Genomic DNA, 72089 nt, shown 5'->3' with positions numbered 1-72089 from the left:
TTTTAAATTCCTTTGATCTTTATCCAGAATCACCTGTTCAGCTACAATAATATCCTTTGGATAAAGATTTATACCTTTGTTTACACATTTATTTACTCACTGTTGCTTTACTTTTCCTGAAATCCAATATACAAGTACTGTACTTTTAAAGTAATATTTGCTGGCAATCACAAAAGCTAGATGATAATAAAGTGGAATTTCTACTAGGCTCTTCAAACCTATAGTATTTATTTGGATTAAGAAAAATAGATAATATTTACTTATTAGGTGTTATGTATCAAGGGCTATAATTTATTCTAAATCTAACTGATGTGTCCTTAGTCACTTCTCTATATTGCATGCTGTAATTGATATAAACATTATTTACTATTCCTCTTATGTTCATGTTTTCATGTCTGTTCCATAATGAGTCCTTGAAAAATGTGTAATGACAAATCATATTATTCCTATTAATTATCATCTATTAGGAACAAACTCATTAGTGTGGAAATACAACTTCTGTCTCCAAAGGATAAAATAAATGACTCATATCAAGATCTATCTTGAGAACAGTTCATCCCACCCAGTTCAATAATAGGTGTCTAATATTTCAAGATTGGAATAGGAGGGTTGAATTGTTCTATGTGGGAGAATAGGGCTAATGTTTTATTAAGAAATTATTAATGTGATACTTTAAAATTGCAAAGTAGATTTGATATAAATAGAAGATTTAATCCATCCAAGAGAAGACAAGGAGAAAGTAATTGAACTCAAATAATAAGTGTCATGATTGGCATCTCTCTTGCCCTTCAGCTCCAAAGGAGTTAGGAAAGATAAAGACGCTAGACATCCAAGAGATCTAGGAAGAATGGATTCAGGTGGTGGCCTGGCTCTCACAACTATCAGCCCTAGGATTGAGGTAGAAGCTCCCCCTATGATTATAGAATAGTAATGTGGTATATCATTAATAATTTCAAGTTGGAAATTATTGAGATTTTAATTATGCAGCTGCTTTTTATAGGTTTTCTAGAAGAAACAAAAGACAGGATGCAGAAGTTGCATGCATTCTAAACAGCAGAGATAGAACGAAAGCATGCAAGCACTACCCTTAGTCTTTCAATTTACCACTGATTTTTTTGTCTTAGATTCCTCCATGAAACTACTCAGTTAAGTATGTTATGGAATCTAAATTTTTCTCATTGATTTATTTCAAGTCATTTTATAATCAAAGTCATATCACACTTACTCACCTTTATTTTATATTTTTAAAAGTTATATTCTATAGTTAATCTTCTTATACTATCATCTACTTTCTTTGAAAGTATATTCATCAACCTAAAATATCCTTTTTTGTATTTATAATCTAAGCCATTTTTGCCATCTATTATATAGATATTCTGTCATGTTCATTGGTAATTTCACACATACTTGTGCTTTGTTTTTGAGTATATTTAAAAGACCTGAAAATAATATATACATCTTATTCTTGTTCCATGTCTCTTCTAGTCATTGTGGTATTTTAGCAAAGCTGAAGATTAATCATTTTAAGTTGATTGACATTTTCCCCAAATGTCATCAGTCTGTTTCTGCATACAAAAGGAAGACTCAGAATACCCATTTTGTTACTATTTGACTTAGGTGCACAATTAATGTGTATTCTAAGATATGACATTATTTTGCATACATCTTTTTCCAAAATAGAGTGATAGAATTAAAGTTTTAATATTCTTTTAAATAAAGTGTTAGAATTTAGTAACTCCTATTTTTTAGTTAAATGCCACTTAAAGCATAGTACCCAAAGCAGAGTATATTGGATGATAACTAAAACAAATAGCATTATGATCTGAAGAGAAATAGAAACTAAGCTGTTTTTATACTCTATAGTGACCAATCATCTATAAATCAAATAAATTATATCTGGGAAAGTGCCACTTTTTCCAGATTAACATCCTGGGTATTTTATAGGCAAAATAAAAACTAACAAATTGTGTATAAACATAACTATCTCATTAGAAGCTTAATGTGATTTAATAGTTAAATTGGTGCATAAGATTATATGGATTGTCCACTTCCATAAATCAATGTTTGTTAACTATAACAGGTACCTTTTATATACTATTAGTTGAAAGGATTATAAAATTTACAGCAGTAAATTGTCTAGCTATGTGCTTCACATTTGAAGATATGACTATTATCTACTTGACCTGCATATAGATTTCTCAGGAGGCAGGTCAGGTGGTCCGGTATTCCAACAAATGTCCAAAGCTATGGTTTTCCAGTAGTAATGTATGGATGTGAGAGTTGGACTAAAGAAAGCTGAGTGCGGAAGAATTGATGCTTTTGAACTGTGGTGTTAGAGAAGACTCTTGAGAGTCTCTTGGACTGCAAGGACATCCAACCAGTCCATCCTAAAGGAAATCAGTCCTGAATATTCATTGGAAGGATTGATGCTGAAGCTGAAACTCCAATACTTTGGCCACCTGATGTGAAGAACCAACTCATTGGAAAAGACCCTGATGCTGGGAAAGATTGAAGGCAGGAGGAGAAGGGGACGACAGAAGATGAGATGGCTGGATGGCATAACCGACGTGATAGACGTGGGTTTGAGTAGGCTCCAGGACTTGGTGATGGACAGGGAGGCGTGGTGTGCTGCAGTCCATGGGGTCGCAAAGTATCGGACATGACTGTGTGACTGCACTGAACTGAACTGATTATCTACTTACATGAAGAAAGGTGTACTTTTATATTAATGTTAACTTATTTAATTTTACAATAGCAAATATGGCAGTAAAGGTCAAACACTGTGGAAGCAGGTTCTATTAATTTTATTTTCGATTATTAAAATAAAATTAGAAAGAAAAGAAACTTTGATATACAGAGTCATAGGCAGGGAAACCAAGAACTCCATGATTAAAATGATTGGTGCAGCCTGCATTTTCTTGACTTAAATAAACTACAGTTATGGACTTAAATTTTTTAAGTTCAATGTGGACACTAAAAATGAGTTTCTGTAAAACTATTCTGAAGCTGTCAACTCTATATATCAAATTTTACTCAACTATTAAATTCTGACTATATTGAGGCAGCAGTCACAATTTGGAGGAGATTTGAGGAGAATTCAACACTGCAACAATTTTAGGTTTCATGTTGCAGCATATTTCAAATCAAATCAAATGTTTATGAAGTGGAACTCATGATTTTGATCTAGTTCTCCCCCCCTTCCCCTTTGGTAACCATAAATTTATTTTCTGTGCCTATGAGTCTGTTTCTGTTTCATAAATTTATTTGTGTCATAGCTTAGATTCCACATACAAGTGATATCACATGGTATTTGTCTTTCTCTTTCTGACTTACTTCACTTAGTATGATCATCTCTAGGTCCATCTATGTTGTTTCAAATTTTTCATTATTTGAAAAATAATTTATTTATTTCATTATTTCAAATTTGTTTCATTATTTTCTTAACAATGATATTCCATTGTGTGTGTGTGTGTGTGTGTGTGTGTGTGTGTGTATGAATGAATGTGAACATGTTAGCCACTCAGTCATGTCTGACTCTTTGCAAGTCCATGGACTTTAGTCCTCCAAGCCCTTCTGTCCATGGAACTCTCCAGGCAAGAATACCGGAGTGGGTTTCATTTCCTTCTCCAGGGGATCTTCTCAACCCAGGGATTGAACCTGGGTCTCCCACATTGCAGGCAGATTCTTTACTGTCTGAGCCACCAGAGAAGATATATAGATATATATATATATATATATATATATATATATATATACATGCCACATCTTCTTTATCCATACATGTGTTGATGGACTTTTAGGTTGCTTCCCTGTTTTGGCTATTGCAAACCCTACTACTTTGAACATTGGAAAGCTGTATCTTTTCAAATTAGAGGTTTCTCTGGATGCATGCCCAGGAGTAGAATTTTGGGACCATATGGCAACCCTATTTTTAGTTTTTTAAGGAATCTGCACACTGTTTTCCATAGTGGCTGCACCAATCTACATTCTCACCAACTATTAGGAGGGTTCTGTTTTCTTTGCATCTTCTTCAGCACTTGTTATTTGTAGACTTTTTAGTGATGGCCAATCTGACTAGTGTGGGGTGTCGTCTTATTGTAGCTTTTATTTGCATTTCTCTAATAATTAGTAATTTTGAGCATTCTTTTCATGTACCTATTAGCCATCTGTATGTCTTCTTTGAAGAAATGTCTATTTAGGTCTTCTGTCCATTTTTTGCTTGGGCTGTTTGGTTTTAATTTTTTTATTAGGTTGTATGAGCTATTTGTGTATTTTAAAAATTAAGCCCTTGTCAATTGCAGCACTTCAAATATTTTCTCCCAGTCCATAGGCTGTCTTTTTGTTTTATTCATGGTTCCCTTTGCTGTGCAAAAGCTTTTTTGATTAGGTCCTATTTGCTAATTTTTGCTTTTATATCTGTTGCCTTGGGAGACTGACCCAAGAAAAAACATCAGTACAATTTACATCAGAAAATGTTTTGCCTGTGTTCAGTTACAGGAGTTTTATGGTGTCATGTCTGATAAGTCTTTAATCCATTTTGAGTTCTCACTTCAATGACTTACATGTGGTATCCAACTTTCCCAGCACCAGTTGCTGAGGAGACTATCTTTCTTTTGTTATATAAGCATGCCTCCTTTGTTGAAGGTTAATTGACTGTAGGTATGTGGGTTTATTTCTGGGCTCTCTATTCTGTTCCATTGATCCATGTGTTTTTTGTGTGTGTGTGTGCCAATACCACACTGTTTTAATTACTGTAGCTTTGTTGTGTAGTCTGAAGTCTGGGAGGATTATACTTCCTGCTTTCTTCTTTTTCCTCAGCATTGTTTTGACAATTCTGGATCTTTTATGGTCCCATAGAAATTTTAGGATTATTTGTTGAAAATCTCTTGGGTAACTTGATAGGGTTCACATTAATCTGTAGATGCTGTGGATTTTATAGCCAATTAATGATATTAATTCTTCCAGTCCAAGAGCATGGGATAATTTTCCATTTCTTTGAATCATCTTTAGTTTCCTTCATCAATGTTTTAAAGTTTTCAGTATCTAAGTCTCTGTGGGAAGTAGCAAAATGAATGCATAATGTAATTTAAGTAGCATCAGTCATTGTTATTTGAATATATTACTGTATCTGTTATATATATCATTATAAAGGCATATCTGAATGTTCTCAATGTTGACTATTTATTGGAGGTTTAGATATGCTTTGAATGGTAAAAGAAGAGAGTCTGTAACTTATGGTCCTATAATTTTTTTTCACTGTATAACTAATTCAGATATTGAGATCAAATATATTTCAGTAGCCAGGCATTGAATATCAGTATAGATAGAATCTGTTCTTCTAATAGAGAATGCACTTCAATTAATACTAAATTTGACATTGTGTATACCTGAGAACCTTCAACAGCCAACTAATTTAGAAAGATGATTTACTGAAGACAAATGAGACTGAGTTATGAAAGCAATTATCTATAAATGAAAAATGAGAAATCTTAAATCTCCTTTATTTCAATCTCAAGTGGTTAATACATGACTCTGCATGAATCATAAAAAACATTCTTTGAACTTCCAAGCTGACCTCATCTGGAAAGCTGAATCTGTCATTTAAATATCCCGTCTTCCTGAATATGAAGAAAAACAACCAAAAAACACCTCACAATGTCTAACATCCCTTTTACATTCATTCAAAATTTTTACATTAATATATAAAAGTACATGGAAAAATCACAGTTTGAAAACAATGCAAAGTGAATTAGAATGTGAAGATATTATAAATTTTGCTCTTGTTCTGACTTGTTCTATAGCATACTGGTAAATTTTAATGTACTCACTCTCTGATTTTTTAATATCTAGGGTCAAGGTTTGATTTTAAAGCTTTAATGAAAACTGATAAATTTCCATTTTTATGTTTCAGATTACCCAGTTAGTTTATGCCATTTCTAAATCTAATTATTTCATGAAGTCTGAAGGAAATTGCATTATTTCCCCTAAAATGTAACTTCTTGACACCAGTGCTTGTACTTTTCAATGTGTATTATTGTAAATATTCCAAAGAGAGAAGAGACTATCCCTGTGAATTTTCATGCCACATGTAGGTGAAATGGAGGAAGGTGAGAGGAGGGGTAGAATATGGGAGAGAAAGGATGGTAAGGATTTGGGAGGGACTTCATCTCTCAATACATACAAGATTCTCTGTATTTTCAATTTATTAGATGTTTTCTGTCTAAAAAAAGTGAAATTCAAATTTCAATGGGTTCCCATTAAATAGCATTTTATCAAAATCTTATCTTAGGGAAACTTGGTTAAGAAAATATAAATGATGAAAACAATTTTTCCATTTACCCATTGTCCATAAATTATTGGCCATCTTCCTAGGCAACAATTTATTACCAATTTAGCAGGAATTTCTTTCACTGTATTCTTACTTGCTAAGATGCTAATAATCTAAATATTATATGTTTATACATGGAAACATATAATACTAAAACTACTTTGGACTTAATGCTACTGCCATATACACATAAAGAAGTGCATCAACTGTACATGTACATCTTATTAAATTAAAGTGAACAGACTCACTGTATAAGACATTACTATCAAACTAGAAACCTTCTCACTCCCATCCCCATTCATCACTTCAGTCCTCCTCCTGAGAAATAAGCTCAATTCTGACATGTAAAATTATAGATTAGTTTAGCTGACTTTGGAAATGTATGCAATGGGAACCATGAAAATATATGATTTTGTAAGTGGCTTAACATTCTCAATGTAATTTGTCGTATATTTTGAATATTGTCCATTACTCTTTCTTCAACTAATGCTCTTGGCTCATGTCTCTTTCTTTCCCGTTGAGACCTCAATATCATTTATGTTACACTCATTACAGCCCATATATTCATATCACGTGTGCTCTTTTTTAACCTTATAACTGTCTCTCTGATCTTCAGACTGTGCATTTTCTTCTGATATATCTACAAGTCAACTAATTCATTTTTCAGCTTTTTAAAATGTGTTGTAAAACCTACTCATTGAATTTTGAGTTTTAATTATTTTATCTCTAGTTCTGGAATTTCTGCTTAACTAGTGTTTTATAATTCCTTACTCTTCTGAAAAATTTTACTTTGCCACTTACCATCTGAATTATACTAATAAAAATTATTTTAAAGTGTATATCTGGTAAACAGATATTTGATGGTGATTGCAGCCATGAAATTAAAAGACATTTGCTCCTTGGAAAGAAAGTTATGACTATCCTAGACAGCATATTAAAAAGCAGAGACATTACTTTGTCAACGAATGTTCGTCTAGTCAAGGCTATGGTTTCTACAGTAGTCATGTATGGATGTGAGAGTTGGACTATAAAGAAACCTGGGCACCAAAGAAGTGAAACTTTTGAATTGTGGTGATGGAGAAGACTCTTGAGAGTCCTTTGGACTGCAAGGACATCCAACCAGTCCATCCTAAGGGAAATCTGTCCTGGGTGTTCATTGGAAGGATTGATGCTGAAGCTGAAACTCCAATTCTTTGGCCACCTGATGTGAAGGGCTGACTTTTGAAAAGACCCTGATGCTGGGAAAGATTGAGGGCAGGAGGAGAAGAGGACAACAGAGGATGAGATGGTTGGATGGCATCACCTACTCAATGGACGTGAGTTTGGGTAAACTCCGGGAGTTGGTGATGGACAGGGAGGCCTGGTGTGCTGCGGTTCATGGAGTTGCCAAGAGTTGGACACGACTGAGCGACTGAACTGAACTGAACCTTTGGGTTGATTTAACTTTTTCGCTTGGCTTAGTGTCAGTTCATATATACAAAACTTATTATTTGGATTATCAGAGTTTTGCATGAAAATGAAGTTATAATTTGAGGTTTAGGATGCTATTTTACATGGAGATAGTTAGGGTAAATTAATCTTAGATTGTATAGTAGGGGCATACCACCTGGATCTATTTAGACACTGAACTTGTTTTAAATCTTTAATTTAGAGTTTGTGAAGTGGCTTAATGGTAAAGAATCTGCCTGCCCATACAGGAGACAAGGGTTCAATCCCTGGTCTGGGAAGATCCTACTTTCCATGAAGCAACTAAGCCCCTGAGCCATAACTATTGAGCCTGTGCTCTAGAGCCCAGGAGCTACTGAGCCCACACATGCTAGAGCCTGTGCTTAGCAGAAGAGAAGCCTGAGCACCGCAACTAGAGAGTAGCCCCCACTCACTGCAACTAGAGAAAAGCACATAAAGCAGAAAGACCCAACATACCCAAGAGATAAAAATTAAAATAAAGTTTTTGGTTTTTTTTTTTTTAAGTTTGTGAAGTATTGTCTCAGTCTTGTGTACCTTTATCCCAGAGTGACTTTCTCCATATTTCCCATTCTAAAGCTTCCTTGCAATAGTCTCTTCTCTTTGAAAGACACTACTTTTCAACTTTTCCTCTACTTAGTGAGGCCCCTGAAAACCCTGAATAGCTTGTAGCATCTTAACAGATTTGGGCTCTGTTTATCAGACTTTCAGCTACTCTTTTTAATCAAATAATGTCTTAAGGATCTAGCAATGCCAAATAATTGGCCTGACACTTCTTGGCTTCCCCTATTTCTTTCATTTGGACCCTACAAGTCTGCATTGATTGACAGCTTTCTAGAGCATATTTTTAACACTCTTGAGATTTCAGAGTTTTGGTTTTTTCACTAGCATTCGTAGTTTAAAATAACTTATGCCAGAAACAGAGCTAATGCACTGTAATATTTATTGCCTTAAAGAATGTGAGATAAGCAATTTACATGTTTTACTACAAATAAATCTTGTAAGAACCTTGTAAATTGTATAATGTCCACTGTTCTAGGTATTCACATTTATATTATCCAAAAGTGTTTAAATTAGAGGAAAACATATTCTTGAATAATTTTAGTAGAAGCATAACAATGTGACTATATATGAACACATGGCTTCACAGTGGGTTTCAATAGAATGTAATTTGATATGTGTTTACCATCAAAATAGACTTTCAAAAACTTATTTAATGGTTGAGTGACTTGGTTTTATGAAACTGTCTGTGATATGTAAAAAATACATTTTTGGTCAGGTATTTACAATGTTTAGATTCATATTTCAAAGAGTGTTTGATTTGATATATGTCTGATTGGGGTAGAAAAGCAACTAAAAGATGACCAATTTTCTCATTTCTGATTTTTTATAGGTAGATGAAAAATTATAGACATAAAGAGGTAGGAATAGCAAACAAATATAAAAAGTAGGTTACTAAAATTTGAGTTTCTCATTTTATAAATTATAGTGGTTGCCAAATAACACTCTTTAAGCAGTAGTAATATAGATAAGGAGGTGATACTTGAAATTTCTGATTAAGGATGATATATATAGGAATTCTCCTTTTTTTTTCAACCCAGAGTGATTAGGTATGTGAATGTATATGTGCGCCTCTGAACATGTATTTTCCAAGCCTATATACACATTACAGATGCTCACATAATCCCATTTGCACAAACTTGTTTTTATGTCTGTACCATGTAAGAATTTACAATATTGGTAATAGTTCTCCAGAGAAAAATAAGCAATAGGATACGTGTTATTTAGTGGCTAAGTCATGTGTGACTCTTTTGGGACCTCATGGATCATAGCCTGCCAGGCTCCTCTGTTCATGGGATTTCCCACCCAAGAATACTGGAGTGAGTTGTCATTTCCTTCTCTAGGGGATCTTCTCAACCCAGGGATCAAACTTGTGTCTCCTGCATTGGCAGACACTCTTTACCAGTGAATCACCTGGGAAACCCTAGGATATGTGGGTATATAGAAAAAAATTATTTTAAGGAATTTGGTCACATGATCATAGGGGTTGCCATGTCTGAAATCTTCAAGGCAGGCTGGCAGGCTGGAGACCCAGGGGAGAACTGATATTGTAGCTCAAAACAAAAGGCAATCTATAGGCAAAATTCTCAGTTTTTCTCTGTTTTGGTCTTCAAGTGATTGGATGAGGCTCATCTACATTATGAAGAGTAATATGGTTTACTCAAAATCTATTGATATGAACATTAATCTCCTTTAAAATATTCCTTCATAGCAACATCTGAACTGGTGTTTGAACAGACATCTTTGTACCATGGCATGTCATATTGATGCATAAAATTAACCAACAGTTCTTAAATCATGACCTTATACATCAGAATATTGAACTTCATTTTTTTCTTTAATTAAGTAATGGAAGTCAAACAGCAAGTTCAGACTGTTCAATGAATTATGAAGACTAGTGTTTAGAGTAGTCCAAGAGCTTTATGTAAGGAGAGATAAAAAATGTTTGATTCCATGATATTCCCAGATCTCGGCTGAGCAGAAAGAATAGAAGGGAATGATAGGTCTCCTGAACCTTACTAAACATAAAATAGAAACCATTCAAGATGTATATTCTTCTATTAAACCCTGAAGGGGAGATGGCAAGCAGCTTCTCAGGAAGAGATAAAGGGCTTATCAGTAAGGGATCTTCAGAATGCAAGGTATTTGTTCCCATAAAGAGAAGTTGATGAAGAAACTGCAATTATTCAGTAGAAAAGCACACACTGATGCATGTAAATATACAAAGTCAGTCATCATTATTCATGAATTCCATATTTGCAAATTTTCCTACTCACTAAAACTTATATGTAATCCTCCAATAAATGTCCCTTGGCCCTTTTGTGGTCATTTGCAGACAGGCACAGAGAGATAGAAAATTTGAATCACCTTCACATTTCAATCTAAGGCCAAAAAAGGTGGCTCTAATTTATTGTTTCAGCTCTTATACTATAAATGTATCCTTTCCATGATATGTTTAATATCATACTTTTTGCATTGTTGTGCCTTTTGCAGATGATTTCACTGTTTAAAATGTCCCAAAAGTATAGTGCTAAATTTCTGTTCAGAGTTGCTAAGCACAAGGTTGTGGTATGTCAAAAAAAAAAAAAAAATACAAGTGTTAGATAAACTTTATTCAGGTATGAGTTGTACTGCTATTGGATAATATATATAAAATAATGTGTCTAAAATGCACATAAAAGAAGATTATGTGTTAATCAGCTGATGAAAATATTGAGACTGGAATCTTACAAGGACCTAATTCTATATTTCACTTAGTAGTAAGGTATCAGTCTTTGCTAATTGAGAGTTCCTGGTTCAGTTAAGTTCAATCGTTCAGTTGTGTCTGACTCTCTGTGACCCCATGGACTGTAGCACACCAGGCCTCCCTGTTCATCACCAACTCCCAGAATTTACTCAGACTCATGTTCATTGAGTCGGTGAGGCCATCCAACCATCTCATCCTCTGTCATCTCCTTTTCTCACCTTCAAACTTTCCCAGCATCAGGGTCTTCTCAAATGAGTCAGTTCTTCACATCAGGTGGCCAAAGTATTGGAGTTTCATCTTCAGCATCAATCCTTCCAATGAATATTCAGGACTGATTTCCGTTAGGATGGACTGGTGGATCTCTTTGCTGTCCAAGGGACTCTCGACAGTCTTCCCCAACACCACAGTTCAAAAGCATCGATTCTTTGGTGCTCAGCTTTCTTTATAGTCCAACTCTCACATCCATACATGACTACTGGAAAAACCATAGCTTTGACTTGATGGATCTTTGTGGGCAAAGTAATGTCTCTGCTTTTCAATATGCTGTCTAGGTTGGTCATAACTTTCCTTCCAAGCAGTAAGTGTCTTTTAATTTCATGGCTGCAGTCACCATTTGCAGTGATTTTGGAGCCCCCCAAAATAAACTCTGTCACTGTTTCCACTGTATCCCAATCTATTTGCCATGATCTTAGTTTTCTGAATGTTGAGTTTTAAGCCAACTTTTTCACTCTTCTTTTTCACTTTCAACAAGAGGCTCTTTAGTTCTTCTTTGCTTTAAGCCATAAGGATGGTGTCATCTTCTTATCTAAGCTTATTGACATTTCTCCCAGCAATATTGATTCCAGCTTGTGCTTCATCCAGTCCAGCATTTCTCATGATGTACTCTGCATATAAATTAAATAAGCAAAGTGACAATATACAGCCTTGATGTTCTCCTTTCCAGATTTGGAACCAGTCTGTTGTTCCATGTACCATGTCATAGCTCTAGCTAAAGTAAAAGAAGTGCAAGAAGCTAAAGTAGATATAGTTCCCCAAACATGATCTTTTAATCTTTTCTCTAACTGTTCTAACTGTTGCATTTTGACCTGCATACAGATTTCTCAGGAGGCAGGTAAGGTGGTCTGGTGTTCCTATCTCTAAGAATTTTCCACAGATTGTTTATATCCACACAATCAAAGGCTTGGCATAGTCAATACAGCATATGTAGATTTTTTTTGGAACTCTATTGCTTTTTCAAAGATCCACCTGATGTTGGCAATTTGATTTATGGTTCCTCTGTCTTTTCTAAATCTTGCTTGAATGTCTGGAAGTTCATGGTTCATGTACTGTTGAAGCTTGGCTTGGAAAATTTTGAGCATTACTTTGCTAACATGTGAGAGGAGTACAATTGTGTGGTAGTTTGAGCATTCTATGGCATTCCCTTTCTTTGGGGTTAGAATGAAAACTGACCTTTTCCAGTCCTGTGGCCACTGCTGAGTTTTCCAAATTTGCTGGCATATTGAGTGTAGCATTTTACCAGCATCATCTTTTAGGTTTTGAAATAGCTCAACTGGAATTCCATAACCTCCACTAGCTTTGTTCATAGTGATGCTTCCTAAAGCCCACTTGACTTTACATACCAGGATATCTGGCTCCAAGTCAGTGGTAACACCATTGTGATTATCTGGGTCATGAAGGTCTTTTTATATGGTTCTTTTGTGCAATCTTGCCACCACTTCTTAATATCTTTTGCTTCTTTTATGTCCATACCATTTCTCTCCTTTATTGTGCCCATCTTTGCATTAAAATTCCCTTGGTATCTTTAATTTTCCTGAAGATATCTCTAGTCTTTCCCATTCTATTGTTTTCCTCTATTGCTTTGCATTGAACACTGAAGAAGGCTTTCTCATCTCTCCTTGCTCTTCTTTGGAACTCGACATTCAAATGGGTATATCTTTACTTTGTTTCTTTGCCTTTCACTTCTCTTCTTTTCTCAGCTATTTGTTAGGCCTCCTCAGACAACCTTTTTGCATTTCTTTTTCTTGGGATGGGCTTGATCCCTGTCTCTTGTACAATGCCACAAACCTCTGTCCATAGTTCTTCAGGAACTCTGTCAATCAGATCTCATCCCTTTAATCTACTTGTAACTTTCACTGTATAGTCATAAGGGGTTTGATTTAGGTATAGCTGAGTGGTTTAGTGGTTTTCTGTACTTTCATCAATGTAAGTCTGAATTTGGCAATAAGGAGTTCATGATCTGAGCCACAGTCAGCTCCTCATCTTGTTTTGCTGACTTGTTTTGCTTCTCCATCTTTGGCTGCAAATAATATAATCAATCTGATTTTGGTATTGACCATCTGGTGACATTCATGTGTAGTCTTCTCTTGTGTTGTTGGAAGAGGGTGTTTGCTGTTACCAGTGTGTTCTCTTGGCAAAACTCTATTAGCTTTTGCCCAGCTCACTCTATACTCCAAGGCCAAATTTGCCCATTACTCCAGGTATTTCTTGACTTCCAACTGTTGCATTCCAGTCCTCTATAATGAAAAGGACATCTTTTTAGGGTATTAGTTCTAATACCCTGATAGAACTGATCAACTTCAGCTTCTTCAGCATTGTTGGTCGGGGAAAAGACTTGGATTACTGTGATATTGAATGGTTTGCCTTGGAAGTGAACAGAGATCATTCTGTTATTTTTAAGATTGCATCCAAGTACTGCATTTCAGATTCTTTTGTTGACTATGATGGCTACTCCATTTCTTCTAAAAGATTCTTGCCCACAGTAGTAAATGTAATGTTCATCTGAGTTAAATTCACCCATTCCAGTCCATTTTAGTTCGCTGATTCCTAAAAGGTCATTGTTCACTCTTGCCATCACCTGTTTGACCACTTTCAATTTGCCTTGATTCATGGACCTAACATTCCAGGTTCCTATGCAATATTGCTCTTTACAGGATCAGACCTTGCTTCCATCACCAGTCACATCTACAACTGGGTGTTGCTTTTGCTTTGGCTCCATCTCTTCTTTCTTTCTGGAGTTATTTCCCTACTGATCACTAGCATGTTGGGCACCTACCGACCTGGGGAGTTCCTCTTTCAGTGTCCTATCTTTTTGCCTTTTCATACTGTTCACGGGGCTCTCAAGGCAAGAATACCAAAGTGGTTTGCCATCCCCTTCGCCAGTAGACCACATTTTGTCAGAATTCTCCATCATGGCCTGGTGTTCCTTTTTACTTTACAGTATATGAGTACTATAGTTAATGAGAATCAACTGCATGTGTGACTTCAATTGTGTGTTTGTGTGTGTGTCTGTGTCTGTATGTGTTGAGATACCTATCAAGAAATATATATAAGATTATATAAGAACAGCATTCATCCGCTAAATGTGTTAGCACTTTGGCTGAAAATGGAGTTTCGTTTCAAACATAGTGTACTTAATTGCTGATGACTATTATTCTACATCTTCACCTTTGATACACAAGCCTGATATTTGTACAATAAATATTTCAGACTGCACATATAAAATTATGTTGATGTTTATTGACATTTTAGCCATCAGAGCTACTGAAAGACTAATAGTTATTGGGCTTTTAACCATTTTCTCTCTTTTATCTGATGAGTCACTTTTGTTATTTAAACTAAGATCTTCCTATGGTTGAGGTTTAATCACAGGAAGTAATCAGGACTCTAAACTCTCAGTGAGCTCACAGACAAAAATCCTTTCACATTGTTTCCCAAATGGATTATATAAACATTTTATACATAATAAGAATATATTAATATATATTAGTATTGTAATAATGCTATAGACAGATGGATATAGCAAGAGATTGCAGGAGAGATTTAAACTTTGGAGTAAGGATTGGTGAATTTAACTTTCAGTGAGTCATTCTCATTACATGATTTCAGGAAAAGCCACATAATTCCTTTAACCCTGCTGCTGCTACTGCTGCTAAGTCGCTTCAGTCCTGTCCGACTCTGTGTGACCCCATAGACGGCAGCCCACCAGGCTCCCCCGTCCCTGGGATTCTCCAGGCAAGAACGCTGAAGTGGGTTGCCATTTCCTTCTCCAATGTATGAAAGTGAGAAGTGAAACTGGAGTCACTCAGTCCTGTCTGACTCTTTGCGACCCCATGGACCGCAGCCCACCAGGCTCCTCTGTCCATGGGATTTTCCAGGCAAGAGTGCCAGAGTGGGGTGCCATTGCCTTCTCCGCCTCTAACCCTAGCATGTCTCAATTATAAATCAATAATAATGATGCAATATTTAATTAACTCAGTAAGGAATAATGTATACTCTTTAAAACTCTTAAGTGTACACATCCTTGACTTCTGACAAGTATATACACTTGTGTTCCACTCTCAGGTTTATAGTAGCTGCTACATGTGAAACATTTGGTGCTGTTCATCTGTGTATATAAACCCTAGCTCTCCCCAGGTGACTTTCAGGGGATCCCATTAACTCCCTGCATAACATTTCTAAGCAGTTTCCTACTTTGGTGTGCTCCCAAAGATGACAACCAGTCTGCTTCCCTAGACTCTGATCTCGCCTCTTCAGTTTACTGGGACCACTGTGTTGTATATGAAATTCTGTTCTCTGTGTGGCCATTGGGAAATTTTCCCCATGCATAGATCTGGCCTGATCATGGAGCTTGCCTTTTTATTTCTCTCCTCTCAGGGATTACAGTCTTTCATGGTCTTTCATCACTATCTTAAAATAGTTGCTTCAGATATTTCACCCAGTTTTATAGTTTATTGGGAGATAGGCATAATATATATTCTATCATTGATGGAAGCCAGCGTAGATTTTGCACCTGTATTGGAGAGGAGAAATCTGAAGAAGTTTATAAATTATTTATTCCTCTTTATTTATGTAAACATGCTCTATTTATTTTTAGCAACTTTGTTCCCTATCCCCTCTCCTTCTACAGATTTATGGTGTTTCAGAGGGATCTTACCGTGAAACTATTGCTATAACATATCATATCTATAAACAAATTTGCGAAATACTTAGAAATCAGAGAGGCATTCACTTTCTGCTGATTCTTGGCTTCCACAATAATATGTAATTTATTTACATTCCATGGAAACAGTGATAGGTCTACCCGCTCCCTTGTCATCATTTGGGCTCTCTGGAAAGGTGAGAGAGATATGGATTTTAGGCATGCAGAATAGTATTGGTAGTAACACCTGTGAAAAGAAAAGTGGACCAGGAGGACAAGACAGAGTTAACCACATGCCTGGAGTGCAAATATGATGGAGCCGAGTGGGGAGGTCTGAAGTATAAATTGCCCATTCATGGTGTGACAGTGTAGAAATCAGAAGGTCATAATACCTCTTTTCTACTTAGTCGTTGGCTGGGGCCATCCTGAGAAGAGAGTGTTCTCAATAACTACCATTATGCTTATTCACTGGCAGAGGGGCACCTTGAGAATAGCATGTCATTGGCTTGCCTGGGTCATGATTTTGGAAGTGTACTGGAATGGAGATTTTGAAGACTGGCCAGATCTGAACTTTCTGCTTATGTGGCAGAAGATTGAACAAATATAGGGGAAACTGAGCAAATAAGTAAATACTTATTGCTGATTGGAGCCAGATTTAACTTAAATAAAATATGTCATGGTATAAACGATAAAGCATGCTATGAGTAATATTACTTAATATATTTTCATTAGTACAAATTCCTGTCTTCCTGCCTTTTTATTCCTGGATTTATGTTCATATTACAGAATTTGGTCTTTGGTATTTCCAAATCAATTTAGTTCTAAATTTAATTTTCACTATACTTGTTTTTGTATTTCTGTTTTTTGAGTTTCTATAATGATTTCGATACAGTAGCTTAGTTGAAGTTTACTTGGTGGCTGGGAAAAGTTAATTCAGTTTCTATAAAGTATTTCATTTCCTATCAGTAGCTCTTTTAGGCCCTGGGAGAATCTGCCTTATCTCTATTATTTTCACTCTCTTCAAAGTAAACAGAGGCAGGTATTGTTATCACATCTTGGGAACAGGAAAATTGAGCCCTGGAAATTTAATGGCTTGCCAAGGTCATTTTCACTTGAAAACACAGCTGAATCCATATTTCATGTATAGAATAAAGATTTCTTTAAAATAATTCAATATAATTATATATTTGGGTATTTGCAAAAGGTTATGATTTTTAAAATAAGCAGAAAAATAAGCTGTGTCTTGGCACCTAGGCAATCAATGCATTAACTATTATGTAGATTTAGTACAACAATGAGGTAGCTAGGCAAGGCTTTAAACATAAAAAATATACAGTAATTTATCATTTCCATTTGCGCCATGAACTCATTAGAAAAATGAAGACCTCTATTTTTACCATTCTCAATCCTACCCTAGTGACATCTATTTGATTGCTTATACAGGCTCTAATACAGGTAACTACTAACCATATTATTGACAACCAAGCTTCCATTAGCTGATTTCATGGAAGATTAATCTATTTGTATTTGCCAGGATAAAATTATTTCTGTATCTGTGAAAATTATACTATTTTGTAATTTATGTTACAACTTTTGACTGCCCTGTCAATGTAACTTGTAGTATTTATATTTTAAAGCTTAGATTTTATGTAGATATCTAGATTAGCTAAAATAATAACAAATATAGTATTTTTACAATATTAAAGATAAACTTTTGAAATGAAAATTTCCATTAAATATTTTCAAATATCCGTTATTATAACATATTTGAAGTTTGAAGGATATCCACATCATTTTTTATGCCTGCTAGAGAGATTAGGGGAGAAGGCAATGGCACCCCACTCCAGTACTCTTGCCTGGAAAATCCCATGGGCAGAGGAGCCTGGTAGGTTACAGTCCATGAGGTCGCTGAGTCGGACACAATTGAGCGACGTCACTTTCAGTTTTCACTTTCATGCATTGGAGAAGGAAATGGCAGCCCACTCCAGTGTTCTTGCCTGGAGAATCCCAGGGACCGGGGAGCCTGGTGGGCTGCCGTCTATGGGGTCGCACAGAGTCGGACACGACTGAAATGACTTAGCAGCATCAGCAGAGAGATTAGAAAAAATTTCTGATCTATTTTAAAAGATAGGTCTTTAGGTATACGGACTGTATGAAAAACTAAGAATTGAAGAGAATTATTGTTGTTTACTAATGTGTTTCTATGTAATGGCTATAAGATGTTTAAGAGGTTACTAAAAACCAGGTATCTCTTTCTATACCAGTTTTATTGACCTTGCAAATGTGATACATGATTGTTTACTGTTTTGGGCTGAAGCATTTTAAAGGGCATGCTGGGTCATTTTACAATACATTTTATTAAAATATATCATTTTAATGACCAGCAGTTATCCTCTGTTAATAGTATCCTTTTTCTTTTATGTCAAGATTCTTGGAAATTTCATGATCAGAATTAGAAGGAAGAAGCAATTTATTAGAAGCAAAAAATTAGGTATTTTCTCTTTCCAGAAACAAACAATAAGTTAAAAAGCTTTAAATATTGTAGTAAACAACCAAAGAAACAAAGCTTAAAGTTATAATGCAACTTTACATTTCTTTTCCCATAAAGTAGAATGTCTTTAATCCCTTTTTCATATGCCAATTAATTTCTTACTCTCTCACAAATAATAATGAGTTAATGAAGCCCAATGTAAAATATAATTCCCTAATTTTATCTTGGAGAGACAAGTAGCTTATTTTAGTTCCAACAATTCTATTGTGATCAAAACACGGAAATATTAACATGCCCCTTTTAAAGCTTCACTTGGTGAAAGCAAATACTTTCACCAAGTACTTGCACTGCTAAATGTTAGATTGTATTTTTAAACAAAATTAAAAGTGTGTTTAAGGCTCTCCAGAGAAACAACCAATATATGTAGATGATAGATAGATAGACTGAAATAGATAGATATTTTCATGAGATTATGAGGAATTGACTCACATGATTATGGAGGCTAAGAAGTTTCACAATATGCCATCTGCAGGCTGGAGACCCAAGAGGGCCCATGGTGTAGTTCCAGTCTGAGTCTGAGGGCCTGAGAACCAGTAGAACTGTTGGTATAACTCTTGTTCAAGGGCAGGAGAAGACTGATATCCCAGGGTGGCAGTCAGGCAGAGAGAGTGAATTCTCCTTTCTTCCACTTTTTTTTTTTTTTGTTTTATTCAGACCCTCAGTGGATTAGATGATGCTCACCCACCTTAAGGGACTTCTGCTTTACTCAGTCTGTATATTCAAATGCTAATCTCTTCCTGAAACATCCTCATAGATACACTCAGACATATATAAATATATATAGATATATATATATATATATATTTTTTTTTTTAACTAGGAATCCTAACATATGTGGGAATCATGTGGAAGCTAACACAAAATTAACTACACATTTTCTGTATTTCAAAACTTATGTAATTCAAATTGCAGCTCAGCATTCCTCAGCCAGTGCCTTCTGCACAGCATAAGTGCTGTCTACATGGTATACACAAAAATGTTTTTATATTTATCTTATAAAAGAAAAGTATTTTAGCAAGGTATCCAATCAAGAACTTTAATGTAAAATAATGTTTGACCTTGTAACTCAGGTAGTTTTAGTATTCTGTGTTTGCCCCAATTATGTGATTTATTAAGAAATATGGTTCATATAAATATGCCTTCTGTAGAACCAGCCGACAAAATCTAATCATGACTACATAGAGATACTAACGCTGTTGGCCCAAATTAACTGATCCTATGCTCTAGTGAGTGTCAGGCAATCAAGGGCTATTTTATTTTTGCATATTAGTGTAGTTGAGGGACATAAATTTGTCATTTTACATATTAAAGTTGTTTAACATATAATATTTTATATATAATAAGATCTAATATATAATAAAATCTATCTAATTTAAAAAAATAGCATTGCCATGAATATGTTGCAGGAAGGGGGGCACCTTCCAGGGCCCAAGAGTGAGCACTTGTTAGCACTTGGAGAAGAATATTCTGAGGAGACACACCAGCTGACAGAGCAAGAGTCTTGATTGGAAAGGGGCACTGTGGTGGGGAGCAGTAGGTTAAGGGAATCCAGGAGAACTGCTCTGCTATATGGCTTGCAGTCTTGGGTTTTATGGTGATGGGATTAGTTTCTGGGTTGTCTTTGGCCAATAATTCTGACTCACGGTCCTTCCTGGTGGCTTATACATCGCTCAGCCAAGATGGATGCCATTGAGAGGGATTCTGGGAGTTGGAAGGACATATGGTGTCTCCTTTTGACCATTTCCAAACTCTTTCATTTGGTGGTGGCTTGTTAGTTCTGTGATCTTTACCAGGACCTCCTGTCATAAAATAACTCACACAAATGGTTACTATTAGTCCTGGCCAGAGTGGGTGGTTTCAGTCAGTGTGCTTCCCCTAACAACTAGATATGTTTACTTAAGATGATAAATCAATTAATAGAAAACTTTGGACATATGCATTCTTCTCCTTGTTGCTAATACAGTATCTTTTTTCATTTGTTTACTTCTGTAATTCTTCTGACTTGAAATGTAATCTTCACTTGTTTTCCTTACTCCTAGTCCAAGAGCTTAAAATTCACATTCATTCTAAAGTACCACATCATACAACTCAGTTGGGGTGAATTTTGTACCTCGGGCTTGTTTTCCTGCTCCTCCTAAGAATTTAATTAGCTAACTAGCTTTCTCAGGTGTAAGCAACAGATGCCTTACATCTGTTCATAACATGTGACTAGCCAGGAGCACTTTCCCCCCCAAATTTGGACTGAAGAAATTCACTGTGTCTCTTTAGTTGGCTCTTTCTTGCACACATGATTCCAGCTAGTCCTGAAGCTAATATGTTGGTCCTTAATATTATTTCTCCCCAAGGAAACCAATCTAACATGGAATCTTCAGTTGTGCTAAATGATCAATTATTGTTTCTCTCTTTCTATCCCTACCTAGGTCCCTAACTTTTGCCTATGTCCCTAACTTCATGCTACTTGCATATAAAGAATGCATTTTTTTTTTTTTGGTTTTGATGTAGTTTAACTTTTACAGAACAGATACTTTCTCGCTATCTGTTGGCACATATGTGGACTTTTTCCCCCACCACAGAGAAATACATAATCTATTTATATGACCTGGTGTCCTTAAAAACAAGCAACAAAAATGACTGACTAATCTGAGTCAAAATTATTTTACAGACTTCATATTTTGCTTAGAGAATCATCCCGAAGAATCTAGGGATCTGTTGGGAAATAGAAAACAAAAGAAGCTGCAAATTCAGAACTAAGGCAAAATCATAGGACAGAACATTCTGAGTAAAAATCATCTTGATTGCCCACCAACATTGCCAGCACTTAAGTCCTGGTGGCTACCCTGCTATCTCTGCAAAATGGATGTTACTGCTTTTACTGTGGCTATTAACATGGAATCTTCACATTTTTGTTACTGTAGTTCCTGATTCAACTCTGGTACTGGAGCCATTTGGGCCTAGATCACAAATTCATATACACTGACTTTTAGCTTCTACAAAAGAAGTTTAAAATGAGTCTTTTACTGGAAATTAACAGTGGAAGACAATCCAAATATTAGCAAATAGTAAGGAACCACAGTAGCTATACAAATGCAGAAATCTACTACTTCAGTGCAGGAACATTTATATCCTGTAGAATCATAAATTCAAATACCTACAATCACACAGCGTACACCTGCAGTGTTTTTGTTAAAAGAACTTTATAGGGTGATGAAAAACTTGCATATTTTGTTGATAAATGGTAAAGTATTTGCCAAAATCCATCAAATATATGTATGAGCATGTACACACATGTTAGTAGTGAAAAATTACATTGTGTAAGAATTTCTATCTGTATAATCCACTTTGATATATACTACTAAGTATATCTGATATCACATTTCTAATATACACACTTAATATACAGATGATATAAGCATTATATATTATTATATATGTATTATATATTAGAAATTATATAAATATAATTCATATGTACATACACACACCCACATGCCCCAAGGTACAGATGTTCATGAGAATATGATCCAATAGAGAGCAAAATCAGAATTTGCAAATATCCTATTTAATGAGTGAAAATGTGTTATTTCTTACTATGATCCACATATATACTTCAAGTACAAATCTATGCTGTACTTAATTATTTTTCATTTCATGTTTCAGAGCCCACTAGATAGTTTTTGTCAATATTTTTGAGCCAAAATGTCTTTATTGTTTCTAAATTTTATTATTCTTTTTAAGTTAAAATCATAAAGGATTTATCAGCAATTTCCTAAGATAAAGCAGTGATAATTAGGCTATAATTCAAGTTTTGTCATATCACATTTGTACCACTATAATTAAGAGTCTTCAGGCTTTTCAACTACACATTTCTTATATATTTTGCTATTTATAATTATACTTTAAGAAAATCACTTCTCAATTTTTCAAAATTAAGGGGAAAATCAAACCTTATTTTGAGCTACAATATTCAATAAATTTTTCAAAGGAATAATTTCTTCTTCAAATACTACAGCTATTCCTCTTAATAATACTGCCTTAGCTAACAATTATTTTGTTTGACCGCCCTAGTGTTCAAAAACACAGTACAAAAATTACAACTAAATAACAATTTATGAGCATTTCCTACACATTGTAGATTAAATAGGCAAAAATATCTTTATGCAGATATGAAAATTAATGATTTAATAAAATAAAAATTATCTTAAAACAATGTTACATCACTGAATTGTATCACATATATAGTATATATATATATATATTCACTTATTTATAACTTTGAATTAAAATTCCATAGTAATTTCATAATATTTTTTAGAGTAAGTTAATACAAGAGAGCTGTGGAAGTTCAATATTAAAATGAATGGCAAAGAGGACTCAGGAATATATGAAACATTATGAATCTTTCTCAGATTGAGCCCCTACTCCATCCACAATTGTGTTATATTCCAGCCTGTGCTGAGATTCTTTTTCATCCTTTACCCAAACATTTTCTGCTTTTACACTTGGATCTGAGGCTACAAATTTTCTTTACCAATTCATTGTATGCTTTAGGTAATAAAATGTAGACTTCTCGCTACTTCTTAGAAACTTTAGCTCAGTTCAGTAGCTAAGTCGTGTCTGAAACTTTTGCGACCCCATGTACTGCAGCACGCCAGGGCTCCCTGTCCATCAACAACTCTCGGGGTTTACCCAAACTCATGTCCATTGAGTCAGTGATGCCATCCAACCATCTCATCCACTGCCATCCCCTTCTCCTCGTGCTTTCCATCTTTCCCAGCATCAGGGACTTTTCAAATGAGTCAGCTCTTCACATTAGGTGGTCAAAGTATTGGAGTGTCAGATTTAACATCAGTCCTTCCAAAGAACACTGAGGACTGATCTCTTTAGGATGGACTGTTTGGATCTCCTTGCAGTCCAAGGGACTCTCAAGAGTCTTCTCCAACATCAAAGTTCAAAACCTTCAATTCTGTGGTGCTCAGCTTTCCTTATAGTCCAACTCTCACATCCATACAAGACTACTGAAAAAACCATAGCCTTCACCAGACAGACATTTATAGGCAAAGTAGTGTCTCTGCTTTTTAATATGTTGTCTAGGTTGGTCATAACTTTCCTTCCAGAAGTAAGCATCTTTTAATTTCATGGCTGCAATCACCATCTGCAGTGATTTTGGAGTCCCCCAAAATAAAGTCTGCCACTGTTTCCACAGTTTCCCCATCTATTTGCCTTGAAGTGATGGGACAGATGCCATGATCTTAGTTTTCTGAATGTTGAATTATAAGCCAACTTTTTCACTCTCCTCTTTCACTTTCCTCAAGAAGCTCTTTAGTTCTTCTTCACTTTCTGCAATAAGGGTGGTGCCATCTGCATATCTTAGGTTATTGATATTTCTCCTAATAATCTTGGTTCCAGCTTGTGCTTCATCCAGCCCAGCGTTTCTCATGATGTACTCTGCATATAAGTTAAATAAACAGGGTGACAGTATACAGCCTTGATGTACTCCTTTTCCTATTTGGAATCAGTTTGTTGTTCCGTGTCCAGTTCTAACTGTTTCTTCCTGACCTGCACACAGATTTTTCAGGAGGCAGGTCAGGTGGTCTGGTATTGCCATCTCTTTCAGAATTTTCCACAGTTTATTGTGATCCACACAGTCAAAGGCTTTGGTGTAGTCAATAGAGCAGAAATAGATGTTTTTGTGGAACTCTCTTGCAGATGTCCAGCAGATGTTGGCAATTTGATCTCTGGTTCCTCTGCCTTTTCTAAAACCAGCTTTAACATCTGGAAGTTCACGGTTCATGTATTGCTAAAACCTGGCTTGGAGAATTTTGAGCATTATTTTACTAGCATGTGAGATGAGTGCAACTGTGAGGTAGTTTGAACATTCTTTGGCATTGACTTTCTTTGGGATTGGAATGAAAACTGACCTATTCCAGTCCTGTGGCCACTGCTGAGTTTTCCAAATTTGTTGGCATATTGAGTGTAGCACTTTCACAGCATCATCTTTTAGGATTTGAAATAGCTCAACTGGAATTCCATCACCTCCACTAGCTTTGTTCCTAGTGATGCTTTTTAAGGCCCACTTGATTTCATATTCCAGCATATCTGGCTCTAGTTGAGTGATCATACAACTTGGGTCATGAAGATTTTTTTTGTACAGTTCTTCTATACATTCTTGCCACCTCTTCTTAATATCTTTTGCTTCTGTTAGTGCCATACCATTTATGTCCTTTATTGAGTCCATCTTTGCATAACATGTTCCCTTGGTACCTCTAGTTTTCTTGAAGAGTCCTCTAGTCTTTCCCATTCTATTGTTTTCCTCTCTTTTTTGCATGGTTCACTGAGGAAGGCTTTCTTATCTCTCCTTGCTAGTCTTTGGAATTCTGTATTCAAAAGGGTATATCTTTCCTATTCTACTTTGCTTTTCGATTCTCTTCTTTTCACAGCTATTGGTAAGGCCTCCTTAGACAGCCATATTGCTTTTTTGCATGTCTTTTCCTTGGGGAGGGTCTTTCTCCCTGTCTCCTGTACAATGTCCTGAACCTCTGGCCATAATTCATCAGGCACTCTATCAGATTTAGTCCCTTAAATCTATTTCTCACTTCCTCTGTATAATGGTAAGGGGTTAGATTTAGGTTGTACCTGAAGGGCCTAGTGGTTTTCCCTACTTTCTTCAATATAAGTCTGAATTTGGCAATAAGGAGTTCATGATCTGAGCCACAGTCAGTCCCCAGTCTTGCTTATGTTGACTGTATAGAGCTTCTCCATCTTTGGCTGCAAAGAATATAATCAGTCTAATTTTGGTATTGACCAACTGGTTGTTGGTCAAGTCTTGTGTTGTTGGAAGAGGGTGTTTGCTGTGACCAATGTGTTTTCTTGGCAAAAGTCTACTAGCCTTTGCCCTGCCTCATTCTGTACTCCAAGGCCAAATTGGACTGTTAGTCCAGGTGTTTCTTGACTTTCTACTTTTGCATTCCAGTCCCCTATCATGAAAAGGACATCTTTTTTGGGTGTTAGTTCTAAAAGGTCTTGTAGGTCTTCATATGACCATTCAAATTCAGCTTCTTCAGCATTACTAGTTGGGGCGTAGACTTGGATTACCATGATATTGAATGGTTTGCCTTGGAAACAAACAGAGATCATTCTGTCATTTTTGAGATTCCATCCAAGTACTCCATTTTGGACTCTTGTTGACTATGATGGCTACTTCACTTCTTCTAAGGGATTCCTGCCCACAGTAGTATATATAATGGTCATCTGAGTTAAATTCACCCATTCCAGTCCATTTTAGTTAGCTGATTCTGAAAATGTTGTTGTTCACTCTTGCCATCTCCTGTTTGACCACTTTCAATTTGCCTTGATTTGTGGACCTAACATTCCAGGTTCCTATGCAATATTGCTCTTTACAGCATCAGACCTTGCTTCCATCACCAGTCACATCCACAACTGGGTGTTGTTTTTGCTTTGGCTGTGTCTCTTCATTCTTTCTGGAGTTATTTCTCCACTGATCTCCAGTAGCATTTTGGGCACCTACTGACCTGGGGAGTTCATCTTTCAGTGTTCTATCTTTTTGCCTTTTCATACTGTTCATGGGGTTCTCAAGGCAAGAATGCTGAAGTGGTTTGCCATCCCCTTCTCTAGTGGACCACATTTTGTCAGAACTCTCCCCCATGATCCATCCATCTTGGGTGACCCTACAGAGCATGGCTTAGTTTCCTAGAGTTAGTCAAGGCTGTGGTACATGTGATTGGATTGATTAGCTTTCTGTGGTTGTGGTTTCTGTTTGTCTAGCCTCTGATGCCCTCTTTCCTTGACTACCATCTTACTGGGGTTTCTCTTAGAAACTTAAGTGAGTGAAGTCACTCAGTCGTGTCTGACTCTTTCTGACCCCATGGACTGTAGCGTACCAGGCTCCTTAGTCCATGGAATTTTCCAGGCAGGATTACTGGAGTGGGTTGCCATTTCCTTCTCCAGGGGATCCTCCCAACCCAGGGATTGAACCCGGGTCTCCCACACTGCAGGCAGATGCTTTACTCTCTGAGCCACCAGGGAAGCCTCTTAGAAACTAAATGAACCTATAAACCTGAATGGGGAATAAAATTAAAGATTTATCATCTTAGTAGTGGAAACAGGTTTGAGATGTGACTTGCATGTTTATCTTTTTGTGTAAGAAAATATGTACTGGGAGGTAGGGATACTGATGAAAATCTTCACTGACAAGTTGCTTGTAAGCTGAGCATTATTATAATAGCAACATTCCAAAGCAGTTATCAAATATGCTTGTTTTCCTGAAATTTAGATCTTCAAAGAAGTTTTTAGAAAGTCCCTGAAAGTCTTACATTGAGATAACATGTTTAAAATGCTTATTTTTTAAGAAAACATTTTTGTATGACTTTTAATGTATGAAATATTTCAAGTTTGGTTTCTGGTTTATTAATTTATTAGTAGTCTTATGAAGGACAGTATACGGTCAGATTATTTTTCTTAATTGAAAATTGTACACAGCAATAATTCAAATACATACCAATAAATACCTAATTACTTAGAATTTAAGTTTTTTCCAAATGCAACTAAAGTAAATTTTAAAAGTTAATACAAACTTATTTAATGTATGACCAACTGATGAAATTTTACATTTCTAAAACTTGAATATTTGTAGTTATACATCAAACTATCATAAAATCTTGTTTTCATGATATTGAGTCATTTCTAGGGAGTAAAAAAAAAAATGTAGCTAATATATATGAAACAAAAATTACTGTTTTTTCCACTGATAACTCTTTTGAAGTTATTTCATGTTTAATTTATAAACTATAACAACATAAATATTTAGTAAATTATATTAAATAATTTAATTTAAAAATAAATCATTAAAACCCTAGGGGAGGAGCCAAGATGGCGGAGGATAGAACGGGAGACCACTTTCTCCCCTACAAATTCATCGAAAGAACAACTGAACGCTGAGCAAATTTCACAGAACAACTTCTGATCGCTAGCAGAGGACATCAGGCGCCCAGAAAAGCAACCCATTGTCTTCGAAGGGAGGTAGGACAAAATATAAAAGTTAAAAAGGGAGACAAAAGAGCTAGGGACGGAGACCCATCCCGGGAAGGGAGTCTTAATACAGGAAGTTTCCAATCACCAGGAAACACTCGCACTGGTGGGTCTGAGGGAAGTTTTCAAATCTCGGAGGGCAACCTAACTGGGAGGAAAAATTAAATAAGGCCCACAGATTACGTGCCTAAAAGCAACTCCTAGCAGAAAAGTACCCCAGATGCCCGCACCCGCCACCAACAAGTAGCGGCGGAACAGAGAGGAGCGGGCAGCATTGCTTAGGGTAAGGACAGGCCCGAAGACCCTGAGAACAATCGGAGGGAGCTCTTTTAAACTGTGGGATAGCAAAGGAGAAAATTAACTGGCCCGAACACACTGCCGGCGGTTCGCAAAGCAAAGGGACTGAGACACTCCAGAGAAGAGCCGGCTCATCCCCGCTGGAGGTAGGAGGCAGGGGGGAGGGGAAAGAGGCAAACAAAGCCCCAGAGAAGCCACCCCCTCCCACACTGCAAACTGGCCCCTGGTTTCTATCTAAAGAATTCCTGAGATTCTGGATGGTCGACATCCGCTGCCGGGAGGGTCGCGGCTAGAGGCCAGCTCCTGTGAACAAACGCAAGCCGCAGGCACCCTACCTGCAGCGCGCTGGGGCCGCAGAGGGAAAAGGCGCGCCGCACCTGGGGAGAGTGCGCCCAAGCCTCTGGCTGCCTGAACCGCTCAGGCCGGGGAAGGCACAAAACGCAGGCGCAACCGAATCCGCGCTTTTGTGGAGTACCCGAAAACAGGAACTGCACTCAACGCAGGGCCCGCTCCATATAGAGCAGCCGGGAGCCTGAGCAGTGTAGACGGCGAAAGCACTGACACCCGTGAGTGGGGTAAACCCAGTGTGACCGGAACACGGTGAGTGCTATCCACACAGAGCAGTATCTGTCTGCAGCGCCCCGCCCTCCCCGTAGCAGGACTGAACTGAACTAGAGAACCTAAATAAGAGATCACCTCCGCCCGCCTGTGTCAGGGCGGAAATTAGACACTGAAGAGACGGCAAACAGAAGCCAAATAAACAAAGGGAACCGCTTCAGAAAGGACCGGTGCAACAGATTAAAATCCGTGAATGTAACACCAACTACACCGGAAGGGGCCTATAGATATCGAGAAGTATAAGCTGGAAAAAGGAGCTATCTGAAATTGAACTGAACCTACACTGACTGCAACAGCTCCAGAGAAATTCCTAGATACATATGTATATTTTTTGTTAAATTTAAAAAAAAATTTTTTTTCTTTCCTTTTTTAAATTTTTTCTCTTTTATTTTCTTTTAAAATTCCCTATTACTCCCCCATTACTCCTCAACTTTCATTTTCAAATATTCTTATGATTTTTTTTAATTAGGGAAAAAATTTTTTTTCTCTTTTTTTCTTCTTTTTTTTCTTTTTCTTGTTTTTCTCTCCTATTTCCTTTTAAAGTCCTCTAATACTCCTCTATTACTCCTTAATTTTCATTTTCATTTCAGTATAACCTTGCAAAAAAAAAAAGAAAGAGAAGCCCTATTTTTAAACTGAACTTCATATACATTTCTAAATTTTGTATTTTTGTTTTTGTTTTTAAATATTGTATTTCAAAGAGTCTAACCTCTAGGCTAGATTTTTAATCTTTGTTTTTCAGTATGTGCTATAAATTTTGGACATTTAAGAATCCAATATTCAGTTCCCATTTCTATTCAGGAGTGTGTTGATTACTCTATCCCACTTTTGACTCTCTGTTTTCTACCTCAGAACACCTCTATTTCCTCCTTTCCCCCTCTCTTCCCAATCCAATTCTGTGAATCTTTGTGGGTGTCTGGGCTACGGAGAACACTTTGGGAACAGATAGCTGTGTAGATCTGTCTCTCTCCGCTTGAGTCCCCCTTTCTCTCCTCCTGCTCACCTCTATCTCCTTCCTCCCTCTCCTATACTTCATGTAGCTCTGTGAACCTCTCTGGTTGTCTCTCACAGTGGAGAATCTTTTTGCCATTAACCTAGAAGTTTTATTATCAGTGCTGTATAGTTGGAGAAGTCTTGAGACTATTGGAAGAATAAAACTGAAATACAGAGGCAGGAGACTTAAGCCCAAAACCTGAGAAAATCAGAAAACTCCTGACTACACAGAACATTAAGGAATAAGAGACCATCCAAAAGCCTCCATACCTACACCAATACCAACCACCACCCAAGAGCCAATAAGCTCCAGAACAAGACATACCACGCAAATTCTCTAGCAACGGAGGAACATAGACCTGAGTGTCAACATACAGGCTGCCCAAAGTCACACCTAACACATAGACCCATCACAAAACTCATTACTGGGCACTCCATTGCACTCGAGAGAGAAGAAATCAATTTGCATGCACCAGAACACTGACACAAGCTTCCCTAACCAGGAAACCTTGACAAGCCAATCGTCCAACCCCACCCACTGGGTAAAATCTACACAATAAAAAGGAACCACACACCATCAGAATACAGAAAGCCCATTCGAGACACAGCAATTTAAACAAGATGAAAAGGCAGAGAAATACCCAACAAGTAAAGGAACATGAAAAATGCCCACCAAATCAAACAAAAGAGGAGGAAATAGGGAATCTACCTGAAAAAGAATTTAGAATAATGATAATAAAAATGATCCAAAATCTTGAAAACAAAATGGAGTTACAAATAAATAGCCTGGAGACAAACATTGAGAAGATGCAAGAGATCTTTAACAAGGACCTAGAAGAAATAAAAAAGAGTCAATTAAAAATGAATAATGCAATAAATGAGATCAAAAACACTCTGGAGGGAACCATGAGTAGAATAACGGAGACAGAAGATAGGATAAGTGAGGTAGAAGATAAAATGGTAGAAATAAATGAAGCAGAGAGGAAAAAAGAATCAAAAGAAATGAGGACAACCTCAGGGACCTCTGGGACAATGTGAAATGCCCCAACATTTGAATCATAGGAGTCCCAGAAGAAGAAGACAAAAAGAAAGGCCATGAGAAGTTACTCGAGGAGATAATAGCTGAAAACTTCCCTAAAATGAGGAAGGAAATAGCCACCCAAGTCCAAGAAACCCAGAGAGTCCCAAACAGGATAAACCCAAGGTGAAACACCCCAAGACACATATTAATCAAATTAACAAAGATCAAACACAAAGAACAAATATTAAAAGCAGCAAGGGAGAAACAACAAAGAACACACAAAGGGATTCCCATAAGGATAACAGCTGATTTATCAATAGAAACTCTTTAGGCCAGAAGGGAATGGCAGGACATACTTAGAGTAATGAAAGAGAATAACCTACAACCTAGATTACTGTACCCAGCAAGGATCTCATTCAGATATGAAGGAGAACTCAAAAGCTTTGCAGACAAGAAAAGCTGAGAGAATTCAGCACCACCAAACCAGCTCTTCAACAAATGCTAAAGGATCTTCTCTAGACAGGAAACACAGAAAGGTTTTATAAATGTGAACCTCAAACAACAAAGTAAATGGCAACAGGACCATACCTATCAATAATTACCTTAAATGTAAATGGGTTGAATGCCCCAACCAAAAGACAAACGTTGGCTGAATGGATATAAAAACAAGACCCCTATAGATGCTGTCTACAAGAGACCCACCTCAAAACAAGGGACACATACAGACTAAAAGTGAAGAGCTGGAAAAACATTCCACGCAAACGGAGACCAAAAGAAAGCAGGAGTCGCAATACTCATATCAGATAAAATAGACTTTCAAATAAAGGCTGTGAAAAGAGACAAAGAAGGACACTACATAATGATCAAAGGATCAATCCAAGAAGAAGATATAACAATTATAAATATATATGCACCCAACATAGGAGCACTGCAATATGTAAGGCAAATACTAGCGAGTATGAAAGAGGAAATTAATAGTAACACAATAATAGTGGGAGACTTTAATACCCCACTCACAACTATGGATAGATCAACTAAACAGAAAATTAACAAGGAAACACAAACTTTAAAGGACACAATGGACCAGCTAGACCTAATTGACATCTATAGGATGTTTCACCCCAAAACAATCAACTTCACCTTTTTCTCAAGTGCACATGGAACCTTCTCCAGAATAGATCACATCCTGGGCCATAAATCTACTCTTGGTAAATTCAAAAAAATTGAAATCATTCCAGTCATCTTTTCTGACGACAGGGCAGTAAGATTAGATCTCAATTACAGGAAAAAAATTATTAAAAATTTAAACATATGGAGGCTAAACAACACACTTATGAATAACCAACAAATCATAGAAGAAATCAAAAAAGAAATCAAAATATGCATAGAAATGAATGAAAATGAAAACACAACAACCCAAAACCTATGGGACACTGTAAAAGCAGTGCTAAGGGGAAGATTCATAGCATTACAGGCCTACCTCAAGAAACAAGAAAAAAGTCAAACAAATAACCTAACTCTACACCTAAAGCAACTAGAGAAGGAAGAAATGAAGAACCCCAGGGTTAGTAGAAGGAAAGAAATCTTAAAAATTAGGGCAGAAATAAATGCAAAAGAAACTAAAGAGACCATAGCAAAAATCAGCAAAGCTAAAAGCTGGTTTTTTGAAAAAATAAACAAAATTGACAAACCTTTGGCAAGACTCATTAAGAAACAAAGGGAGAAGAACCAAATTAACAAAATTAGAAACGAAAATGGAGATCACAACAGACAATACTGAAATACAAAGAATCATAAGAGACTACCACCAGCAGCTCTATGCCAATAAAATGGACAACTTGGAAGAAATGAACAAGTTCTTAGAGAAGTATAACTTTCCAAAACTGAACCAGGAAGAAATAGAAGATCTTAACAAACCCATCACAAGCAAGGAAATCAAAACTGTAATCAGAAATCTTCCAGCAAACAAAAGCCCAGGACCAGATGGTTTCACAGCTGAATTCTACCAAAAATTTAGAGAAGAGCTAACACCTATCTTACTCAAACTCTTCCAGAAAATTGCGGAAGAAGGTAACCTTCCAAACTCATTCTATGAGGCCACCATCACCTTAATTCCAAAACCAGACAAAGATGCCACAAAAACAGAAAACTACAGGCCAATATCACTGATGAACATAGATGCAAAAATCCTTACAAAATCCTAGCAAACAGAATCCAACAACATATTAAAAAAATCATACACCATGACCAAGGGGGATTTATCCCAGGAATGCAAGGATTCTTTAATATCTGCAAATCAATGTGATACACCACATTAACAAATTGAAAGATAAAAACCATATGATTATCTCAGTAGATGCAGAAAAATCCTTTGACAAAATTCAACATCCATTTATGATTAAAACTCTCCAGAAAGCAGATATAGAAGGAACATACCTCAACATAATAAAAGCTATATATGACAAACCGACAGCAAGCATTACCCCCAATGGGGAAAAACTGAAAGCATTTCCCCTAAAATCAGGAACAGGACAAGGGTGCCCACTATGACCACTCCTATTCAACATAGTTATGGAAGTGTTGGCCACAGCAATCAGGGCAGAAAAAGAAGTAAAAGAAATCCAGATAGGAAAAGAAGAATTGAAACTCTCGCTGTTTGCAGATGACATGATCCTCTACATAGAAAACCCTAAAGACCCTACCAGAAAATTACTAGAGCTAATCAACGAATACAGTAAAGTTGCAGGATATAAAATTAACACACAGAAATCTCTTGCATTCCTATACACTAACAATGAGAAAACAGAAAGAGAAATTAAGGAAACAATATCATTCACCATTGCATCAAAAAGAATAAAATACTTAGGAGCATATCTACCTAAAAAAACAAAAGACTTGTACATAGAAAGCTATAAATCACTGATGAAAGAAATCAAAAGGACACAAACAGATGGAGAAATATACTGTGTTCATGGATTGGAAGAATCAATATTGTCAAAATGGCTATACTACCCAAAGCAATCTATAGATTCAATGCAATCCCTATCAAGCTACCAATGGTATTTTTCACAGAAGTAGAACAAATAATTTCACAATTTGTATGGAAATACAAAAAACCTCGAATAGCCAAAGTAATCTTGAGAAAGAAGAATGGAACTGGAGGAATCAACCTGCCTGACTTCAGACTATACTACAAAGCCACAGTCATCAAGACAGTATGGTACTGGCACAAAGACAGAAATATAGATCAATGGAACAGAATAGAAAGCCCAGAGATAAATCCACGAACCTATGGACACCTTATCTTTGACAAAGGAGGCAAGGATATACAATGGAAAAAAGACAACCTCTTTAACAAGTGGTGCTGGGAAAACTGGTCAACCACTTGTAAAAGAATGAAACTAGAACACTTTCTAACACCATACACAAAAATAAACTCAAAATGGATTAAAGATCTAAATGTAAATCCAGAAACTATAAAACTCCTAGAGGAGAACATAGGCAAAACCCTCTCTGACATAAATCACAGCAGGATCCTCTATGACCCACATCCCAGAATTTTAGAAATAAAAGCAAAAATAAACAAATGGGACCTAATGAAACTTAAAAGTTTCTGCACAACAAAGAAAACTATAAGCAAGGTTAAAAGACAGCCCTCAGATTGGGAGAAAATAATAGCAAATGAAGCAACAGACAAAGGATTAATCTGAAAAATATACAAGCAACTCCTCCAGCTCAACTCCAGAAAAATAAATGACCCAATCAACAAATGGGCCAAAGAACTAAACAGACATTTCTCCAGGGAAGACATACAGATGGCATAAAACCACATGAAAAGATGCTCAACATCACTCATTATCAGAGAAATGCAAATCAAAACCATAATGAGGTACCATTACACGCCAGTCAGGATGGCTGCTATCCAAAAGTCTACAAGCAATAAATGCTGGAGAGGGTGTGGAGAAAAGGGAACCCTCTTACACTGTTGGTGGGAATGCAAACTAGTACTGCCGCTATGGAAAACAGTGTGGAGATTTCTTAAAAAACTGGAAATAGAACTGCCATATGACCCAGCAATCCCACTTCTGGGCATACACACCGAGGAAACCAGATCTGAAAGAGACACGTGTACCCCAATGTTCATCGCAACACTGTTTATAATATCTAGGACATGGAAGCAACCTAGATGCCCATCAGCAGACGAATGGATGAGGAAGCTGTGGTACATATTCACCATGGAATATTACTCAGCCATTAAAAAGAATTCATTTGAATCAGTTCTAATGAGATGGATGAAACTGGAGCCCATTATACAGAGTGAAGTAAACCAGAAAGATAAAGACCATTACAGTATACTAACACATATATATGGAATTTAGAAAGATGGTAGTGATAACCCTATATGCAAAACAGAAAAAGAGACACAGATGTATAGAACAGACTTTTGGACTCTGTGGGAGAAAGCGAGGGTGGGATGTTTCAAGAGAACAGCATCGAAACACGTATCTTGTCTAGGGTGAAACAGATCACCAGCCCAGGCTGGATGCATGAGACAAGTGCTTGGACCTGGTGCACTGGGAAGACCCAGAGGGATCGGGTGGAGAGAGAGCTGGGAGGGGGGATCGTGGTGGGGAATACATGTATATCCCTGGCTGATTCATGTCAATGTATGACAAGAACCACTACAATATTAAAAAAATAAATAAATAAATAAATCATTTTTCTCTTTAGTCTCTAAACATAGTCTTTTAAAATAAATAATTTATTATACATTAATGACTAATAATTTAAACTCATCGAAAACAATATGTGCTTTACTATTATATTTAATATGCATATCTTCAAAGCAGTAGTTTCTTATTATGCATTAAAATTGTAATTAAAATGTGACTGTTGCTATGTAATTTCATCATCATTTGACATACGCTATCAAAAGAAAGAGTTTCCCTGGTAGCTCAGCTGGTAAAATGTCTGTCTGCCATGCTGGAGACCTGAGTTCGATCCCTGGTTGGGAAGATTTCCTGGAGCAGGGAACAGCTACCCACTCCAGTATCCTGGCCTGGAGAATTCCATGGACTGAGAAGCCTGGCAGGATATAGTCCATGGGGTCACAGAGTCAGACACAACTGAGCGACTAAACACGCATCCACATAAAAAGAAAACAACTAAAACCTTGCAGTGATGCAAACACACACACACACACACACACACACACCCCATGAGCTAAAGTATGTGTACCTACTGTAGGTCTTTGTTTCCTGAGAAAACAGTAGTCTAATTGTTAAGTTTGAACACATATTTTAAAGAAGGTTTCAATATATATGAATTTTGGAAATTTCAGCTATCCAGTAACAAAAATGCAAACATATAAGCAAACAGTTTTTGGCATAAAGCATGGACATGCTAATTCTAAACTGTAAACCAGTAATAGAACAAAGAATGAAAATGTGAAATTACCTCTCTTTTGACACAGATGTATAGAGCAGACTTTTGGACTCTGCGGGAGAAGGCGAGGGTGGGATGTTTCAAGAGAACAGCATCGAAACATGTATATTATCTAGGGTGAAACAGATCACCAGCCCAGGTTGGATGCATGAGACAAGTGCTCGGACCTGGTGCACTGGGAAGAGCCAAAGGGATCGGGTCGAGAGGGAGGTGGGAGGGGGGATCGGGATGGGGAATACATGTAAATCCATGGCTAATTCATGTCAATGTATGACAAAAACCACTACAATATTGTAAAGTAATTAACCTCCAACTAATAAAAATAAATGAAAAAAAAAAAAGAAATTACCTCTCTCTTATTGTTCTTTGTGGTGATGAAGTTATTCAATTTCCATAAAGACAGTTGCTATCTTCAGGGAAGCTATGTAGAAATCAGAAAAGGAAATAAACATTTATACTATAATAAATACTGAAATTATCAGTAGATTTTCTGTTTCAAAGTAGTTTTCTCAATGTAAATGCACATGCAAATATATTTTCATGTCTTTAGTAATAGAAATAACACAATACCAAATATGTTCACTGATAAAAAAGTATTATGAGCTTCTCTACCAAAAGGCAATAGACTGACAGACTGTATCATGCATACTGTTTCTCTATTTTCTGAAGATTTTTCTTCTTTAGTTCATAAGCTTATCTCTGTAGAAAAGTAGAACTTTTTATTTACAGGCAAGACAGTTCAATGGTTGGATGATTAAATAATTATAGCTCTGTGACAATTTTGCTAAGTGAAATGATGAAGTAAAGATTAGAATACTGAAAAGTTTTTGATATCACAAGCTTGTGATTCATAGATTCAGTTTCCTTGCATTGGATAAATTCTCTCATTTTATGGAAAACTTAAAACTCCCTGTGCCAGAACCTTTTAGGAAGTCTCAAAATTGTTAGTAAAGCAATTTTATTGACTTTGCATTACCTATATATGACCCTAAGGATATTTTTAAGGTATTCTCTTTTCTCACTATCCAAGCAGGCATATTTATATTACAGATCACAAACACAAAATGTAAAGTAACATACTTCAATATTTTATTAAAAGTATTTGTTTTCCAATTGGCATCCAAGTTACTATAAGTCTTTTGTGGATAGATTATTCCCTTTGCTCATTTAAAGAGGAATACAAATAAAGCATTAAAAGCATTCCAATAGTAGAAGCTTAGAAGATTTGCTTTAGCAAATATTAAAACAGTAGCTATCAGACTAAGAGTTTCAGGGTGGGATAAATTCTTCTTGAGACTGAAAATATATATTACTTTATGATCTCATAAAATGATATATTGTGCAGCCAAGTGTGAAAAGAAAAAGAAAGAACTTCTCTTAATAGGAAGATTGGAAACCATTTCATAGAAAACATCCTATAGCATTGAATATTCACTGAATTTAACAATTTTTTCCTAAAATTTAGAGGAAGGAGACTATTAGATTGTTTGTTCATGGATCCAACACATTGATTGAATAATATTTATTGAGAGTATTTTAGGTACCAGAGGTGTAACAGATTAAAATCAGAAAATTTCCCTGCTTTCTGGAGAGTGCATCTATAGGAGAAAATATAACAGATGAATAAACAGACACACAAAACAGTATCAATTATAAGTTCTGTGAGGGAAAATAATGCATGCTGAGTGGACTGACTGCTGGTTTAAATTGAAGAGATGATATTTGACTGAATCAGAATCAGACAAAATCCAGCCATGCTGTGTACCTTAGGAAAGCACATCTCAGGAAGCTGGGGGGATGAATTGGGGGCATCCTAAGATTCTTGAACCTCATGCTTGTGTGGAGAGTGTGATGACCAAACTACTTGTGGCTAATGATGGAAAGTGGGGGATATAAGGTTAGAACTTTACAGCAGTTAAGTCTTGTTTCTAATTCCATTTCAAGTAAAGAATTCATCCAATATAGGAAAAGAATCTAAAAAAAGTGGATATATGTATGTATATGTACATATACTGATTCACTGTTCTACACCCAAAACTAAAACAACGATGTAAATCAACTATACTCAAAGTTTTTTTTTTTAATGAATTCATCATTTCATGCCAAGTGGAAGAAAAGACTTTTAAATATAAAAGTAGAGAAGTGACAAACTGTATTGTTTTTTAAATTTTCTCTTGGTTTATGGAAAATGAATTAGGAGATTCAATGGGAAATAAGTAAAATCAGAGGCAGGGAATCATAGTATTATGGTAGACTAAGTGCACAATCTTATTTTGTTGGTAATGATTTAAATTTATTTAGAATGAGGTCACATTTTCAGTATACATCTAAAATAATCTTTTAAATGATTGAAGATGAATTTAAAGACAGAAGATTAAAAGATGATGGTTGGGAAATTACATCTTCTTTAGCTTCATGTACTTCTATTTTAGCTAGAAGGACAAGGACATGGGACATGGAACAACAGACTGGTTCCAAATCGAGAAAGGAGCACATCAAGGCTGTATATTGTCACCTTGTTTATTTCACTTATATGCAGATGGCACCACCTTTATGGCAGAAAGTGAAGAAGAACTAAAGAGCCTCTTGATGAAAGTGAAACAAGAGAGTGAAAAAGTTGGCTTAAAGCTCAACATTCAGAAAATCAAGATCATGGTATCCAGTCCCATCACTTCATGGCAAATAGACGGGGTAACCATGGAAACAATGAAAGACTTTATTTTCTTGGGCTCCAAAATCACTGCAGATGGTGAATGCAGCCATGAAATTAAAAGACACTTGTTCCTTGGAAGAAAAGCTATGACCAATGTAGACAGCATATTAAAAACCAGAGGCATTAGTCCATGTAGTCCAAGCTATAGTTTTTCCAGTGGTCATGTATGGGTGTGAGAGTTGGATTATAAAGAAAGCTGAGAGCCAAAGAATTGATGCTTTTGAACTGTGGTGTTGGAGAAGACTCTTGAGAGTCCCTTGGATGGCAAAGAGATCCAACCAGTCCATCCTAAAGGAAATCAGTCCTGAATAATCATTGGAAGGACTGATACTGAAGCTGAGGCTCCAATACTTTGGCCACCTGATGCGAAGAACTGAGTCATTGGAAAAGGCCCTGATGTTGGGAAAGATTGAAGGTGGGAGGGGAAGGGGATGACAGAGGATAAGATGGTTGGATGGCATCACTGACTCCAGGGACATGAGTTTCAGTAATCTCCGGGGGTTGCTGATGAACAGGGAAGTCTGACATGCTGCAGTCCATGGGGTCACATAGAGTCAGAGATGACTGAGTGACTGAACTGAACTGAACTGAACTGACTCTAGCTTCTTGAAAATTGTCCTAAAATATCCTATAGATGGGCCTTCCCCAGTATGTCAGCAATAAAGAATCTACCTGCAATTAGGAGCCGCAGGAGACAAGGGTTTGATCCCTGGGTCAGGAAGATCCTCTGGAGAAGGGAATGACAACTCACTCCAATATTCTTGCTTGTAGAATCCCATGGACGGAGGAGCCTGGCAGCCTACAATCCATGGAGTCCCAAAGACTCAGACACGAATGAAGCGACTTAGCAAGCATGAAGGCATTGCTAAAGACAGTGATTCTCAGCATGTGTGTGGGATGGGAAAACAGAGTTTCCATGTCCTATGGATCATTTGAAGTTTGAGTTTGCGTTTTGTTGTCCTTATGAATTAAGGGGCCCAACTAATATTTATTCCTATGGACATTTATCTTTAATGTATTAGATGTTCTGGCTTTCAGCAGGTCCCACATAATGGTCCTGTGTCTTGAACAAATTATCAGAGCCTAAAGTAATTCTATTCACAGATCCAAACATATTTTAAATAGATTTAATATTCACTGATATTTCCAGAATTGTACCTAATATTCAAAACAAGAAAAATACTTACCAGAAATTCTATTTTGGAAAATTCATACCATCAATAATAATTCTACTTAGGAAAAATTTGAATCACGAGTACAATAAAGATGTATCAGTCTGCATTTGTATCTGTTGCATACTATTATGTACCAGAAAATTTTGAGGGTCCAATGATTCAAAACCAAAACATTATGACATTTGTAACTTAAAATGAAAGAATCTCTTTAGATTTTATCAAAAGAGGTTACATTCAAAATGAATTATATAGTTGTCATTTCATATTTACAGTTACAGTAGAGCAATGTTAAGAACGATGTTATAAAACTCTATATTGAAATTATTTACTTTTTTCTTGCACTGATAAATATTTACCTTGCCCAAAGCAGTGAAGACACTTTCTAATATCTTTCTCTGAAAGCTTTACCATTTTTTCTGATACATTAAGAGCAGTCCCTCTGAATTTGACTTATACCATCTCCCACATTATATTCCTTTCTTACATTTATATTCCTTTTTTGATCTTTCTTTCAATTTGGATTATTTTTTATTTATATATCTTTAATGTCAATAATTCCATTCTATCCCATAATCTTCTGCCTACCCTCTTTTTTGAATTTTGATTTTAAATGTGTATTTTTTAAATCTAGAATTTCCATTTATACTTTTAATGCATTCCTATACTCAATTTTCTCCATATTTTTAACTAGTTTTAAAACAGTGGCATGACCTCTGTTTTCTTTACTATATTAACTGTATTTTAAAATCTTGCATGTACATATTCATGTAATTATAGAGAGTATGACGTACAAAATGTGTCATATGACCCTGCTGCTACTGCTAAGTCGCTTCAGTCGTATCCAACTCTGTGCGACCCCATAGATGGCAGCCCACCAGGCTCCCCTGCCCCTGGAATTCTCCAGGCAAGAACACTGGAGTGGGTTGTCATTTCCTTCTCCAAGGCATGAAGGTGAAAAGTGAAAGCGAAGCCGCTTAGTCATGTCCAACTCGCAGCGACCCCAGTGACTGCAACCTACCAGGCTCCTCTGTCCATGGGATTTTCCAGGCAAGAGTACTGGAGTCGGTTGCCATTACCTTCTCCATTTGACCCTGCTAGCACTTTGAATAATTTTTTATTTTGTGTTAGTCCCTTTGGGTAAATCTTCTGGTCCTAGAGGAAGTGATCTTCCTCCAGAGGTGATTCTTTATTTCCTTTACTAAATAGAGAGATTTGGGAGCTCATTTCCTTAAGTTAATTAGTGACAAAAAATGAGCTACAGATAGGTAGATCTCAGAGTTCCAGCTGAGATCGCAGTGTATGCAGCTGGGTCATGCCCTTGGGGATGCTCAAACGTCTAGTCTTTGCCTTTTCAGGGCTGCAAGCCTGCCAAAGTTCCAGTCAGCTTAGATTTTAGACCTCTATGCTGCACAGAATTTAAAAATGTTTTGGAAAGAAAGCATTTTAACTGCAAGACTTCAAAAATGTCCTTTATTTTTCTCTGTCCCTGCAGCAGTAGTTCTCTGCTTCTACAAAGCGTAATCTCTTAGCCTCTTAGGACCACTTAGAATTGGAGAAGCCACCGGGGGACTCAGCGTACACATGAGTTAACCTTATCTTCCAGAATCATAGTCCGTTTCATCAATCTTGAGTCAGCCATCTCTGTCTGATACCTGTAAGCAATTTATTTTGGTGTTTTGCATTTTATCTGCTTTTTGTTTATTGGGGTTTTGTTTTTGATTTTTAACCTTTTCTATACCATAGGGAGGAATAAACATATGCTTAGGCATAATTCTCCAAATTACAACATAAATTGGCCACATTACAAGCATGTGTTTTATTAAGAGACACTCTCAAGAAAACTCATAAATATTACATTGTATTTCATGAAATATCTCTTCAATTTTAACATGAAAGTTTGTGTAAAATTAACATTGCAGAAAAATAAACTTCTTTGCCTTTTTATTTTGCCTACTTCCACTCATCAAACCATTGACTCTTAACTGGGATCTACATGTACCTGTTTGAGAAGCCAAAAACATGAACAGACTTGAACATATTTCAATATGTGTGAAAAATGGAGTAAACTTCTGTGTTTTAAATGTGCTAAAATGGTAAAATAATAAAGTTAAATCCTGAGTAGGGAATTTTAAGCAAGGATTTGAACTGTGATCAGAGTAGATTTTGCATGTTATTCCTGGAAATTGAAACTTTCTTCTCTTTTATGTTAGTTATCTTTGGTCAAAAATAATTGCTAGTTTAATTACATTTCACAATTTTTCCAATAAAAGGGAATATTAATAGATAATTTATACATATTAAACTATAAGAAAAATGAATACATCTCATTAGTTGTAGCATGATAAACATGTACTACGAAGTCCTGGGTTTAAGTTTAAGCCTTGCCATTTCAGTTTTTTGCCACAAACCCTTAGTGTCAACTATTATTTTTATAACAGTTTACAACCTTTATTGTGGATTACAAAGACATGTCTCACAATCTTTCAAAAACAAAAGGAAAACTCAAATTGAAATGATTTTTAAAAAGACATCTCTATTCATATGTAGGGATTATTACCAAAATCATGAAAACATTATATATGTACCTGTCATTTACCGCAATGGCTCCCCAAAGATATCTATATCCTAATTTCCAGAAACTGTGAATACATTAAAGTATATGGCAGAAGAAGAGTGTAAGTGCTCTTGTGTTTGTTGTTTGATCACTAACTTGTGTCCAACTCTTATGCAACCTCATGAACTGTAGCCGACCAGGCTCCTCTGTCCATGGGATTTCCCAAGCAAGAACACTGGAATGGTTTTCCATTTCCTCCTCCAGGGGGTCTTCTAGACCTAGGGATCAAACCCACATCTCCTGCAAGCCTCCTGCCTTGCAGGTGGGTTCTTTACACACTGAGCCACTGGGAAAGCCCCATAGTGATATAAAAGTAATAGCTTTACAGATATTTATTGTCATTCCTATGTCCCTACACTGTGTTATGTCACTATTGTTTAGTTTAACCCTCAAAAAAAAAAAAACTCTGAAATATTGTTCTGTATATCTCAGCATCATAAGTAATGAAGCAGAAAGTGAGGGAAGTTAATTTGCCCAAGTAATGGAAACCCCAATGTAAAACAATTGCCAAATAGCTAGGCTAATTTTAATAAATTTAAGAACTGTTGCCTTCCTGTGTATCCAGTCTTGTACTACTCTGAATGTTCTTTTCTCTGTACTGGAAGTGTCAGTCAGTTGTGGCCAGTTTAGTCAGAATTCAATTTGAAAGGTCATTCAGATGAAGAAAAATCAGAAACAAGACAAAAGAAGGGTATTTGTCAGTATTGTAGAAATACATCGTTTTTGACAGAATATTGAGTGTTGATGCCTCAATTCTTACCCCTCCTTTTACAAGGTTATATCATCTCAAATAGGCTGTCAGTTCAGCTCTAATTTCACAAAAACAAATTTTATTTTTCATGATTTTATTTCTCTTTTTCTGGTCATCTTGGTAGCTTCTTCAATGGCTTCCCTTACTCCCCAGATTCTCACTGACTATGCTTATAGATTAGTTATAGAAATGTTCTTAAAATATAAATTAAATAAAATAATGTACTTTAATTAAAACATCATGGCTTTCGTGTATAATATGAGTGCAACTATACCATATACTTTGTCTTTTCATACTGTTCTCAAGGCAACAGTATGAAAAGGCAAAAAGATAGGACACTGAAAGATGAGCTCCCCAGGTTGGTAGGTGCCCAATATGCTACTGGAGATCAGTGGAGGAGTAACTCTAGAAAGAAGGAAGAGATGCAGCCAAAGCAAAAACAACACCCAGTTGTGGATGTGACTGGTGGTGGAACTAATGTCCGACATTGTAAAGAGCAATATTGCATAGGAATCTGGAATGTTAGATTCATGAATCAAGGCAATTTGGAAGTGGTCAAACAGGAGACGGCATGAGTGAACATCAACATTTTTGGAATTAGTGAACTAAAATAGACTGGAATGGGTGAATTTAACTCAAATGACCATCATATCTACTACTGTGGGCAAGAAGCCCTTAGAAGAAATGGAGTAGCCATCATAGTCAACAGAACAGTCTGGAATGCAGTACCTGGATGCAATCTCAAAAACGACAGAATGATCTCTGTGTGTTTCCAAGCCAAGTCATTCAATATCACAGTAATCCAAGTCTATGCCCTGACCAACGATGCTGAAGAAGCTGAAGTTGCTCAGTCTATGAAAACCTACAAGACCTTCTAGAATTAATACCCCAAAAAGATGTCCTTTTCATTACAGAGGACTGGAATGCAAAAGTTGGAAGTCAAGAAATACCTGGAGTAACAGGCAAATTTGGCCTTGGGGTACAGAATGAACAGGCAAAGGCTAACAGAGTTTTGTCAAGAGAACACACTAGTACAGCAAACACCCTCTTCCAACAACACAAGAGAAGACTCTGCACATGGACATCACCAGATGGTCAACACTGAAATCAGATCGATTATATTCTTTGCAGCCAAAGATGGAGAAGCTCTATACAGTCAGCAAAAACAGGACCAGGAGCTGGCTGTGGCTCAAATCATGAACTCCTTATTGCCAAATTCAGACTTAAATTGAAGAAAGTAGGGAAAACCACTAGACCATTCAGGTATTACCTAAATCAAATCCCTTATGACTATACAGTGGAATTGACAAATAGATTCAAGGGATGAGATAGATGGAGTGCCTGAAGAACTATGGACAGAGGTTCATGACATTGTACAGGAGACAGTGATCAAGACCATCCCAAGAAAAAGAAATGCAAAATGGTAAAATGGTTGTCTGAGGAGGCCTTACAAATAGCTGAGAAAAGAAGAGAAGTGAAAGGCAAAGGAGAAAAGGAAAGATATTGCCATTTGAATGCAGAGTTCCAAAGAAAAGCAAGGAGAGATGAGAAAGACTTCCTCAGTGATCAATGCAAAGAAATAGAGGAAAACAATAGAATGGGAAAGATTAGAGATCTCAGGAAAATGAGAGATACCAAGAGAATATTTCATGCAAAGATGGGCACAATAAAGGAGAGAAGTAGTATTGACCTAAAAGAAGCAGAAGATTTTAAGAGGTGGCAACTATACATAAAAGAGCTATTCAAAAAATAACTTCATGACCCAGCTAATCATGATCTGGCCCACAGCCAAACATCCTGGAATGCGAAGTCAAGCATCACTATGAACAAAGCTATTAGAGGCGATGGAATTCCAGTTGAGCATTTAAAATCCTAAAAGATGATGCTGTGAAAGTGCTGCACTCAATATGCCAGCAAATTTGGAAAACTCAGCAGTGGCCACCAGACTGGAATAGGTCAATTTTCATTCCAATCTCAAAGAAAGGTAATCCCAAAGAATGCTCAAACTACCACACAGTTGCACTCATCTCACATTCTAGCAAAGTAATGCTCAAAATTCTCCAAGCTAGGTTTCAACAGTATGTGAACCATGATCTTCCAGATGTTCAAGCTGGATTTAGACAAGGCAGCTTAGATTTAACATATCTCTCTTAGATGTTTTATATAGCCCTTCAAAATTAAGCAATCTGAAATAAAAATATTATTGGAGATATTGGGTATTTAAATTTTTTAAAATCCAGTATTTTACAAAACTAACATATATATCCTTAATTCCTTTAGTAATTATTATAATACACATAAATATTAAAATAAAAATAAGGTTCATCAGGAAAATATGGGTGTACATATATAACATATTAATTTGAATTCACATTGAAAAATCTGAATTTCAGTGTCTCAGCATCAGTGTAGAACTATATTCAGTTCTCCAGTTTTATTGTAAAACCAGTATGAAATAATTCTAATTTAAAGGCCATGTGGCCTTAAAATCAAACCCTGCAATGAAATTGCTTCAATATTAAGATAAGCTCCAGGGATGGGTTTTAAATTCCAATCTTTAAAAAATTTTGTCTTTGATGAGCAAGTTCTTATGTTTATTCCAAGGGACAATAATATCAGTGTAATCAACAAGAATTTCAATTCCAAACATATCCCTAGAGATGACATCAATATAAAAGCAGTTTTATCTGGATAGGTTTTGAATTTTCATTTTTCCTAGGGAATTTGTGCTATTTCTTTATTGATGGTAAATAGCACAGCAATACTTATTTTGATCCTAAGGCAGATTAATGTATTATGCCACATCATATTAGTTTCATATGCCACTCTAGTGAAGAAAACATGATTTTTAAATCCTTCTTGTCTCTTCATTTATCAGTTTATCACTGTCTACATTTAATATCTGTTTCAACTGCTATTTTACTCTTTGTTACAAAATAGTTTATGACAGTTTTAATTTATTATGTGTCTATACTGTTCTGAAGACAATGCGTGTTCTCATTTAATTCTCCAAGTAACTCAATAAAGAATCAAGTCATGGAGAGAACATATAGGAACTCCTTCTAGATCAAAGAACAAGAAATGGTTAGGACAAAGATTTTAGGCTGACAGCCTGAATCTAGAATCTGTTCTTCTAATTATTAATGAACAAGCTCTAAACAAACAGTTCTTAGAAACTAATGTTGTGACTGTATATATGTGAGTTTGTATTTATACATAATATATGACATATTATAATTTTACCATTTAAAAATTTTAAAGACTGTTCTTCAATATTTAAGTATATATTTGGCATTTATTTTTTTTCTCCTGTGTCTATGAATACACTTACCTATGAGTATATTGTGTAAAATAGTGCAGAGAAACGTCAAGTTTATCTTTTTGCTTGAATAAGTGAATATTAATAGAAAAATCAAAGATATCTTTAAATATTCTTTTAAAAACTTAAAAATAATTCATTTTACTTTTTAATTTTCTATCTAGGCTTATTCTAGTTTCAAATAAGAATAACATTATATAAATCAGATAGATTGATATAGATGATAGATAAATGTGACAAGGGGTGGGGAAATTGTAGGACTTTCAAAAGAGAAAGGAGACACACAAAGGAGACCAAAACCCAGAAACAACATGTATTTAAAAAGCTAGCCAGTTTTGCTTAGTCAGAGCTGATGTTTGCAAAAGGTTCATGAGAAAACTTGATTATTAACAAGAATATAGTTATCTTTTTATGACTGGTTTAGTCATATTTGACTGCAATTCCACCAGAGAAAATAAGAAATTATATTAGAGTCACTTATTTCAGAAAAGTAATACCTAGAAAGAGAGAAGATATAAATGTAAATAAAAGAGATCAATAGTAGGAAATGGCATAAATGGTAACAAATGAGACCTTCAGCAACATTTCATCTCTCTGATGATTGCTTCTTTCTGACTACAGTCAAGAAAATATATGATATTTTAGAAATATATTTGACTGGGTTAAGCCTATCTAAAAAATTCAGGGTTAAATTTGCATCTCAAGGCCCTAAATTTAATCAACCTTGAAAAATTATTTTTGATATTGTGATATTTTTGGTTTATAAGAAATATGTAAATAATAATCTATATCATTGACCTTGTTTCCTGTTTCTGGCACAAAACTTCTAAAACTCTTGATTAAATTTCCTAAATGATAGGGTAGGGGAGGTATCTTTTGTTATGTAAACATAAGGTGACTTTTGGAAATTTCCTAGTAACATAAGCCCTTCCCTGGTAGTTCAGGTGGTAAAGAATCCTCCTGCAATACAGGAGACCTGAGTTCAATCTCTGGGTCAGGAAAATCCCTTGGAGAGGGGAATGGCAACCCACTCCAATATTCTTGCCTGGAAAATTCCATGGACAGAGGAGCCTGGCAGGCTACTGTCCATGGGGTCACTAAGAGTTGGACATTACTGAGCAACAACACACACACACACACACACACACAAAACCTAAGGATAGGGGCTGGCTGCCTGCCAAGGAAACCCCCCTTGTGATTAGAGGGTGAGAACTCAGTCCCACTTCTGGACCTCCAAGGAAGGGAGAGTAGATGGAGATGGAATTCACCTACCTCTGTATTATACCTGATTGAATTCAATCATACCTTTGTACTGCAGGCTCCAAAAAATTCCCAAAAGGCAAGTTTCTGAGAGCTCTGAGACGTAGCCCTATGCATTTCTCTGTCTAGCTGTTCCTGAGTTCTATCTTTTTATAATAAACTGATAGTCTAGTAAATAAAACTTCTCAGTTCTGTGAGCTGCTCTAGCAAATTAATTTTATCAAGGAGGGGTTTGTTGGAACATCTGTCCTACAGCCTACAAGTGAGAACAGGTATAACCACAATTTGATATTGGTATCTGAAGTAGAAGGGAGATCAGTCTGGTAAAACTGAACCCTAAACTTGTGGTATCATCTCCTATTAGACAATGTCAGATTTGAATCAAATTGTAGGATGCCCAGTTGGTTTCAGAGAATAGCTTGATTTCTAGGGAAAACTCACACATTGGAATTGCTGTTAGAATCATAGAAGTATCAGTCAGAATCATAGACAATATATATTGACAAGTTTTGACATTAGAATTGATATCTTAGGGGTCTAATATTCTGCCTACTTATGCTAACTGATGCTGAAGCTGAAGCTCCAATATTTGGCCCCTGATGCAAAGAGCTGACTTGTTGAAAAAGACCCTGATATTGGGAAAGACTGAGGGTAGAAAGAGAATGGGGATAGAGGAAGATCAGATACATGGCATTACTGACTCAATGGACATGAGTTTGAACAAACTCTGGGAGACATAGAAAGACAGGAAAGCCTGGTGTGCTATAGTCCATGGGGTGGCAAAGACTTGGACACAACTTCGTGACTGAACAGCAGCAACATTCTGCCTACCAAAAGAGTACCTACATTTTGGGAAATCATTGGCAAAAAGATTGCTTTATGATAAATGATTTTGTCTAAATCCTAAAGTGTAGACATTATTATTCCTTTTAAAGTGTTTGTGGCATGTATAGTCACACTGTCAAACAAATAAATAAATATTACATGAAAACCTATTGTGGGCAATATATTTAGCATTTATATAAGGATATAAGTAGCTTAGACAAAATAAAATATTTAAGCAGTTATTCTAGATAATTAATCCTTTAAGAAAATGCAACTTTATTCATACATAATTATTAATTTTGTTTAAAGACTATTCAAGCATATCATTTCCTATAGGAACAGGCAGGAAAAATGTATATAATTAGACTGTGATAGTATAGGAGAAGTTAAGGTAGAATTCAGAATGAGTCTTGAAGTTGAAATAAACAGTAGGGAGGAGGAAAAATAAACATTTGCAAACTATAGGGCAACACTCAACAAAATTCTATAGAAAGATAAAAAGAAGTACATAAATGAAAGTCTTATAGGAAATAATTTCTAGTGAGCAGAGGTTCTCTTCGTGTGCTCTAAGAGTTCTGTGTAAATGACACTTAGCATCCAAGTTGTGGGACTTCAAGTTCAGCTTCAGTTCCCTTTCCTTATCTCCTGTGAATCCTCTTGCTGCTGCCGCTTTTCTTTTCATGCAATGCTTGTGCTCATAAATTTACCTGATCATGCCCTTTCTAGTTTAGAGGCAATCGAGAGGGCTGGCTTATTTCAGGGCAAATTTAGTTTCTTTTATTTCTCATATAATGTACTTGAATCCTTGTTAAGGCTTTATTATTCTAATCTCTTAAATGATGGCACAGTAATTTTAAATTGTGCCATCTAACACAGGCTATTCTCTTTAGGAATAAGTCATCATTATTTGTAACAGAACATATAAATATTTCTCTGACCTCCTATTCTTTGAGATATTTGCATAACTGTAGAGTCCAAATCTGCTTTCTGAGAATTGGTACCACTGTTTGTTTTGAAACATACCAGCCAGTGCCAGTTGAGGTTTGCAAATGCTCCATAAGGACAAGCAAGAGAGCCAGCGTGTGTCCTGGGAACATTAATTAACCATACTCTGTACTCTGTAGTAAGCCTGTCCAGGTGGGTCCAAGTTACCTACATATCAGTTTTGTGATCATGGACAACTTAGACTTCTCAAATCTTCATTTTTCTTATCTGTAAACAGTGTACAGTAATAACAATCATTTAATCCAGTTGTCATATGGAATTAAAAAATTAGTATCGGTAAGCAAATGGTGTCTAAAATATAACAGATTCTATATAAATGTTAAATAAATAAAACAAACTTTGTCATGAAGTTCAGTAATATGGTTCTTTCCAGGTTGTCAATTTAAAGTTTGCATCATTGATTTTTTTTCCTTCATAATAAAAATTTCATTAGTTGATACATATAATAAAGAGACACAGTACTTGCCTCATAGAAAGTTCAATTCATTATATATATATATATATATATACACAATATATATAATATTATATATATTATTTATCTTGGTATTATTGTGAAACAATAACTTAATTTTGATTAGTGAAAATCAATCCATTTAGCTCATGAAATGTAGCACAAATGAGCACGTATGTTTAAAATAATCATATCTTTAAAAGAAAATATGCTCCTAAGGCTAAAGAAGAAAAGAGGAAAGAACATTAAAAGCAGGCATTTATAGTAGTTTATAATAGATAGGTGAAAAATTTAAAAGAAAAAAGTACTAATTTCATTGTATTTTTTTGCAATATTGTACAAAAAATGATCAAATGAATTAAAGGACTGAAGATCATGTACAAAATCTACTTTGTATAGCACAGTGAATAAAATAGATGAAGTGTTCTAAGCAGTGGAAATTACTTTTAGTTGAAAGATTATTAGGAAAGAACCCCTTGCCCAATGGAAAATGAATGTGTATCTCGCTTTATTTATGCATGATTTGGGGAGTTATCAGAGTGAAAGTTGCACAAAGACACGAAGGTCCAACTGGAAACCTCAGCTTAAGTGTAATGGGTAGTAGTGACCTAGGAACAGAAATTACCCCTAGACCATTAATAAGAAAGAAGTCCTTTTGAATTACATAGGCAATGTATTTTTAAAAATTGTCCACAAAGTGACAAGCAGAGGATAACTAATAGACTGTTATGATGAAAAAATTAGGCTGGAAATGTGGTGTAACTGTGTAACATATGGATATGACATCTTTATATCAAAAGATTATTCATTAATACATAAATGTCTAGGAAATTAGAGGCCAAAATAATTAAGAAACTGACATCTACATGCTGAAAATCTGACAAAGATATAAAAGCAATGAATCTAATCAATATTTATTAAAAAAAAAAACCAAAAAGCAATAGTAACAGCAATATAAAATCATGGAGAACACAAGGCGAGTTTAATAATAACTTTCAGTTCAGTTCAGTTCAGTCGCTCAGTCATGTCTGACTCTTTGCAACCCCATGAATCACAGCACGCCAGGCCTCCCTGTCCATCACCAGCTCCCGGAGTTCACTCAAACTCATGTCCATCAAGTTGGTGATGCCATCCAGCCATCTCATCCTCTGTCGTCCCCTTCTCCTCCTGCCCCCAATCCCTCCCAGCATCAGGGTCTTTTCCAATGAGTCAACTCTTCACATGACATGGCCAAAGTATTGGAGTTTCAGCTTCAGTGTCAGTCCTTCCAATGAATACCCAGGACTGATCTCCTTTAGGATGGACTGGTTGGATCTCCTTGCAGTTCAAGGGACTCTAAAAAGTCTTCTCCAACACCACAGTTCAAAAGCATCAATTTTTTGGCTCTCAGCTTTCTTCACAGTCCAACTCTCACATCCATACATGACCACTGAAAAAACCATAGCCTTGACCAGATGGACCTTTGTTGGCAAAGTAATGTCTATGCTTTTTAATATGCTATCTAGGTTTGTCATAACTTTCCTTCCAAGGAGTAAGTGTCTTTTAATTTCATGGCTGCAGTCACCATCCGCAATGATTTTGGAGGCCCAAAAAATAAAGTCAGACACTGTTTCCACTGTCTCCCCATCTATTTCCCATGAAGTGATGGGACCAGATGCCATGATCTTAGTTTCCTTAATGTTAAGCGTTAAGCCAATTTTTTCACTCTCCTCTTTCACTTTCATCAAGAGGCTTTTCAGTTCCTCTTCACTCTCTGCCATAAGGGTGGTATCATCTGCATATCTGAGGTTATTGATATTTCTCCCAGCAATCTTGATTCCAGCTTGTGCTTCTTCCATCCCAGCGCTTCTCATGATGTACTCTGCATATAAGTTAAATAAGCAGGGTGACAATATACAGCCTTGACGTATTCCTTTTCCTATTTGGAACCAGTATGTTGTTCCATGTCCAGTTCTAACTGTTGCTTCCTGATCTGCATAAAGGTTTCTCAAGAGGCAGGTCAGATGGTCTGGTATTCCCATTACTTTCAGAATTTTCCACAGTTTATTGTGATCCACACAGTCAAAGGCTTTGGCGTAATCAATAAAGCAGAAATAGATGTTTTTCTGGAACTCTCTTCCTTTTTCGATGATCCAGAGGATGTTGGAAGTTTGATCTCTGGTTCCTCTGGTTTCTAAAACCAGCTTGAACATCTGAAATTTCTCGGTTCACTTATTGCTGAAGCCTGGCTTGGAGAATTTTCAGCATTACTTTAACTAGCGTTTGAGATGAGTGCAATTGTGCAGTAGTTTAAGCATTCTTTGTGATTGCCTTTCTTAGGGATTGGAATGCAAACTGACCTTTTCCAGTCCCGTGGCCACTGCTGAGTTTTCCAAATTTGTTGGCATATTGGGTGTAGCACTTTCACAGCATCATCTTTCAGGATTTGAAATAGCTCAACTGGAATTCCATCGCATCCAATAGCTTTGTTCTAGGCCCACTTGACTTCACATTCCAGGATATCTGGCTCTAGGTGAGTGATCACACCATTGTGATTATCTGGCTCGTGAAGATCTTTTTTGTATAGTTCTTCTGTGTATTCCTGCCACCTCTTCTTAATATCTTCTGCTTCTGTTAGGTCCATACCATTTCTGTCCTTTATCAAACCCATCTTTGCCTGAAATATTTCCTTGGTATCTCTAATTTTCTTGAAGAGATCTCTAGTCTTTCCCATTCTGTTGTTTTCCTCTATTTCTTTGCATTGATCGCTGAGGAAGGCTTTCTTATCTCTCCTGGCTAGTCTTTGGAACTTTGCATTCAAATAGGAATATCTTTCCTTTTCTCCTTTGCTTTTTGCTTCTCTTCTTTTCACAGCTATTTGTAAGGCCTCCTCAGATAACCATTTTGCCTTTTTGCATTTCTTTTCCATGGGAATGGTCTTGATCCCTGTCTCCTGTGCAATGTCCTGTCCATAGTTCATCAGGCTCTGTCTCTCAGATCTAGCCCCTTAAATCTATTTCTCACTTCTACTGTAGTCATAAGGGATTTGATTTAGGTCATACCTGAATGATCTAGTGGTTTCCCCTACTTTCTTCAGTTTAAGTCTGAATTTTGAAATAAGGGGTTCATGATCTGAGCCACAGTCAGCTCCTGGTCTTGTTTTTGCTGACCGTATAGAGCTTCTCCATCTTTGGCTGCAAAGAATATAATCAGCCTGATTTCGGTGTTAGCCATCTGGTGATGTCCATGTGTAGACTCTTCTCTTGTGTTGTTGGAAGAGGGCATTTGCTATGACCAGTGTGTTCTCTTGGCAAAACTCTATTAGCCTTTGTCCTGCTTCATTCTGTACTCCAAGGCCAAATTTGCCTTTGAGTTACTCCAGGTGTTTCTTGACTTCCTACTTTTGCATTCCAGTCCCCTATAATGAAAAGGACATCTTTTTTGGGTGTTAGTTCTAAAAGGTCTTCAACTTCAGCTTCTTCAGCTTTACTAGTTGGGGCATAGGCTTGGATTACCATGATACTGAATGGTTTGCCTTGGAAAAGAACAGAGATCATTCTGTCATTTTAGAGATTGCATCCAAGTACTGCATTTCGGACTCTTTTGTTGACTATGATGGCTGCTCCATTTCTTCTAAGGGATTCTTGCCCACAGTAGTCGATATAATGGTCATCTGAGTTAAATTCACCCATTTCAGTCCATTTTAGTTCGCTGATTCTTAGAATGTCTCTTGCCATCTCCTGTTTGCAATTTGCCTTGATTCATGGACCTAACATTCCAGGGTCCTACGCAATATTTGCTCTTTACAGCATTGGACCTTGCTTCCATCACCAGTCACATCCACAGCTGGGTATTGTTTTTGCTTTGGCTCCATCCGTTCATTCTTTCTGGAGTTTTCTCCACTGATCTCCAGTAGCATACTGGGCACCTACCGACCTGGGGAGTTCCTCTTTCAGTATCCTATCATTTTGCCTTCTCATACTGTTCATGGGGTTCTCAAGGCAAGAGTACTGAAGTGGTTTGCCATTCCCTTGTCCAGTGGGCCACATTCTGTCAGACCTCCCCACCATCACCCGTCCGTCTTGGGTGGCCCCACAGGGCATGGCTTAGTTTCATTGAGTTAGACACGACTGCGGTGCTGTGATCAGATTGGTTAGTTTCTGTGATTACGGTTTTAGTGTGCCTGCCCTCTGATGCCCTCTCGCAACACCTACCGTCTTACTTTTGTTTCTCTTACCTTGGACGTGGCGTATCTCTTCACGGCTGCTCCAGCAAAGCGCTGCCGCTGCTCCTTACCTTGGACGGGGGGTATCTTCTCACGGCCGCCTCCTGACCTTGAACGTGGAGTAGCTCCTCTCGGCCCTGCTGTTTCCGGCAGCAGCCGCTCCTCCCAGGTGCGAAGCTCCTCTCGGCCGCCGCCCCTGACCTCGGAGGTGGGGAGGCTCCTCTCGGCCTCCGCCCCTGACCTCGGAGGTGGGGAGGCTCCTCTCGGCCGCCGCCCCTGACCTCGGAGGTGGGGAGGCTCCTCTCGGCCGCCGCCCCTGACCTCGGAGGTGGGGAGGCTCCTCTCGGCCGCCGCCCCTGACCTCGGAGGTGGGGTAGCTCCCGTCGGCCGCCGCCCCTGACCTCGGAGGTGGGGAGGCTCCTCTCGGCCGCCGCCCCTGACCTCGGAGGTGGGGAGGCTCCTCTCGGCCGCCGCCCCTGACCTCGGAGGTGGGGAGGCTCCTCTCGGCGCCGCTCTGCGCTGTCGCAGCCCGGCGCTCTCGGTCGCTACCCCTGAGCTTGGGCGTGGGGTAGCTCCTCAGGCCGCGCTTCTTTAGGAGCCTAGAAAATCTTTGCGGACTTCTAGCCCAGGTGGCGCTTCCCCGGTGGCTCAGACGGTAACGTCTGCCTGCAGTGCAGGAGATCACGGTGCGATCCCTGGGTCGGGAAGATTCCCTGGAGAAGGAAATGGAGACCCACTCCAGTATTTTTGTCTGGAAAATCCCACGGACGGAGGAGCCTGGCGGGCGGGCTCCATGGGGTCGCGAAGAGTCGGACACGACTGAGCGACTTCACTTTCACTATCCCAGGTGGCGCCAGTGGTAAAGAACCCGCCTGCCAAAGCAGGAAACTCAAGACCCCAGGGTTGGATCCCTGGGTCAGGAAGATCCCCTGCAGGAGGAAATGGCAACCCACTCCAGTATTCTTGCCTGGAGAACCCCATGGACAGGGGAGCCTGGCTGGCTACAGTCCATAGGATCGCAAAGAGTTGGACCTGATTGTGCACACATAATACACAGGGACGTCTGTTTTTAGATTAAAACTAATACATAGTCGTCCTGCAGTGTTATATGAAAAGGAGAAACTTTGGTAAAATCCTAAATTTAAAATGTTGGAGATCTCTAGTGTTTACTTTTAATATGCTAATTTATGAAACTCAAATGTACTGTCACTTAATAAGATTAGTGTATTTTTGAGCCATATGAATGGGCAGCATACAAAAAGAATTTGAGAAATACTTCCCTAGGTGTTCATAAGAATTACCTGATTGACACTTTCGTGTAATTTCATCACCTCTCCTACTATGTAAAGTCAAGAAAGGAACAAAACAGGTGCAATTTATCTGCTCCAAAAGTTTCTTAAAGCTAGTTGGAGTGACTCATCTTTACAATCAGATGCCTAGCTAAATGACACTGAGTTTCACTATACTGTTATATTTCTGAGTACAGGAAGGAATTTATCTTTGATGCAAAATAGAAAGCAAAGAGCTCATTTGGGCATTGCACAGAGAATAAAAAAGAAGGGGCTGACCTGGTGAAAATTATGTATTCATGGAATATTTTACATTAAATTGCTGTTTCTAAATGCAATCCTATAAGCTTTAAATGGAAAATTTCCTTTGGTTATAGTGAGTTTTTCCTGCATATGGACTACAATATTACATTTTTACTTGTTTGTTAATGATATATGTTGCTCATTTTTCAAAAGCAAGCCATTTTGGAAAAATTATTTGCAAATAAAAACATAAAATTAGACAATATTTTCTTCAAATGGTTATTTTTATAAACAGGTTATAATCTAATTTTTTACTTGAAAAAATTGCAGTGTCCAAAGACCACTATTGTTTTCATCATGGTATTCTTAATAACTGAGCAGTATTTTTTAATAATTGTGCAGACCAAATCTTTCAATTTGGTGCTTCTTTTACTTCTAGGGGAGAAATAACTGCTGTACTTTGCTTCTTTACATTGTAATTAAAAGTCATTTAAACTATATATACTAGAAAATAATGGATGAGTAGGACATGACTGAGCTAATAAGCACATACCAGATAATATTTAAGATTATATTGTATCATAGGATTGTATATTGCTAAACATCATGTGAGAGAATCATATATATTCATATATCATCTGTGTGTACATACAGAGAAATAGATTGATAGATTGGATCATAAATATCTGTACACATGTACATACATGCACATGCAATCATATTAATATATACAAATATATGCATTTGTTTGCACATATATCACTCTCACTGCTTGCAAGCTCAGGCATGCCCAGCTCTTTGTGACTCCATGGACTATGGCCCACCATGCTCCTCTGTCCATGGGATTTGTCAGGTAAGAATATTAGAGTGGATTGCCACATCCTCCTCCAAGGGATCTTCCCGACTCAGGGATCGAATTCATGTCTGCAGTATCTCTTGCACTGTCGGGCGGATTCTTTACCACTGAACCACTTGGGAAGTCCCATACGCATGTATACCCACTGGTATATTCTGGCTCAATTACTTTCACAACGTATACATGTATGTATGTATGTATGTATACACACATACACCAGATCAAAACACTTCTGGATCAAATATGATTTTGAGGTTGAAATTGAAAAGGGTAAATACACATGTAGTGTTTACACACACACTTCACACATATAAATAAATGCACATAATGTAAATATTTGACATCTGGATTGGAGGAAAATCGTTACTCAGAGAGCATCTTGCATTTGACTCTGCTGTTGACTTTAAATAAAAAAAAAGTAAGGCTAACCTATTAATGAAATCCCTGGAATAATTTTAAAATGTTAATTTCCTTTTAAGATTTTTATATATTTTTCAAAGTTTAGTTATATTAAAATGACATTAGAATGCAAATTGTCTATCAGTAAACTCCTCTGGTGGCTCAAATGGTAAAGAATCTGCCTGAAATGCAGGAGACCTGGATTTGATCCCTGGGTCAGGAAGATCCCCTGGAAAGGGGAATGGCTACCCACTCCAGTATTCTTGCCTGGAGAATTACAAGGATAAAGGAGCCTGGTTGGCTACCATCCATGGGGTTGCAAAGAGTCAGACACAACTGAGTGACTAACACTTTCACTTTCAAACTTTGGAAAAAATTTAAATTATATAATTATCTTAAAAATATTTTGTTTCAGAGAACTTATCTTATGCAATTATTTATTTAAGTTGTTAAGTAGCAAACTTCTTTTCTCTATAACTAGACACTCAGATTAAAAATATTAGCAATTAGATGAAGTGGTAATTTTGTCTACATCAAAATGTTCCTAGTCTTAGTGTAATGAAACTATTAAACACTTGGTCCTCATATAGCTTTACTTATCAAATAAATGAAATCAACATCTAATTTAGCTGTATTAATGAAGGCAGAAATCAATTATCAGATTTAATATTTGTTAATTTAAAGTTACTTGAGTACCATTTCATGCTAGTTTGTGTTATAATCAAATAAAAATTCACATGGGATTTTAACCTTAAACATTTTTGAATTATATAATTATGAGATTATGATGGTACCTTTACAAAATGTATCCCTTTGTCTGTATCCTAGTAGACTGAAATATCTCAGCAAAATTTTCCAGTACAGATAATGTGAAATTCCCACAAGTATCTGTCATTTTACGTACAAATAAGACAAATATATTTTCAAGATTAATGGAAAGTTAATTTATTTTTCTCAAGACACAGTACTGAAATCCTGCTTTCAGTATTACTTAGTGAATGACAAAAAAGAGTATCATTTGATGAGTACTGACACATCATAAGTCAGAAAATTCTTTATCTGTTTCCAGCCTTACCAAGGAAAACAGGCAAGGCAAATACAATTTAATTTAAAATTCAAATCTATCTCAATCATGTGTTTTAGGTTCATTGCAAGCAAAATTTTAATTAAAATATTCACAAAGAACCAGACTTGTATAAAAAAAGGTTACAAAATGAAATTCTTGTTATAAATTCCTTTGGCTTCCTAAGTAAATGTCTTTTAGATTATGCTTTATCTCAGATTCTAATTTTATTGAAATTATGTGACAAAATTATTTCCTGTTTTTGAATTGTGTATTATCTATATCTCTACACCCAACTCGTAGGGTAAATCGACTGAATTAGACAATGTATTCAGTTTCCTCTGAAAACTACATAGTGTTATAAAATATGACTTGCAACATAAATTAATTCCATAACATGAAATTTATTTGTCAATTAGGTGCACTAATGTAGGAAGCATATATGAATAACACAAATCAATTTGTATTCTCCATAGAGAATGTTTGAATTTTTATTGGAAAGTGGATGTGTTGAAGATCTGGAAACTCATTTAATACAATATAAATACATGAACAAGAACATGATTAGAGGTTGCTAAGTTGTCAAATATCCTCATTTTTTTTCCCAATACTCAGCTACTCCTTGAAGTCTCTTCTCAGTAAGAAATGCTTTGTTTTCTCAATTTTTCTTGTAATGTTTTCTTGAAGTGAAGCTTTTAAGCATTTGCAATTTATATTCCCTTTATCCCTGCAAACAAAGACTTTTAAACTGCATATATTCAAAAGCAAATAAATTTGAGGTCTACAAGTGAATATTAATTAGAGTAGGAGTCTCAAAGCAATTGTAATGGAGAAATAAAGCAATGTACTGTAACAAATCATTTGTATAAAACCTGGATTGATAATATCAGAGTAGTAAATAATGTTAGAAACATGAATATACATACTAATAATTAACATTAAGAATATATATATACACATTAATTACCAAAAAAGCAGAATATACTAGGGAGGGTAGATAAATATTAATTTCTATAGTAAAACAACCCAGCAGAATATAATATTTTAAAATTCCTCAGAATGTAAATCAAACCTAAAATACCTAGTAGGGAGGAATAAAGTAAACAAAACTAATTGCAGCAATAATATCCAATAAAGACTAGAGATAGAAAGATCAGATATTTAGCAACTTCACTTGGCAAATTAGCCAGGTAAAACTAATTAACTGACTAGCACTGACTTATTTATTAAAGCAATAATATAAAATATACTTAAATATTATTCAATGCAGCATTCACAAAGTATGTATAAAAGTATTAGACTGTGAGTTTTAAAACCACAGATTTTAAATCATTACCATCTCGGTTCTTCTTTGTTCTAACTATTAAAATTTTTCAGTCATGAGATGTTCCTCTGCCTCCTGTTCCCTGATTTCTTCCTTTATTCATTGTCTGTGAAATGTGATCTTCTGGTCCAGGGCAAATTCCATTGAGATTATTTTATTATTCTCTCTGATATCCTTTTTGAACCAATTCCTACGGTGAAAATAATCAATTTTGCAATTTTGTTGTTGTTATTGTTCAGTCACTAAGTTGCGGCCAACACTTTGAGACCCATGGACTGCAGCTTGCCAGTCTCCCCTGTCCTTCACTATCTCCCAAAGTTTCATCAGTTTCATGTCCATTGAGCTGGTGATGCTATCTAACCATTTCATTCTTTGCCTCTCCCTTCTCCTTTTGCTTTCAGTCTGTCCCAGCATCAGGGTCTTTTCCAATGAATCAACTCTTCGAATCAGGTGGCCAAAGTATTGGAGTTTCAGCATCAGTTGTTCTAATGAATATTTAGAATTGATTTTTTTAGGATTCACTGGTTTGATCTCCTGGCCGTCCAAGGAACTTGCAACAGTTTTCAACACCACAATTTGAAAGCATCAATTCTTCAGCACTCAACCTTCTTTATGGTCCAACTCTCAAATCTGTAGATGACTACTGGAAAAATCATAGCCTTGAATATACGGGCCTTTTTCAGCAAAATGACATCTCTACTTTTTAATACACTATCTGGATTTGTCATAGCTCTCCTTTCAAGGAGCAAGTGTCTTTTAATTTCATGGCTTCAGCACCATCCACAGTTATTTTAGACTCCAAGAAAATCTGTCACAGCTTCCACTTTTCCCTCTTCTATTTGCTGTGAAGTGATGGGACCAGATGCCCTGATCCTAGTTTTTTGAATGTTGATTTTAAACCGGTTTTTTCACTCTCTTCTTTCCCCCTTATCAAGAGGCTCTTTAGTACCTCTTCAGTTTCTGCCATTAGAGTGGTACCATATGCATATCTTGAGGTTGTTGAAATTCCTTCCAGCAGTCTTTATTCCATCTTGTGACTCATCCAGCCTGCATTCTGCATGATGTACTCTGCATAGAAGTTAAATAAGCACAATAACAATATACAGGCTTGTACTTCTTTATGAATTTTTAACCAGTCAATTATTCCATGTAATTTTGTAGATTCTTTGCCCATTTTTTAAATTGGAGTATTTGTTTTTCTCTTACTGTGTTGTATGAGTTCCTTATACATTTTGGATATTCATCCCTTATAAAATATGTAGTTTATAAATACTTTCTGCCATTCCATATGTTCTATTTTAATTTTTTTGATGATCCTCTTTGATGAACAGAAGTTTGAGGTAGTCTCATGTATTTATTTTTGCTTCATTGCCTTTGCTTTTGCTGTCAAATACCCCCTAAAAAATATTGCCAAGGCTAGTATCGAGGTCACCTATGTTTTCTTCTCAGAATTTTATGGTTTTCAGTCTCAAGATAAAGTCTTATTTTGAGTTGGTTTTTGTGTATGGTGCAAGATGGTGGTCCAGTTTCATTAATTTTGCCTGTAACTTTTCCCAGTAGAATTTATTGAAGAGACTTTTTTCACCATTATATATTCTTGACTCTTTGCCATAAATTAATTGGCCATGTACACATGGTTTTATTATTGGGATCTCTATTCAGCCCCATTTATCTATTTGTCTCTTCTCTCATCAGTTCTAAACTGTCTTGATTACAGTAGGTCAGGTAGTGTCAGTCCTCTAAATTTATTATTTTCCTTTAATATTATATTGGATCACATAATCAATCATAAATATTTTGCTGCTCAGTTAATCAGTTGTGTCCAACTCTTTGCAACCCCATGGTCAGCAGCACGACAGGCTTCCCTGTCCTTCACCATCTCCTGGAGCTTGCTCAAACTCATGTCCATTAAGTCAGTGATGCCATCAGACCATCTTGTCCTCTGTCGTCCCCTTTTCCTACACTCAATCTTTCCTAACATCAGGGTCTTTTCTAATGAGTCAGCTCTTCACATCAGGTGGCCAAAGTATTGAACTTCAGCTTCAACATCAGTCCTTCCAATGAATATTGAGGGTTAAATTCCTTTAGGATTAATGGTTTTGAGCTCCTTGCTGTCCAAGAGACTCTCAAGAGTCTTCTCCAACACCACAATTCAAAAGCATCAATTCTTTATCACTCAGCCTTCTTTATGGTCCAACTCTCACATTCATACATGACTACTGGAAAAAACAGCTTTGACTATATGGACATTTGCCAGCAAAGTGATGTCTCTGAGTTTTAATACACTGTCCAGGTTTGTCATAGCTTTTCTTCCAAAGAACAAGTGTCTTTTAATTTCAAGGCTGCAGTCACTATCTGTAGTGATTTTGGAAATAGAAGAAAATAAAGTCTGTCACTTTCCCCTTATCTTTTTGCCATGAAGTGATGGGACCGAAGCTATGATCTTTGTATTTTAAATGTGGAGATTTAAGCCACCTTTTTCACTCTCCTCTTTCACATTAATTAAGAGGCTCTTTAGTTTCTCTTTGCTTTCTGCTGTAAGGGTGGTGTCATTTGCATGTGTGTGTGTGTTAGTCACTCAGTTGTGTCCAACTCTTTGTGAACCCATGGACTGTAGCCAGTTAGTCTCCTCTGTCCTTGGAATTCTCCAGGCAAGAATACTGGAATGGGTTGCCATCCCTTTCTCCAGGAGATCTTCCCAACCAAGGGATCAAACCCAGGTCTCCAGCACTGCAGGCAGATTCTTTACCTTTTGAGTCACTAGGGAAGCATACGTGAAGTTATTGTTATTTCTCAGAGCAATCTTGATTCCATCTTATGGAATTCTTGATTCCATCTTATGGAATTCTTGATTCCATTTTATTTCCACCTAGCACAGCATTTCTCATGATACACTCTGCATATAAGTTAAATAAGCACAGTGACTATATACAGCCTTGCCGCACTCCTTTCCCAATTTGAAACCAGTCTGTTGTTCCATGTCTGGTTCTAACTGTTGCTTATTGACCTGCATACAGATTTCTCAGGAGGCAGGTAAGGTAGTCTGGTATTCCCATGTCTTTAACAATTTCCCACAATTTGTTGTGATGCACACAGTCAAAGGCTTTAGTATAGTCAATGAAGCAGAAGAAGGTGTTTTTTCTGGAATTCTCTTCCTTTTTCTATGATCCAATGGATGTTGGCAATTTGATCTCTGGTCCCTCTGCTTTTTGTAAATCCAGCTTGAGAACCTGGGAGTTCTCAGTTCACATACTGTTGAAGAATAGCTAGGAGAAGTTTGATCATTACTTTGCTATCATCCAAAATGAGTGCAATTATTTGGTGTTTCAACAGTCTCTAGCTCTGCCTTTTTTTGGGACTTGATGACAACTTATCTTTTCCAGTCCTTTGACCACTGCTGAGTTTTCCAAATTTGCTGGCGTATTGAGTGCAACACTTTAGCAGCAGCATCTTTTAGGATTTGAAGTAGCTCAGCTGGAATTCATCACCGCCACTAGCTTTGTTGTATTGATCTTCCTAAGGCCCACATGACTTCATACTCCAAGATGTCTGGCTCTAGGTGAGTGATCACACCATCGTGGCTATCAGGTCATTGGTATTTTTTGTATAGTTCTGTGTTATCTTACCACCTCTTCTTAGTGTCTTCTGCTTCTGTTAGATCCATACTGTTTCTGTCCTTTATTGTGCCCATCTTTGCATGAAACGTTCTCTTGGTATCTCTAATTTTCTTGAAGAGATCTCTAGTCTTTCTGATTCCATTGTTTTCCTCTATTTCTTTGCATATTTCACTTAGGAAGGCTTTCTTATCTTTCCTTGCTATTCTTTGGAACTCTGCATTCAGACATTATAAATATAGATGAAGTAAATTTAAAAATCTTAACAAAGAAATTAAAAGTATCAATAGAGAAATGAAAGTTAAATGATGAAGAATCAAATGGAAATTCTGGAACTGGAAAATACTGTAGGAGGAACAGCTCAAATGGATAGGCTCAACATCAGATGTAGTGAACTGAATTACAAACCAGTGACCTGAAATATAGAAAAAAAATTGTCCAATCTAAGCAGGAGAGAAAATAGTGTGAAAAAAATGTGGCAGAACTCCATGGATCCTTAGGCTATATCATTCATTTAATCATAGCCATTTGCAACTAATAATAATGTAATTTATACTAAAATAATCATAATATTGTTTTAATTCTTCTACACACCATGAAATATATTTGTTCTAACTTGCAAAGTTTCTTATGGATTATCCTTAGAAGATAAGAATTATAAGGTGTTATTTATTGATATTTATCTTTATCTTATCCTGTCTTCAGTGCATTCTGCAGTTGGCATTTTGACTCCAAGACAACTTGGCAGGAGTTTTAAGTTTCCAGACCTTTTATTTAGTTGCTTTTTCCACCTTTCTAAAATTTGTCAATCATTATTCTGTGACCCTTTATTAGGAAAAACTGTTATAATCTAAAATATTCAATAGCTTGTGATTTTTCTAATTGATGAGCAGAAGGAAAGAAAGCACTGCAAAGTGGGAGCTCTGGGGATTTAGTTACCTTTCCTTAAAAAATTTCAGATTTATTTAAAAAGAAAGAAAGAAAAAGAACAACATGAATGACTTCCTACTTTCCTTTCCAACGTCAGAAGCACAACTTTTGAAAAAAGAAATGAACACACACACACACAAAAGAAAGAAATGAACAGTATGTTATTACAGTGATATTATTATAAGAATTGCTTAAGTTGAAATAATAAAGTTAAAAAAATACTTTATAAGACCAGTTCATATTTTTGTTTGTTTTGCAATTCAGATTACTTCTTATAAACAATGATGAAGTCATAACATAACATAATAATTGTTACTGCCTGTGCCTAGAATATGACAAATATAACATGATGTCTTACTATATACAGCCTAACAGACTTTGATATCAGTAACAGTGGTTGGTTTTTCTTATTTAAAGTTGTTGAAACTAACTTCTGGTAAATGTTATTTTCAGTTTTTCTTAAAAATGAAAATAGAAATGTCTCAATTGCTAATACTCTATACCAAGTATTCTGATTTGTTAAACCAATGTTGAGAACTGAATCTCCATATATTTTTCTTTATAGAAATATACCTGGACAAATATGCTGGGGTTAAAAGAAATGTAGTTACTCATACTAATGGTGCTGAAGTTTGCCAGCCTGATAAGAACACAAGTTCTGTACCCAAGAAATAGTTACATAACAGTATTGGCCAACATTTTTATAAATAATGGGAGAGGTTATTGTGACTTTTACTTTTGACACTTTCTCTTAGTACTTATTAGTCTACTCAATGCATGCTTTATAATACTGTATGGAAACACTTTGACAATTGATTCTGATTCTAATTATATTATAAATCAGGTATTTTTGTTTATTGTCAATGGATGTGAGAGTTGGACTGTGAAGAAAGCTGAGCGCCGAAAACTTGCTGCTTTTGAACTATGGTGTTGGAGAAGACTCTTGAGAGTCCCTTGGACTGCAAGGAGATCCAACCAGTCCTGGAGATCAGTCCTGGGTGTTCATTGGAAGGACTGATGCTGAAGCTGAAACTCCAGTACTTTGGCCACCTCATGCGAAGAGTTGACTCATTGGAAAAGACCCTGATGTTGGGAGGGTTTGGGGGCAGGAGGAGAAGGGGACGACAGAGGATGAGATGGCTGGACGGCATCACGGACTCAATGGGCATGAGTTTGAGTAAACTCTGGGAGTTGGTGATGGACAGGGAGGCCTGGCGTGCTGCTGTTCATGGGGTCTCAAAGAGTCAGACACGACTGAGCGACTGAACTGAGCTGAACTGAACTGATAGCCATTTTAGAAACAAAGCAATATTTAATTACTACATTGTTGTCTATGATTTTATAATGTTATGATTTTTTTTTACATAGCAAGTCTATTAAATTAAATCATGTATTCTTTTTTATTGCATATGTACAGCATCCTCTGAATCTGTACCACACCAAGAAGGCATGAATTGAGTATTTTATCGCTTTTCAGCCCTCCCAATAACCTCATCATGTTTTAAATACACACACACACACACACACACACACACACACACACAGAGATATACATAAAACACTTTCATTAAAATTTGTAATAATAAATGAAATATTTTTAATAGTAATAGATAATTATTTCATATTAAGTGTAGTTATTAAGTTTAAAATTGCTGTTAAACTTAAAACAAAATGCTTTATAGCTAAAAGCAGCCAGGATGGTACAAATTATAATACAAGGACACTATAGGAACAGCACATATTCCATGTGCCAGGTGCAAAAATAACATACTTTTTCTGGGTGTAATTAAAAACTGCAATAAATCCTCTATTAATACAGTGAACGTTGCACATAAAATATTTCCAACTCAACTGCATTTATTACCCTTTGTATTCTGCTTGAATACCATCTTCCTGTTCTATTTGAACACTAATTTGTAGGTGGAATGATTCTAAATTTTATATTAAATCAAAACATTTTTTTGAATATGAAGTTAATTAAACCAGAAAAATACAGTGGAAATGTTATGTTACTAAGTCATCTACAGTGCCTAATTAAGTAATTAATATTTCACAATACTGCTCTTAAGGAAAACTTGTTAAGAAGTCTGGGTACATGGCAAGACCCACTTGTGCAAACATAATTCCAAGTCTTCTACACAGTTGACCCACAACTCATTTCACAAACATGGACATGTGCAGGTACACACACATACACACACACACACACACTCATTTTTTTTTTTTTTCTCTCCTCTGATCTCTAAAGGAGACTTAGCACTGAAGAATTGATGCTTTTGAATTGTGGTGCTGGAGAAGACTCTTGAGAGTCCCTTGGACAGCAAGGACATCAAACCAGTCAACCCTAAAGGAAATCAACCCTGAATATTCATTGGAAGGACTGATGCTGAAGCTGAAGCTCCAATATGTTGGCCACCTGATTTGAAGAGCTGACTCATTGGAAAAGACCCTGATGCTGGGAAAGGTTGAAGGCAAAAGAAGAGGGTGGCAGAGGATAAGATGGTTAGATAGCATCACCAACTCAATGGACATGAATTTTAGGAAACTCCAGGAGATAACAAGAAACATGAAAGCTAACATGTTGCAGTCCTTTGGATCACAAGGAGTTGGACATGACTTAGCGACTGAACAACACAAAGAGTGTGTGCCCAAGAGAATATAGAAAGATTCTAGATAATAATCTGACAATGGTGATTCAAATGCTCCCTTCATCTTTCTACTTCTTAAGTATATTTAAATTAAAAATAACACTTCATAGAATTGAACCAGTAACTAAAAATAAAATCCCCTGTATGCCAGATCAGACTTATTTCTTGCTTAACTTTACAAAGTGCAAGATCAATATTTCAAGTTTAAAAAAAAAAAAAAAAAACTTGGGTTTTGATTTTAAAATAATGTCTGGTCTCATCTGGTTTTGCCCAGATATTCATGACCAGTTGTGGGTCAGGTAGGTCACTCTCTGTCTTGGCTGGTCTTTCCCACTTGTTTGGGAAATGACTGATCATATTGTACAGGAAGCCAAGAATGGGGAAAATGAGATTTCTTTCAAATGGTGTCACATCTTTCACCAGGCTATTCTGGCTACTTCCCATGGCAGTGTCATGATTCCAAGACAGTGTGGTTGTCTCTGAATACCTAGGCTCAAAACTCACAAAAGATCACTTCTACCACATCCCCTTTAGCAAATGCAAGTCACAAGGCTCAGAAAATATGGACTTAGACTTTCTTCTTCAGAGGGTAAGCTGCAAGTTGACATTGACAAGAACCCCGGCATAGGGATAAATAATTGTGGGAAGTTAAGCAATTAATCTATTGCAATCTCTCTTTAATTGAATGGTCATATTAAATTTCTCATAACAAATAACCCTCCCACCTAAGTATTACCATAGAAAGAAAGAAAAAAAAAGACTGCTTTTCTCTGAGTCTCCCATATGTCTAATGGGACAGAAATTTTACCAGACAAAGTTAAACAGACAAGGAAGACACTCACAACTGTTGCAATTCAACTCCAGTGAAACACGATATTTGAATTATTTCTGAGTTTCTAAATGTTTGTCTCTGAATTTAGGTCACCCGGGTTTGCTGTTTGGCACTCAGGGAAGTTAGGCTTATCCGCCCACAGAGACTAGGCTATCAGGGTCTACCTTTGAAGTATTTATAAAATTTATTTATTACTTTGGCTGTGCTGGGTCTTCATTGCTGTGAGAGTTTTTCTCTAGTTTTGCCGAGTAGGGCACTACTCTGCATTGGGGTGCGTGAGTTTCTCATTGTGATGGCCTCTTCTTGCAGAGCGTGGTCTCTGGGGTGAGAGAGCTTCAGTACTTGCCGCACTGGGCTCAACAGCTGCGGCCCCTGGGCCCTAGACCACGCGTTGTAAGCCAGTGAGCTGTGGCTCCTGGGCTTAGTTGCTCTATGGGCATGTGGAAATCTTCTTGGATCAGAGATCAAGCCAATGTCTCCTGCACTGGCAGGTGGATTCTTTACGACTGAGCCACCAGGGAGACCCAGGGCTCTATCTTTCTTAAGAATTACCTTTCAAAGGGATGGCTCCCAGGTCCTTAAGAAAGACGTTTCTTGGGTCCTAAACCTTGCAAGAAGTAATTGATATACACTTCAAGGAGGAAAAAATTCCAACTGCAAGTCATCTAGTGCCAGTGCTCTAAGAATAGGGCATTCCGGGGCCCATAGTAAGGGAGAAAATGATCTGAAGTTTAGTCAGCCTAAGGAGAATATTAAGGCTCTCTTGGAAATTAAATGCATTTCATTCACCCCATCACCTTCTCTCTCAACTGCCTCCTCTGAAAGTGAAAGTCGTTCAGTCCTGTCCAACACTTTGTGACCCCATGGGCTATCAGTCTATGGAATTCCCCAAGCCAGAATACTGGGGTGGGTAGCCTTTCTCTTCTCCAGGGGATGCTCCCAACCCGGGGATCAAACCCAGGTCTCCTGCATTGTGGGCAGATTCTTTACCAGCTGAGCCGCCAGGGACTACCTCCTCTAATTATATGTTAAATTGATTCTATCACTTTAAAAGCAATTAATTTTTTTCTTTCTAGCTTCATTGGTTATGCACATGGTTATGTATGTATATATACACATTCTTATTTTTTGAAATCTATTAAAATATTTTTCTACATCTATTTTATGGTTAGTTTTACTGTATAAATATCATAGGCAAAGTAAAAATATTTTACTTTTTATAGTTAATTTATTTTACATAAGTAACTTTTGAATTATTTACATAAGGAAAAAGAAAAACCTACTTTACTTCAATTGGACCTTTTTATCTTGGACTAAATTAGCCAGCACTTTACAATCACATGCTATTTCTTATAAGTGGAGTAACATTTATCCTCATGAACAAACTTGTGGAAGAAATAAAATTTTGCCATTTAGACTTTGCTCATGAATAAAATGCCTTTAGGGGAAAATATAAATGACTTTCTTCTCCCCATTTTCTTACCCAGAATAACAGCTCAACTGACATAAGTGAAATTTTATAAAAAGAGACACATTTTGTTTGGAGACAAGTATGAAATATTCCAACCTTAAAGGTGGACTCTTTATAAAATGGTGAGCAGAGAAAAACAACAGTGTTAATGGGAGAGCAGTTATAGGCTCATCTATGTTGTTAACATAAATTGCATTGCCATAAAATTGTACCATCCTTTTCTACACAGAATCAAGAGCATTTTATCATAACAAAAGACTGTTCTTTTCATACTCAGTGGGAGATAGGCAGTACAGGAATTCTCATTAGAGTGTGCAGTGATAAAGAATTCAGTTCAGCTATGTCTTGTAAGTGTACAAGTTAAAAGAAACTTTCTTATAAATGGACTGACCTTCAAAATAGTAATATCATACCTAAAATAAATATCTGCTGCTTATGTACCTTAGAATTTTGAGATATATATATATATATATATATATATATATATACAGGTAAAACATGTATTAGTACAATTTGGTGAAGTACCACTTTTGAGATTAAAAAAAGTCTCTAACTTTAGAAAAATAAATGGACAAATAATTTTCATCTATGTGTCATCCACTTCCAGGTCTTCAGAGTAATGGTGTTGTCCCTCCTCTTTATGACTCTGATAGTTGAACTTGCCACAGACATCCATTCAGTTTCCTGGGAAGTCTCATCAGTAATCTGTGAACCAGACTTTACATCATATGGCAAGACATGATCAACATCAGTGAGATAGTGAAATGCGGTCGATCCATCAGCATTGATGTCATGTTAGCTGTGACCCAGCTCTACAAGGCTGATCATGTTCAGAAGATGGATGTACTTGGATTACATTAGCAGCTGCTGAAGGTAAGTTAGAGGAAGGTGAATGTGGGCAAAGTGTAGAGAAGTAAAAAAAAAAAAAGTGGCTGGTACCAAAATATCATTTCAGAGTGTGGAGGTATTATTGGTTAAATTACTGAAAATATTTCACTATGAATACTCTTATTTCTTCCTTTTTGCTTTTGATAAAATGGTAATGCTGCTATAGACCCAAGAATAAAACAAATTGCAACCTGGCATATTATCCTATCTTATTTTATGGTTGTAATAACATTTGCTATATTTTATATTTATTCATAATAACATTTATATTATAAAATTTGAGGCAATAGAAGAAAAGAAGAAAGCTTTTGCTAATGTTGCTTGAGTTACTTCGGTTATCAGATGCAACTCCAAGTACAGTATAACTTCTCTATCATTCAGATGGTTCTCAGTTCTCACATATTCTCATGTGTTGTGTGAGAAAAAAAATCAAAGGCAACCTCTTCTATAAACTATCCATAGTAAGGTAAAATCATTTTAAAAATTGAAGTATAGTTGATTTATAATGTTGTATTAGTTTCTGGTGTACAGCAAAGTAATTAAGTTATATATATATATATATTTTTTTTCAGATTATTTTCCATTATAAGTTATCACAGGATATTGAATATCTGAATATCCTTCACTATGCTATAACATAGGACTTTGTTGTTTATCTGTTTTATATAATATCTGTTAATCCCAAACTCCTAATTTATCCCCTGCCATTCCCCTTTGGTGTATGCGTGTGCTAGTTGCTCAGTCCTGTCCGACTCTGTGACCCCATGGACTATAGCCCACCAGGCTTCTCTGCCCATGGGATAGTCCAGGCAAGAATACTAGAGTGTATTGCTATTCCCTTCTCCAGGGGATCTTTCCAATCCAGGGATCAAACTTGGGTCTCCTACATTGCAGGCAAATCTTTTACGATCTGAGCCACCTGAGGCTATAACTTTCTATGTCTCTGAGTGTTTCTGTCTCATAAATAAGTGCACTTGTATCATTTTTTTAAATTCTGTATATGTGGTGTCATATGATATTTGTCTTTCTCTGTGTGACTGACTTCATTCAGTGTGATAATCTCTAGGTCACTTCATGTTGCCACAAATGGCATTATTTATTCTTTTTATGGCTGAGTAACATTCCAATATTTTGGATATGATAATTTTGCAAGTTGTATGTACTGCAAATGATTTATCTAGTCTTTGATTTTACATTACCAGTTATGTTCTTAAATGAACAGAATACGCCATACTGATTAACTTCTCATATTTACATCTATAATTTTTACTGATGAACTTTTTGTATTTGGAGTGGGTATTGATTTTTGTATATAGTTATTGGGTCATGAATAACTTTATTCCATGTCAATATTCACTTGATACCAACTTTTATTGAAAAATTATTCTTTCCAAATGTAAACATTGCTATAAATTGTGTATATTTACGTGTAGGTGTAATTTTAGTCTATTTATTCTCCTGTACTGTTCTATTTGTCTTTCTTCATGCCAATACCACACTGTTCTAATTACCGTGTGTGTCCTAATTACTCTATCATAAATGTTGATAACTGATCGAATTTGAGTAAGTCTACTAATTCTGTTTTTTGCTTGTTTGTTTGCTTTTAAGAATGTCTTGTTGACATCATCTTAGCCATCTGTGTTACCATGGACAAACCAGCTTTTCACTTGAAATTCAAAATCCTCATAGGTTTGTGTTTCAAAATGTACTGAATTTATAGATTAAACAGTGGAGCACTCACATCTTTACAACTTTTAGTACATGACCGCAGTTATGTATTAAAGAGATGTAATTAGATCTCCTTTAATTTCTCTCAGTAATGTTTTATAGTTTTTTTGATACACATCATGCCCATGTTTTTTGGGTTAACTTTGGAAAGTAATATGGCATTCCCAAAGTATCAGTACAAAATAACAAGAAATCTTTTATTTCACAATTTTGTGGTTGGTCTATTAGTCTCTGTGGAGTGATTCCACTGATGTGTCTTTGCTCAGCTGATTTTGGTTGGGTTACCTAATGGCTCTGCGTATTGTTACTATTTTATGTAGGTCTATAATTACACTGATAAAAGGTCTGTGATTACTGCAACTTTAAATCCTACAGTCAAGACGCTGTGAACCCTATCCTGTGTACATCCAGCCAGCTAGTCTTCTGTGATGGACTTAGGAACTGTTTCTTTAGATTTCCCCCTAACAAATGATTCTCAAGCAGGTATAATAATTAGA

Source organism: Odocoileus virginianus, chromosome 12, assembly GCF_023699985.2.
Source record: "Odocoileus virginianus isolate 20LAN1187 ecotype Illinois chromosome 12, Ovbor_1.2, whole genome shotgun sequence".
Lineage (NCBI taxonomy): Eukaryota > Metazoa > Chordata > Mammalia > Artiodactyla > Cervidae > Odocoileus > Odocoileus virginianus.
The sequence above is the reverse complement of the archived record's forward strand: the minus strand, read 5'-3'. Positions refer to the sequence as shown.